The sequence below is a fragment of the Helianthus annuus genome, chromosome 4, assembly GCF_002127325.2.
Source record: "Helianthus annuus cultivar XRQ/B chromosome 4, HanXRQr2.0-SUNRISE, whole genome shotgun sequence".
Classification (NCBI taxonomy): Eukaryota; Viridiplantae; Streptophyta; class Magnoliopsida; order Asterales; family Asteraceae; genus Helianthus; species Helianthus annuus.
Genome location: NC_035436.2, coordinates 109,266,063 through 109,338,151, shown reverse-complemented (window position 1 = coordinate 109,338,151; position 72,089 = coordinate 109,266,063). Strand labels below are relative to the sequence as shown.

General features: G+C 38.8%; 2 protein-coding genes across 2 annotated transcripts in view; one reads left to right on the top strand and one right to left on the bottom strand.

Moving 5' to 3' along the window:
- Positions 1 to 13,197: 13,197 nt before the first annotated feature.
- On the bottom strand, positions 13,198 to 60,410 carry LOC110933291. Its single transcript, XM_022176521.1, has 5 exons — positions 60,345 to 60,410; positions 59,366 to 59,422; positions 42,486 to 42,617; positions 41,147 to 42,391; positions 13,198 to 13,254 (listed from the first exon to the last, which is right to left on the bottom strand). Exons 1-5 carry the CDS (start codon positions 60,408 to 60,410, stop codon positions 13,198 to 13,200), a joined length of 1,557 nt encoding a protein of 518 aa, XP_022032213.1.
- A 6,351-nt stretch (positions 60,411 to 66,761) lies between these two features.
- Positions 66,762 to 72,089, top strand: part of LOC110936266 (peroxidase N1) — a 6,963-nt gene continuing 1,635 nt past the window's right edge. The window contains exons 1-3 of the mRNA XM_022178609.2: positions 66,762 to 67,228; positions 67,327 to 67,395; positions 67,433 to 67,435. Coding sequence (XP_022034301.1) covers positions 66,827 to 67,228; positions 67,327 to 67,395; positions 67,433 to 67,435 — 474 coding nt within the window. The 5' untranslated portion in view covers positions 66,762 to 66,826. The remainder of the gene's footprint in view (positions 67,229 to 67,326; positions 67,396 to 67,432; positions 67,436 to 72,089) is intronic.

Genomic DNA, 72,089 nt, shown 5'->3' with positions numbered 1-72,089 from the left:
ACATATGGTTTAAGTTGATACATTTCGCTTACCATACATGATACATTTTCGGATACACATTACATGATTTAAATTGAACATAAACACGTTGACATTGACATACACATTTGGTGGTTTACATTGAACATAAACATTTGACATGGTTTACACAATAACACTTGACACTTGGTTTATACATGAGCAATTTACATGGTGGATTGGTTTGGGTAAATGGTTTGAGTAACGTGGAGTATGTAATATGATGCAAACATGGTGGATACGCCGCTGGTACTTCCTATATATAAATGTTTGTATAATATTACATATCTTAGCGTTATCTAAATCATTTCAGTTTAGACGTATAACATTTTATACAAATAACATACTTTTCATAAAACATTGTCTTACAAAACAACTTATCTTATTCAACTCATTTTACTAGGTTACTCGTTTAACCTTGCACTTATCTATACATATCATCTGATGTTATCGTTTTTCAAATGATTTACAAGACAAAGCAACATACGAGGTTCATGACTAAACATTTTCTCAAACACAAGTCATGAATCCCATTTTCACAAAACCTATGTATCTCACAGGCATTTTTATGCTGACGTACCTACTTTCACATGTGTTTTCAGGAGCTATTCCATAGGACGATGATCACGATACTAGGGCGGACCTGTGCCTTAGAGCCTAAAAATGAAGATAGGCTAGTTTAAATATGTTATGAACTTTGTTTTGGAACGATGTAGCACTCTTGTTTATAAATAAAATACAACTTGTATGCCATGGTTATGAAACAATTAATTCTGTCCACAACACTCCCCGACGTTTTCCGCCGCGGTTGCATGTTATACGCGGTCGGGGTGTGACACTAGCAAACAACTAAACAGTTAACGTGCAATTAATACGAAGATGGAATCTTGGAAACTCGAGTTGTCACACAACTGGTGTAGCAAACGCATTATAGAAATCCTCTTCCATGTTTCGAAAAATTGTTTCTCAAAAGTTCAAGTTTCACACGAAATACAGAAAATTTGCTAATTTCCCTTGAAAGTGGCAGTGGCTATTTCAAGCGGAATCACTTTTCAAGCAGAATCACTTTTCAAGCGGAATCACTTTTCAAGCGGAATACCAGTTTCAAGCGGAATCAGATGATTTTTCAAGCGGAATAGCAACTTCAAGCGGAATCAGATTATTTTTCAAGCGGAATAGCGATTTCAAGCGGAATCACACCAATTTTCAAGCAGAATTACACCCTGAAGCGGAATTAGGTGCAATTTTCAAGCGAAATAACGATTTCAAGCGAAATCAAATTGCTGATTTTGTTTGAAATGCTGCTGACATCACAAGTCCGATTTGATTTTCAAGCAGAATTAGGTGATTTTACCTGTTTTAGATCAAATTAAAGTCCAATACTTTCCAGGATTAGTTAAAACACTGTTTTACTTAATATGTTAGAAAATCAGACCATTTTGACCGTAAAAACTTGTTCAATTTTGAAAAGAAGGTGTAGAAGTCAGAAAAATGGTTGTTTTTGGCAAGAACTCTTCTTCCTTAGCTCTGATACCACTTGTAGGATCGAATCGTGACCCAAACGAGTCATTTAGAAGAGTTCTTACCTATACAAAAGGCGGAAACAGACGTATAGACTATGAAACAGCTTGAATATCACTTTAAACGTCTTGTATATTGATTTAACACTACTTACAATCACTAGAGAGACCGACAGCACCTCGGTATATCAATCTAATTCTGTTACAAATGACAACACAACTAGGGTATTTATAGTGGAGCTGATTCCGCTTGAAAGTGGCACTGGCCATTTCAAGCGGAATTAGAATAATTCTAATTTCCCATGAAAGTGGCACTGATCATTTCAAGCGGAATTAGAATAATTCTAATTTCCCTTGAAAGTGGCACTGACCATTTCAAGCGGAATTAGAATAATTCTAATTTCCCTTGAAAGTGGCAGTGTCAATTTCAAGCGGAATTACCCACATTAACACAAAACCTAGTTTCCCGTACAATGTGCCCTGATCTAACAATTCTAGTACAAGACTCGATACAAGACGAAGTCGATAGACGTATGCACCAACATAATAAGGTACATATAACAATCAGTTTTTCGTGCATGAATAACACGTATCCTACGTACGGTTTATCTACTCACTACTTCTATCACATAGCACACAAGACAAATGTCACACTCTGACTTTTATGGAAAGATCATAGTTAAAAATACACTTGTAACACTTGTTAGAAAATATTTTCTATGTGTTGGAATTTTTAGAAAAATTCGCCATAGTTTCCTTTGTAAATGGAGGCATCCATGCTAATAAGCATATCATATTCTTTTCCGAAAATCATTCAAACAAACAACAACAATTTACCAAGAGCAAACTATTCCATTTACAAATCAACATGAACTTGATGTTTCGTAAAAATGTGTAGTAACTTGGTAAGGCGTTTAGTGGGTTTAGTTACCCTCCAAAGTGTGTTTACTTTATTTAAAATCTCATTCTCGGGATTTTTAGACGTTCACAACTTGTGAACATATTTTACAAAAATATTTATTTACAACATTTTCATGTGTCACTAGTATCCATATACTTACTTTATTTTCCAATAATAGTGTAAGGATCATGATCTTTCAAAAACTTTCTTTTAAACTTGGTTTATTTAGGAAAATCATTCATAAGTTTTAGATCGACAAACTTACTAGATCACTTTGTTTGTTATATTACAAGAAATCATTTTGTCACCAAGTTCATGTCTAAATATGGAGGTGATTCTTTTATGTTTTTAATCATAAGTTAATAAGTTTCATATAATGATCAACAACATATTTCTAGTAATCAACAAGCAAGCATCAACATACACCCAACAACATCATACTAGCATCATTTCATCATGTTTCATCCTTATGTTTGCTTTAGATTCATGATTTATGTTTGTGTTCTTTTAGTGTTTCTTGTTATAATCAACATACTACATCTTTTCACCATTAAAGTAGAAGTAAACAAGGATTATCAAGAACTTACAACTAGCTCAAAGGCTAGGGAAGAACTCTTGTGAAAAAGATGAGGAAAGTGGTGTGAAAAAGCAAGTAAGTGAGCTCCTTGGTGATCCACAAGCTTCAAGCTTCTCAAAGCATCTTCTAACACATGAATGGAGCTTAAAATTGGATGAATATGGTGGTTGTATGGTGGTGGTGGTGGCGGTTATAAGTGAGCCGAGAGGGAGAGAGAGTAAGTGAGAGATGGGTGAACTTGAGTGTTGAGGTGAGAATGATATGATTTTGTGATCTGTGGCACCTTACTTATGAAGATTTCCTTACAAGATCAAATCCACCAAATCTAGCAATATCTAGATAAGATATCAAATGAAATCTTAGGAAGTATGGTGTGATCTTGGTGGGTCCATGGTGACCGTAATATATGAGGGGGGGAGGGGGTCCAAGTGTAAGTTTTCACCATATCTAATAATATCTAATAAAATCCAAGGAAATCTAAATAAATCTTGGAGTATCCAAGCAATATCTAATAAAATCAAAGTAATATCAAGATGGGATTTAGTAGAGACTTTGAAATCTTGGAGTGGGGCCCCTACATGGTCCATAGATATGGAGAAGGGGGGGGGTAAGTGTAACTTGATGGTGAGTAGGTTAATACTTAGGAGGTTGTGTGTAATATCTAGTGTTATGTGTGTATGGCACAATTTATAATGTGTTGGGGTATTCGGGGACCATAACTAGTCCAAAAATAATAAAACAATGTTTCTGACAAAATTCTGGTATCCCGGGTAATGTCTGGTTGTTCGGTTAGATACCGGTTCGTTAAAGTGCTAAGTTGTACCGTATAGTGTCTTTTATGTAACTTTTTGTGACATAATTAATTCCCAACACTTAGGAAAACATACAAGACCATTTAGTCAATTTTCTGCACAAGACTAGTATGTTAACAAGCACATGTAAATATGACGCAGTAAATTAGAAAGCAGTTAAGTAATTCAGCACAGCATCAAGCACTTTAATTATCATTAATAAATCGTACGGATACATGTAATTATTAGGGTTGTCACATTCTCCCCCTGTTAAGAAAATTTCGTCCCGAAATTTAGCACGTGGTTACTGAGGAAGCTAGTTAAGTTGCGTAGTTTCCTGGTTTTCCTGGGGTGTCACATCATTCTCCTGTTGGTTTGGAATTTCATCCCGAAATTCTGCAGTAGCTTCAGCCTCAGTAGTGGTTTCACTTTTCTTAAACAACTGGGGATACTTGAGTTTCATTTGATCTTCTCATTCCCAGGTATACTCTGGGCCACGACGGGAGTTCCAACGAACTCGAACAAGAGGTATTCTGGTATGCTTGAGAACTTTAACATCTCGATCAGTAATCTCTATTGGTTCCTCGACGAATCGCAGCTGATCTTCGATAGTGAGCTCCTTGAGAGGAACTATGAGGGTCTCATCCGACAGACACTTCTTTAGATTCGACACATGGAATACGTTGTGAACTCCGCTGAGTTCTTCAGGTAGATTTAACTTGTAAGCGACTTTGCCAATTTTCTCAATGATTTCGAACGGTGCGACATCACGCGGATTGAGTTTGCCTCGTTTGCCAAAACGAACTACACCTTTCCAAGGTGAGACTCTGAGTAGCACTCGATCCCCAACTTAGAACCCGAGTGGTTTCCTTCGCTTATCAGCATAGCTTTTCTGACGGTCATGAGCTGCTGCCATTCGTTGCCGTATCTGAGCAATCCTCTCGGTTTTATCGACTACAAGTTCTGGGCCTGTGATTGGACTGTCGCCAATCTCTGCCCAACAAAGAGGTGATCGGCACTTCCGTCCGTACAATGCCTCGAACGAAGCGGCCTGGATACTGGTGTGGTAACTGTTGTTATACGAAAACTCCACTAACGGGAGGTGTTTTTCCCAGCCATTACCAAAGTCGATTACACATGCCCTAAGCATGTCTTCAAGGGTTTGGATGGTGCGTTCAGATTGCCCATCCGTCTGTGGATGATAAGCGGTGCTCATATCTAAACGTGAGCCAAAAGACTTGTGCATAGCTTGCCACAGTTCAGATGTAAAACGTGAGTCACGATCAAAAATGATGGAGGTTGGCACTCTGTGCCTTGATACTACTTCCTTTAGGTAGACGTCTGCTAGAGTAGAAAACTTATATGTTTCCTTGATAGCCAGAAAATGTGCAGACTTGGTCAATCGATCCACTATCACCCAAATAGTGTCATTTCCGCGTTGAGACCTAGGCACGCAAGTAACGAAATCCATGGAAATTTGCTCCCATTTCCATTTAGGTATCTCTGGTTGTTGAAGTGGGCCTGATGGTTTCTGGTATTCGACCTTGACCCTAGCACAAGTCAAGCATTTACTGACGTATGTTGCTATGTTGGCTTTCATACTAAGCCACCAGTATGTAGTCTTTAGGTCGTGGTACATCTTATCAGAACCAGGATGTACTGAGTAACGAGACTTGTGCGCTTCATCCATCACAAGTTCGCGTAAGTTTCCGTAAAGTGGAACCCAGATGCACCCTGTTACATAGTAGGCGCCGTCTTCCTTTTGTTCTAGCCGCTGCCTCGATCCTCGTAAGGACTCAGCCCTGATGTTCTCTGCTTTCAACGCTTCAACCTGAGCATCTCGTATTTGAGCGGGAAGGCTAGAGTGGATGGTAAGCTGTAACGCACGTACACGCTTAGGTGTAGAATCTTTTCGACTGAGGGCGTCAACCACAACATTGGCCTTGCTCGGATGATATTTGATAGCGCATTCATTATCGTTCAAGAGCTCGACCCATCGGCATTGTCGCATGTTTAACTCCTTTTGCTTGAAGATATGCTCGAGACTCCTATCATCGGTGTAAATGGTGTACTTGGTACCGTACATGTAATGTCTCCATATCTTAAGTGCGAAAACAACTGCTCCCAATTCCAAATCGTGCGTAGTGTAGTTCCTTTGGTGAACTTTAAGTTGGCGCGATGCGTAGGCAATGACCTTGTCCTGTTGCATCAACATGCAACCAAGTCCATGGATGGAAGCGTCGCAGCAAACCACAAAATCATCTGTGCCCTTCAGGCAATAAGAGGATAGGCGCGCTACAGAGTCTATCTTTTAAGTGCTGAAACGCAGATTCCTGTGCACCACCCCAACGATAGGTGACACCCTTCTGAGTCAGCAAAGTGAGAGGTTGCGTAATCTTTGAGAAATCCTTGATGGTCCTTCTGTAATATCCTGCCAAACCCAAGAATTGGCGGATTTCTGTTGGTGTACGGGGTACAGGCCAGTTCTTGATCGAGTCAACCTTAGATGGATCAACATGAATTCCATCCTTGTTTACCACGTGGCCTAGAAAGTGGACTTCGCGAAGCCAGAAGTCACATTTCGAAAACTTGGCATACAACTGCTCTGTTCGAAGAAGTTCCAAAATAAGCCTCAGGTCTTGCTCGTGTTCTTCCTGACTCTTCGAATAGATCAGGATATCGTCGATGAAAACTATGACAAACTTATCCAGGTAAGGTTTGCACACTCGGTTTATGAGATCCATGAAGACCGCAGGTGCATTCGTCAATCCGAAAGGCATGACCAAAAACTCGCAGTGCCCGTAACGAGTTCTAAATGCTGTTTTGGAGACGTCCTCATCTCGGACTCTTAGTTGATGGTAGCCCGACCTCTGGTCAATCTTTGAGTGGAAACTCGACCCTTGCAACTAGTCGAATAAGTCATCAATGCGTGGAAGAGGATAACGATTCTTCACGGTCACCTTGTTGAGTTCGCAGTAGTCAATACACTTTCTGAAGGTACCGTCTTTCTTCTTCACGAATAACATTGGAGCTCCCCAAGGCTAAGAGCTAGGACGTATGAAATCCTTTTCCAAAAGTTCTTATAGTTGCGTGGACAGTTCTTCAAGTTCCGATGGAGCTAGACGATAAGGTGCTCGAGCTATGGGTGCTGCTCCAGGAGCGAGCTCGATTTGAAATTCAACTTGACGATGAGGCGGAAGACCAGGTAATTCCTCAGGAAATACCTCAGGAAAATCACGTACAATAGGTATGTCTTCTATCTTCCTTTCTTCCGAGGATGTATCAGAGACGAGGGCTAGGATAGCAGTGTGTTGATGCATGGAATGTCTGTTGACTACGTCTACATCATGTCTTTGGTCAAGATAGGTCAACATAGGGTCCAGAATGTCAAAAACATGTATTTTATTATAGTTCCGCTTATGTGTCAAGAGGTTTCGCTTATAAGTCATCATGAAGGTTTCGCTTATAAGTCATCATGAAGGTTTCGCTTATTAGTCATGGTCATACAAGCGAAAGCTCAGGTGCTATATATAGTCACCATAAGCGAAACCTAGTTAGTCATTTGGTGAACACTGAAGCGGAACCTGATCATTGTATTGGTGCTAAAACTCTGTAAAAACTGACTCAAATTGCAAAAAAAGAGAAGGAATTGAAAAGGAAAAGTTGTGTTACTTCACATATATTGATTATGCCTTTATACGTGAAGATGAACTATCTCAACTGACTATTCAGGGTCGGAACACGGTCCAACAAGTGGTATCAGAGCTCAGGACTAGGAGTTCATACTACTACAGCTTGAATCTGCAGAATTCTCTCACTTCTACTCACTTTCTCTCATATTTTTTTCAGTTTGAACTGGTTCTTACGGTTGAAATGGCCTGAATTTTGACTATATTGTGTGATATACAGTATTAACAAACCCTAGAAAGTTTCAAGTTAAAATTCAGAATAAAACATGGTGAAAATTGGTTAGAACTAGGTTTCGCTTATACGGACAATCAGAGGTTCCGCTTGAAAGAGCCTAGTAGTTTCGCTTATAGGGACGTTTCGCTTGTAGGTTCCGCTTAAAACCACATAGGTTCTGCTTGAAACGACATAGTTCCGCTTGAAATACCTACTTTCGCTTGTAGGTTTCGCTTGAAAGAACATATAGTTTCGCTTATCTGGACCTTTCGCTCAATGGTTTCGCTTATATGGACACTTGTTACTTTCGCTTATACAGACATTTCTAGTTTCGCTTATTCAATCATACACTGTTTCGCTTGTTTGTCACATTTGTCAAAAACTTTTGAAAATTTTTCTAAGTGTTGATTGATTTTGCAGGTACATTAAAAATGGATGATATTTTCTTGAACCCGTTCAGCGACATGTACGCATTCACGGAAAATTCCGGAAACGATGATTCTTCATCAAGCAAAGAAAATGAGAATCCGCCGAAAGAGAAGAAAAAGGCAGCTTGGGAATCGGAAAGTGCCTTCGGAACATTCAATAGACCCCCAAAGCTTATGGCTATCGAGGAGTACAGTCGGTGGTCTAGGAAGTTTGAAGATTGGCTAATGGCATTCACATTTCCCAGCTGGAAAAGTTTGAAGAACGGTTATGCCAATGGAAACAAAAATGGTGAAGCGTTAAGATCGGCTGAAGAGATTGATGCATTTGTAGCCGAGCAAAAGTGTGTGGCTTTGTTATTTCAGTAGGTTTGGGAGGATATAATCTCTTTAATCGATTATTCAAATGCAAAAGATCTGTGGCAAAAGCTAGAAAAGAAATGTCTAGGAAGTACTGAAATTGTAAAAAGTAAAAAGAAACTTCTTAGGAAAGAGTTTGATATGTTTGGTTGTCTCAAGAATGAGTCAGTTTGTAAAATGATAGAAAGGTTTGGTCATCTGAAGCTGGAATTAGCAAGACATGAAATCAGATATTCTGATGAAGAACTCGTTGACAAACTGTTCGATTCATTACCAGACGAGATGGATTGGAGATATTATGCGCTGATGTTGAAGAACACTATTGCTCCTGAAAATTTGAAACCAGATTTGGTGATTGAGAGACTTGAAAGTCACGAGTTGGAGCTGAAGAAGACATACAAAGTCAATCACTCATCTTATCAACAGAATTTAGATCTATATTATCTGAAAAGCATGATGCCGAAAGCAACTTCTCCCAAGACTGCATTTTCTGCTGAGAATGTTTCTTTAGCAAACAAAGAAAGTCAAAGCAGTCAAAGCAGTGGAAATCACAGTGGTTATCACAGTGGATCTTCATCTTCTGCAAGTCATTCTGATGCAAAGTTTCAATGCAACATCGCAATAGATTTGAAGAATGCTCAGAATTTTGACGAGGAGTCGGCTAAGCAACAAATGGTCTTCTTGGTGTCGGTGTTGGAATCATATGAAGGGTTAGTAGCTGGGAAGATCGGCAACACTGTAGGATCGTTCTCAGCCCTGTTTGAGTCGTTCAGAGAAGTTCGTATCCGAATTAAGAGGGGAAACTAATAATTCGGTGCTATTGAAGCTGTATTCACTTTAAACTTGCTGTTTTATTGATGTTGAACTCAATTACACGATTTGACAGCACTTCGGCAGCATACCGGAACAAACACCTTCAACTATGTATTCTTGGATCGCTCCTATGAACCAATTTATAAACAAGCTGGTTCGCTTATACGTACATGTACGTATAAGCGATCCTACATCGTGACACATGAGCGATTCTAACCTAAACATGACACAAAAGCGGACCAAACCTAGTGACTGATAAGCGAACCCTATTCAAACATGTATTTCTAGGTTTCCGTGCCATGTCCGATCTGTTCAACTTCAAGACTCGATGGAAAACGTAGTCAGCAGACGTAAGTGCACCAACAAACTCTCCCTCGGATGTTGACGGAGTCTTCATAGAGTCTTTGCACATGTCAAACTACAATCTTCATCAGTCGACAATCTGCCTCTGAAATATCTGTCGTTCCAAGAATCCTCATTCTCTATTTTCATCATCAACAAACTCTTCTCTCTCAGCTGTTGACACGGTGTCTTCATACTCCCCCTCTCAAACAGCTAATCTAGAATTCATATCTTTATTCTTTAAGATCTTTAACAGGCTCCCATCAGGTTCCAGATCGATACCTGGCTCCATTCTCTCTCAGGATCAATATCTGGCTCAAGTCCTGCACAATCTCTACCGAACCATAAGTTTCTACAAAGATTAAAATTTTCGACAATTTAGAAACTATGTTGAACCAAAACAGTAATGATTTTGCATTCAAGAATTTATTACTGGTTCTTATCAAAACAACTTTACCATCTACACACAAACATTCCCAAACCAGTTCTTCAAGTTTAGCACTTTGAATTTCAAAGATCAGCATCTCAACACCGGTTGTCGAAAATCTTTTTGATTTTTCAAAGTTCATGTTAAAACACACCAAAAATCTTTTTGGATTTTCTTAATGAAAATAAAAACATAAAACAACTATTTACAAACAATATTTTTGTGAGTTTGTGCAAGAGGATCATATCAGTTATGAAAATATCACTAAGACCGTTAAGCTTGATTACATATTAAGTTCTAAACAATTTACCTAGATTGTCAGTATTTTTGTCCACTTAAATTTTCACACAGACTTCAATTGATTCGAGATACTATATTAATGTTTTAGAGACTTAAACTTAATTGTGTATCACTCCACTTGAATATACTCCCGTATCCAGATCCCAAATATTCAGTCTTACAGGTGAGTATACCACAGATGATATCCGTAAAGGGGTAAATGCGAAACCGTGAGAGCTCAGGTCAGAACTTCCGTTCAGCAGAGAGATGACGGTTCGACTTTTGGTGGGTCCCCTTTAGAGGATCTTTTTTACAACAGCAATGACTATCAATTTTATTGTTTAATCAGATTGCTGAGGGCGAGCTTATGTTTCAAAGCTTTTAGCAGAAAGTATTATTCGGGGACTAGGTCAGTATTTCCATACAGCAGAAGTCGCGGAATAATACCCCAGATATCATTGAGCATAAAGACCTAGTATCTCAGAATACGGGACCTTTCAAACAAGATTTCGGGGGTTACCCATATATCCAAGAATAGTTACCCACGAATTAAGTAAGTTTGATTTAGGTTTATATCTCGTTTCAATTTACTAAATGTGCGAAAATCTACTGACACATCCGCAGTAAGATTGTTTATCACACTTTGACTTTACAATTCTTTAGCGTGCTGTGATAGTCCACTGATGTACTATCATTTCCTCTTTTATGCAACAAGAACTCATTTTTCAATTTTATCATGTTTTTGTCTTTTTCAAATTTTCTGATGTTTTTGGATTTTCTAAAAATTCTTACTCCCCCTAAAATTCAAATACATCTAAAGAAAATTGAAAACAAATTGTACAAAACATGACAACTGATATTGAAACACCTCAATTCTCCATCCGTTAGGCTTAAACAATCAGAACTCCCCCTCACAACAAAACTATTTTCCCATAATGATTTCAAAACACTTAAGTTTGTTTTAATCAGAATGGTTTTTCCGAAAAATATGTTTAGTTGTTTTTACCTTTTGTAAAATTGGGGTTCAAATCATCATATTGTTTTACCAATCTTATGAATGATAGTTAATTCAAGTTCAATTTAATAACCTTCGTTTAACCACTTGTACGATCAACTAGTTCTCATTCTGAACTATTTATAACAACCACAAACATACAATCACTTGTAGATTTTGCAATAAAACATTTCAAACCTGTTTTTCAACCAATTACCATCTTTTGGTTGAATTCTCAAGATGCTGATTCCTACTCCTCGCTTACAAACTTGGGAGTTCCAGCAAGTCCTGCAAAACCTCACAAACAGATTTAGATAGATGCCGATTCATGATCCACGATACCATCTTGGGATCTTCGGCAAGTCAGGATTTTATTCTTGAAAAAATATATCCACCCAAGCCTGACCTTCCTTGGGTGTAACCTCATCGTTTTCATCGTTCCTTTCAACCGACTTGTAAACCCATCCTTTGGAAGCATAAAAATCCTTAATGCTTTGGGCCTTACCACTGACCATTTTTCCAAAGATGCGTTTTACATTTCCGTTGAAAGTTTTTTCAACATCAATTCTCTTCTTGTCAGAATAAAATTGATTTGAAATTTCAACTTTTCCAATTTTAGATTTGTAATTTTTAGCATTCAGTGGCGGAAAATTCACATCGTCCACTTTCGGAACTTTTCTTACAATCTCTTTCTCAACATGTGGCTCCTCTGATTTTATGAAATCAGAATTTACCAGACTTTTTACCTGAACCTTTTACAACCCATTTCTGATTTGTAGCATTGTCTATTCTTTTGGAAGCACTCTTTGAACATTCTCCTTTTTCATAAGTTGAATTCTCAAAACCTGTGAACTTCCGGGTTGACAGTTCAGTTTTCTCAACAATTTTTTCTTTCATTTTTCTTGAGACTTCTTGTTTTGGTCGAAATGTCTTTGGACAATCTTTCGCAACATGACCCACAGCTTTACACTGAAAACAAGATCTCTTATCAACCTTCTTCGGATCTTCCTTCTTCTTCATGTCCTCTTGCTTCTTAGCAAGGAATTCTTGATTCGTCTGATTTCTGAATGATTTTTCTTTTTCAGCTTCTGTTGTTTTTCCTGCAACAAACATTGTTGTTGGTTTATAAATTTTTTCATTTTTTTTAGTTTTTCTGTGGAACAAAACCAAGACCTTTCTTTTTGTAATTACGATTATGGTTTGGTTTCTTTTGGAAACTATAACCACAATTGTAACCCATTTTCTTGTTGATTCTCTGTTGATCTCTTGAAGTGTACTGTTTGGGTTTTCCATTAAGATTTAAATCTTTTATTTCAGAAATATTAATTTCTGTTATTTTGAAAACCTTTTGAATCATTTCAAGTCTGACACTTCTTATTGGAAAACTCTCGTCAGAATATAATTTGTCAGAACCTTTCAAAGTATATGCCACTTTGACCGATTCATCATTCAAATTAGACTTCGAAAGTAAAAATTCTTTACCATAAACCCGTTTGTCCTTTTTATTTGTTGGCTTTGACACACTGGACCCAGACTTTGACTCGGGTTTTGACTTCGGTTTTGATTCCTCATTGTCATCTGTGTCTAACACCTGATCGACCATACTTTTTATCAACTTTGACTCATGATCAGTATCTGATGACGTATATGTGACATCAATACTTTCTGGTAAATTATCCGACGACCCAGACTCCCATTTCAAATTGATCGCTTTATTGACCCTTTCTGAATTTGGATTTCGAGGTGAATATCCATTTTCGACCGGGGGCGGACATCTATTGTAGGATACACTCGGTTTCTTACCAGAAACTTTCAACTTTTCTTCAACATTTGTCACACACTTTTCTTCATCCGATGTCTCCTCTTCTTTGAACGTCTTTAAATCTTTCACCACCGGATAAATCCTGTCAATCACAAAAGTAGAACATGAGTAACTATCTAATAATTTCTTGACTTTCTCAGTTTCTATCTTTTGTGTTGCCAATTCCAGCTCGAGATCTGCACATTTCTTTATGTTAAAGTTCGCTGTATCAAGCTGTCTCAGATAAGCTATCTTCAAAGTATTCATAGCTTTAGCTTGTTCACCATTAGAATCTGTATATTTATTAATCTCTCTGTTCATTGTATCATACGATTCTTTCAACTTGTGAATGTTATGCAGCAACTCATTGTTCTGCTTAATCAGCGAATCACAGTTTAAGCACTTTTCAGAAACTTCAACTTGTTCTGCATCAATCTTTACTTCATATTCTGGAACTTCTTTAACATTTCTGCTCGGTTGTAAAAACTCAGCTCTTCTTCTTTTTTCTGCTTTCGCTTCTTCCTTCAATCTCTCTTCCTCTTCTGCCTCTTCTCTGTTCCTTCTTCGTTTTTCTTCAGCAGCTTCCATGACTTTTCTGCACCTCTCTGCACATTTCAAATCATAAGCATTAGCAAAGAAAGCATGAGAAGTGTTTTTGGACATCTCTTTGGCCATAAAATTTTGGTCTGGACAAAAGTCATCCCAAGTAAAACCTTCAGCCAACTTCTCATCATCTTGTTCAGCCAAACACACTTTGCTGTCTTTCGGAAGATACTTTTCCCAGGTAAAATTATCATATTTTCCCTGACTAACAACACATGCTCTTTTATCAACCACATCTCTCCCATGAACTGTTTGTGTCTGTTGTTGTGCTGGTGGTGTGATTTGATGATAGATGGCCTTCTTGTGATAATCGTTGTTTCCGAAACGGTTCTGGGCACCGGTAGCTTCACGGTTTTTGCACTCCCTCTTGAAATGCCCCTTCTCCCTACAACGAAAACACGTAACTTTAGATTTATCAAAACCTAAAGCTGAAACGTTTGCATCACGAAAATCATCACGGCCTGTTATTTGTTTAAACTTTTCAGCACGTCTCATCACACTCGCCATACACCATTTTATATCCATCAATTCCATTTCCTCAGCATCAATTTGATCATAATCCTCTTTCGTGAGCATTGGATTTCCGATCTTTCCTGCAACAAAACAGCTATAAGATTCTAAAATCATCCCTAACAAAGACATTTGATTTTTAGCAATCTCTTCAGTGTAGTCTTGATCATTTTCAAGGCTAAACACAATGTTACACTGAAGTTTTCTACCATTCTTTGTTACAGAGATGTTAGGATCGAAAGATGAAAATCTTGTGCTGTTGTTTGATCCTTGAGATGCCTTCTTCTCAGGAGAATCATTAACACTGTAAGCAGTTTCGATCTTAGGAGAAAACTTTGTTGAATCAGTAACACCATGCTTGTAGTACAGACTGATATCCTGTTCTCCATCGTAGTTCTTCATCCTAGCAATCTTCCTCTGCTCCATCTCTTGAGCTTCCAGATGCTTTATGAAGTCTCTTAGTGTCATCTTTTTATATTCTGCTTTGTTGGACCTCAGCATCATCAAAAATGTTCCCCATGTTTCATATGGAAGCGCATCTGCAAGTTTTTCAATTAATTCATCAGTATCTTTCTTAACACCTAACTTTGTCATATTTCTCACCAAGTTACAATATCTATCAATAATTTGCTTGGTGTTTTCATTTTTCAATCCCCGAAACAAATCAAATTCTTTCTTCATGAGAGACATTTTGTTCTTTAACATATCATCACTTCCCGTAAACTTTGCTTCCAATTTTGTCCACATTAAATATGCAGTTCCGTCATGTTGAAGCAGTATCAAGATATCTTCTTTTATAGCTTGCTGAAGCAGACTCACCATAAGCTTTTCATCGCGATATTTCTTTTTATCTGCTGTACTCATCTCTCTAAGTGTTAATGGAGTACCATTCACAACATCATTCTTTGTGGGCTTAACATACGGCTCTTCAGTGTGTTCCCAAGCATCTAGATGATAAGCTTCAACCCAATTTCCGAACCGTTCCGACCACACGTTATAATCATCAATATCCATGAGTTTAGGTGGTCTTTGAGATGTTCCAGTTTCATTGTCGATCAAAGCACTTTGAGTAATCGAGGTCGGGGTAGCAAAAGCGTTATAAAATTCAGTATCCATCGTTTACAAATTGTTCACAAATTCACAACAATTTCCTAAATTTGACAAACTATTCAAATAAGCGAATTGTTCCAAAAGCGAACCAATCAGTGTCTTAAAAGCGGACCAGATGAAATGTCCAATGAGCGGACCAGAAGACTTGACCAGATAAGCGGACCAAACAACTAAATCCTTCGAGCGAACTGTCTTTCGAGCGAACCAACCAATTTACCGGATAAGCGGACCAGTTGAAGACAAATGAGCGAACAAGATGCACCTTTGAGTGAACCAAAAACTGTCACTAAAAGCGGACCAAGCTGAATTTTCGAGCGATCCTTACCCAAAAATGTTCCTTGGAGCGAACCAGACAGGTATTTTGGAGCGAACCTGATTGATGACGTCACTTTTTGTACGAAACCGTATAAGCGAACCTCCTAAAAATTTACTTTCTAGCTCGACTTTAGTTCTGAAAACTTCAAGGGTTTGTTAATTCATGATTCCGAGTGCACTATGTGATTTTGAGCTTGTTTTACCATAAAAATTTTGAAAAACGTGAAGAAAGTGTAGAAAATCAGAAGAAATGCAGCTAAAATGGCAAGAACTCCTCCTCCTGAGCTCTGATACCAATTGTAGGATTGTTCTCAGCCCTGTTTGAGTCGTTTAGAGAAGTTCGTATCCGAATTAAGAGGCGAAAACTAATAATTCGGTGCTATTGAAGCTGTATTCACTTTAAACTTGCTGTTTTATTGATGTTGAACTCGATTACACGATTTGACAGCACTTCGGCAGCATACCGGAACAAACACCTTCAACTATGTATTCTTGGATCGCTCCTATGAACCTATTTATAAACAAGCTGGTTCGCTTATACGTACATGTACGTATAAGCGATCCTACATCGTGACACATGAGCGATCCTAACCTAAACATGACACAAAAGCGGACAAAACCTAGTGACTAATAAGCGAACCCTATTCAAACATGTATTTCTAGGTTTCTGTGCCATGTCCGATCTGTTCAACTTCAAGACTCGATGGAAAACGTAGTCAGCAGACGTAAGTGCACCAACAAACACCAACCTAACGAAAGAGGACTATGACCAAATAGATCCTGAAGAAATGGAGCTAATCAATATTCGTTGGGCTATGGCAAGTGCTGTTCGTAGAGCACAGCGTTTTATGGAAATAACCGGCAGGAAGACGATTGGGGGTCCATCTACCAAGTTGGGGTTCGATAAATCCAAAGTGACGTGTTTCAAGTGTAAGCAGAAGGGTCACTTTAAGCGAGAATGCAGAAATGCTTATTTTGATGAGTCGAAAAACCCTTTCAGAGATGATTATTACAAGAAGGCGATTTATCACCAGAATAAATCTGAGCCGCCTAGATTGAAGCAGTCTGAAGATAACAGAGAGAAATCTAGAGCTCTTGCGGTGATCTACGATGATGAGGGGTATGATTGGAGTAAAGATGTTTTACAGGAAGAAGATGCGGTTGGTTACGCATTCATGGCGAAAAATGATGAACCTATTCCGTGCAAAGATGATCGTACTGAAGAGCAGAAGTATAGCTATCGGAAAATGATTGTTGAAAACAGAATCATTAGAATTTCTCGTATCTATCTGGAAGCTAGAAGAGCGAGAAGATGGGATCCAGACAGGGAGTGTTATCTTGATGAGTATGGAAATATTGCGATTGATGACAAAACGCTTGATCTGGAAGCCATCATCAAGGAGATAAAAGAAGATGATGAGTATTGGCAACACAAATGGTGGGGAACTCCAACTGAGAAAATGAAAGAAGAAGAGAAAGAGAAAGAAGAGAAAGAGAAAAAGGAGAAAGAAGAGATCGAGAAAGCAAAATTAGATTGATACCGGCATTATTGATACAACGCAGGAGTTGATTGCAGAGAACCTGGGAAAAATGGCTGACAAAGCGCTAGTTGCTAAAGCACTTGAGGTAGACTCTAACTCCGTGTCTGAGTCAAAAGGCCAGGTCAGTCCTAACTCGTCAACAAATGCGTCAGGTAAAAAGATCGAAGGAAATGCTGATTGCAAAAATTGCAACAAAGATTGCAAATTTTGTAGCACTGTCACATATCTCAACGGTGAAAGTTAAAGATCTGACAGCAAAGGTCAGAAGCGTTGAGAATCAGATTCTTGCGCGTGACAAAACAGTTAAAGCTTCAACTGAACGGATTAAACAATTAACTGCTCAAATTGAAACTGATAGAATTCAACATGAAAAAGTTAAACGAGAAAATGAAAAGTTAATTCTTGAAAACCGTCAGATTTCTGAAAAATTTGAAAAACTCAAAAGCACAGTGAAAGATAGTGATTATCGAAATGGTAAAACTTTTAAAGAAAACAAACATCTAAAAGCAATGCTGAGAATAAAAGAAGAATCAACTAATAAGCAACTGGATGAAATCGCTAATTTGAAACTTAAAGTTTAAAATGCTGAAATTGAAAACGAGCGAATCCAGTTGAAGCTTAACAGCTATAGCTCCGCAAGCTTTGTGTTACAACACATTGTTCCCAAACCCATCGGGAAAAACAAAGCTGGCGAATATGTGTATTCTGATGGAACCGGGGTGGGTTTTCATAGAGTTCCACCATCTGTTCTTGATAACTACACGAAAAAACAATCTGGGTTGGTTGAACTTGTGGAAGAAAGTGAAGTTAAACTTCCAGAGAACATTGATGTCACGTTCACATCTTCCAATGACGATAGTGTCCAAAATGATATTGTAAAAGGTGTTGTTGAAAATGTGCTTAAAACAGATAGTGACACTACCGAGGAAGATGGGTGTTTCTTGGACAAATACATTCCGAAACAAAAGTCCAAGAACAACTTAAATGAAGAACCAAACCTTGTCATGTACAAGATGTTGGGTTCTGATAAGTTGTTTTTGGATTCAGAGTTTCCGATTGAGAATGTAAACTTGAACAAATTAACAAATGTTTTCAAACTGGTTGAAGTGGAATTGTCAGAAGTGAACAATCTAAGTCAAACAAAGAGAAAAATGCGTTTTGAGAAACAAAAAGTTCACAACAAGAAGTCTGTTAATCCACCACATGTATATAATAACAATCGAAACAACTGGTCAGGAGGTTATCAGGGTGGTAGGAATTATCGGAAATGGAATGGTCAAAACAAGAGGTTTGTCGAGAAGAAACAGTTTGTAAACAGTTCAAGTTCACTTGTTGATGAAGAAAAAGATTTTTTTTCAAAATCAAACAAAGAGTTCTTTGAGAAAAGAGCTTCTCAGTCTCAGTCTGAAGGCACAAGTCGAGTGGCTGATACTCGAACTTGCTTTAGATGTAATCAAGTTGGTCACATTGCACGAAAGTGTACCAATGTGAAGCCTAAGACTGAAACTGTGAAGACTCAACAGAAGAAAGGTGATGTGAAGGGAAAAACACCAATAGTTGTTGAGAAAAAGAGTGTGAAAAATGAACCCGTACAGAAGTTGGTAACTAAAAACGATAAATTTTACAAAAGGGTTGCATTATCTCAACAAATTTGGAAGCCAAAAATTGAGAAGAAAATTTCAACTTCTGAGGTGAAAAAGGCTGAAGAATCAATTATGGTTGATTATGATGTAAATTTTCCAACTCTCAAGGCTGAAAATTTCAAAATTCAAATTACGAGAGTCAAGGTTACACCTAAGGCTGATGAGGCCTGGGTGGACTCGATGTTTGACTAAACAGTTTGAATTGCCGGAGCTTCCTGGATCGCGAAGTATGAATCGGCATCTTTCTTGAAGTTGTTTAAGTGATAATTTGTTATGTGCCGGATCTTCCAAAACTTGTATCCAGATGGATCATGGATAGTGGAGCTTCGAGACATATGACAGGTAAGACCGCGTTGCTGTATGATGTGAAAAACATTAATGGTGGTTACGTAGGTTTTGCTGGTAATCAAGGAGGAAAGATTATAGGTGAAGGAACGTTGTGCAACGGAATCGTAACGTTTGAGAGAGTTAACTACATCGCTGAGCTGGAGAACAATCTGCTGAGTATCTCGCAGATTTGTGACAGAATGTATACAACTCACTTCACTGACAAAGAATGTTTGATCTTGAAACCGGGATTTGTGATACCTGAGGAATGGATCATCATGAGGGCACCAAGAGTCAATGATCTGTACCTGTTGGACATGAGCGTAGCTACTACAACCATGGGTCAGGCTCATTGTTTTGTGTCCAGAGCAACTGAGAAAGAATCAAGATTGTGGCACCGGAAAATGGGGCATATTCACCTAAGGAAGATGAATCACTTGGTGCATAATGATTTGCTGACAGGAGTTCATGTCAAAGGTTTTGATCTGGAAGGGGAGTGCATTAGTTGTGTCAAAGGCAAACAGAAGAAAAAGTTACACCCTACAAAGCAAGTCAATTCAGTTTCAAGACCATTAGAAAGACTTCACATGGATTTGTTTGGTCCAGTGAACGTTAAGAGTATTACAGGAGATTACTACTGTTTGGTCGTGACTAATGATTATTCCAGATTTTCGTGGGTTTCATTTTTGAAAACGAAAGACGAAACGTTTGACAGTTTAATGGTGTTGTTTAAAAGAATTGAGAATCTGTACTAGAGGCTTATCAGTAGAATTAGAAGTGATAATGGTACTGAATTCAAAAACAGTAAGATGGAAGAATTTTGTGATGAAAGAGGTATACTGCATGAGTTTAGTGCTCCGTACACTCCGCAGCAGAATGGAGTCGCAGAACGCAAAAATCGGACACTAATCGAGACGGCTAGAACTATGCTCGCAGATTCAAAGTTACCTATTAATTTTTGGGCTGAAGCTGTTTCTGCCGCATGCTATACGCTCAACAGGGTTCTTACTGTTAAGAAGTTCAACAAGACGTGCTTTGAGCTTATCAATAACCGCAAGCCTAATTTGAAGTATCTAGAACCGTTCCGGTCACCCTGTACAGTTATAGAGCCTCACGAAAAGTTTGGTCCGAAGAGCATTGAGGGAATCTTTGTTGGTTATGCCAATCCATTGCGACGTGTTTTCGTTCCAAGTGAGAAGCGGATTATTGAAGCTGCAAATGTTGAATGTCAAGGTTACACTATGCCGCCACAGAATCCTGGAGATTCATGGAAATATCATTATGATAAACTTTGGGATTCGTTTGACATGAGAGAAGAATCATAGGAAGATGAAGATTTCTTTAATGAGCTGGATATTTTGCGAGAGTATGAGTCGCAGCTCAGGTTCCCAGCGGAGTATTCTAGAAGACCTCGGGAAACTTCAAATAATGATGAAGCAGGTCCTAGCAATGCTGATGAACATCATGATGAAGTTGCTCCTGGTAATCAGTCGGAGGTGAATGATAATCAAGAAGCTGACAATATGCCAGTTTTTTATCATGGAGATTCAGACTCTGAGGGGGAGCAGATCCGGATATCAAGTCAAACAAACCAAGTTGGTGAACAAGATGCAGAACAGAATGTCACTAATCTAGAGGGAAATGTAGATGTTCCGAGCGAAGTGATGCCGCGAACTCTTTCTTATCATCCAGAGGAGTTGATTATAGGAGAACTGCATTCAGGCGTTCGCACAAGACGTCAAATAGACCAGGGCTTAACATGTTTTTATTCTACAGTAGCACCTTTACAAACTGAATTTTCATTAAGTTGTTTTATCTCGCAGATCGAACCGAGAACTTACAAAGAGGCGCTTACTGAAGACTCTTGGGTCATAGCAATGCAAGAAGAGCTAAGTCAGTTTGAAAAATTAGGAGTGTGGAAGTCAGTGGATTTACCGGATGGTCAAAGGAAAATCAATACAAAATGGGTATTCAAGTGTAAAAGAGACGACAGAGAAGTGGTTGTAAGGAACAAATCTCCACTTGTTGTTCAGGGCTTTAGTCAACAGGAGGGGATTGATTTTACAGAAGTCTAAGCTCCTGTAGCACGACTAGAGGCTATCAGAATTTTCCTAGCATTTGCGTCTTGGAAAAACTTCAAAGTTTATCAGCTGGATGTTAAATCGGTGTTTCTTTATGGGAAGGTCAAAGAGGAGGTTTATGTCGGTCAGCCGCCGGGCTATACTGACCCAATCCACAAGAACAAAGTTTATCTATTGGACAAAGCGTTGTATGGTCTACATCAGGCACCGAGATCCTGGTACGAGACTTTGTCTCAACACCTACTCGCTAACCAGTTCATTCGTGGAAAAGTGGATGCCACTCTCTTCACTACAGTCGTTGATGGTCATCTTCTGATCGTTCAGATTTATGTAAACGACATAATTTTTGGTTCAACGAATGAGAAATTGTGCAAAGATTTTGAACAGGTGATGAAGCAAAAATTCTAAATGTCATCAATGGGGGAGATGACGTTCTTTCTAGGTTTACAAGTTGAACAACTACCTGAGGGAATTTTCATTCACCAGACGAAGTACGTACATGATATTCTAGAGAAATTTGGAATGTCAAGTTCTACTCCAGCTGCTACCCCACTTGCGACTAATCATGGGATTCACCTAGATCTCACAGGAGACAGGGCTGATGAAACGGTCTACCGTTCCATGATAGGTTCTTTGATGTATCTAACTGCTTCACGTCCTGATATCATGTACCCAACGTGCCTCGCAGCAAGATATCAATCTAACCCGAGAGCTTCGCATATGATTATTGTCAAGAGGATATTGCGTTACCTGAAAGGTACTCCGTCATTGGGGTTATGGTATCCTAGAAAAGGCGATTTTACGCTCGAAGGGTATTCCGATTCGGATTTCGGATGCTGCAAAGTCAACGCGAAATCAACAACTGCAGGATGCCAGTTCTTTGGTCCTAGATTAGTTACCTGGCAGTGTAAGAAACAAACGTCTGTGGCGTTATCTACATGTGAAGCAGAGTATGTTTCTGCTAGCAGTTGCTGCTCTCAGATCCTGTTGATACAGCAACAGATGCGCGACTACGGTTTGCAGTTTCTTAACACACCTCTGTTTGTTGATAATGAGGCCGCAATAAATATAACTAAAAATCCAGTACATCATATAGAAATTCGTCATCACTTTATTCGCGACTACTTCGAGAAAAAGTTGATACGAATTGAGAAAATCCACACTGATGAACAAAAAGCTGATTTGCATACCAAAGCTTTTGATAAAAATCGGTTTCAATATTTGTTAAAACTTAATGGTATGAAATTGCTTTCGGTGTCAGATGGAATTGTAAGCGTTGATGAGAGTACTGTTGCGGATGAAGACGAGAAACAATCTGCAATGGTTTGTCGATTTTTTACGTGTTTTGGTATTTAGGGGGAGTAGATAGTTGTACATAGATATATTTTCAGAAAATACAAAAACAGTAAAAAAATGCAAAAAAAATCAAAAACATGATAAATTGAAAAAGAGCTTGTGTATATAGGGAAAATGATAGTACATCGGCTAGGCAATTACAGTATGCTAAATATTTGTAAAGTCTAAATGAGTTAAACAATCTCACTGATGATGTGTCGATAGGTTTTCACACATTTAGTAGATTTATTCGGGATATAAACCTAAAATTTCAAACTTGCGAAATTTGTGGGGAACACTACTTGGATATATAGGTAACCCCTGAAATCTCGTTTGAAAGGTCTCGTATTCTGATATACTAGGTTTTTATACTCAATGATGTCTGGGGTATTATTCCGGGACTTCTGTTGAACGGAAGTTCTGACCTAGTCCTTGGATAATACTTTCACCAAGATGCTTGAAATATAGCATAAACCCTCAGCATGCAGATGAAACAATAAAATTGATAGTCGCTGCTGTTGTAGCTAAAAGATCCTCTAAAGGGGACATACTGAAAAGTCGAAGTTGATATCTCTCTGCGTATACGGAAGTATCGACCTGAGATCCCTCGGCCCTCGCATACCTAATTTATGTACAGATATCATTGTAGTATACTCACCTTTAAGACTGAATATTGAGATTCTGGATACGGGAGTATATTCAAGAGGTGGTACACATGAATTGAGCTATGTTTATACGTGAAGATGAACTATCTCAACTGACTATTCAGGGTCGGAACACGGTCCAACACAGTGTAGCCCTTTCACAAACACTTCTGGGCCTTAACGTAAGAGATGATGCCCACCATAGCACCGCTCTTGTCATCATGGATCGTGAGAGGTTCTTCACCAGAGCGAGGAATACGGACGATTTTCTCCTTGCAAATAATCTCTGCTTGATGTTGAGATAGCCAATCCATCCTAATAACGACATCGAAACTACAAAGTACAATAGGGATAAGATCGATAGAGAAGGTCTGACCAGCTAAGACGAGGTTACAACCCTTAACTATGTGTGTAGCTTCAAGACTTTTACCGTTTGCTAGTTCTACCGTGTGTTTGGTGTTCAAAAGTGTTGAAGTGCGCTTAAGCATTTGGCTAACTTTTAAGGACACATAACTAGTATCGGCACCCGAATCGAATAAAACAGTAACAAAGAAGTCATCCAGAAGAAACTTACACATCACAACGTTGGGATCGTTCCTTGCATCACCCTGACTAATCATGAAGGCACGACCTCGGGCGTCATTGCCATTATTGTTACCCCCGTTGTTGCCTCCATTGTTGTTCCTGTTTCCTTGGTTGTTGTTGTTCTGATTCTGGTTCAGCTGAGGACAGTTCCTCTTAAAGTGGCCTTCAGCGACACACTGAAAGCATCCTTTATTGCCCTGCTGTTGCTGCTGCTGGTGGTTCTGTAGAGCTTGTTGTTGTTGTTGGCGATTCTGATTTGCTGGCCGTGCGCCCCTGCAATCCTTTGCTTCATGACCAAACTTGTTACACCTCAGACAACGACCCTTGTGGCACTGCTCGCTATGATGCTTGTTGCACCGGTTGCACTTGGGGTGGTTCCCTCGGTATCCACCCTGTCCTTGACTACCAGAAGATTGCTGACCAGGACTCTGGTAGTCATCAGTCTTTCGCTGCTGGGACTGAGACTGAACTGAAGTAGAACCCTTGCCCGAATTTCCATCCCACTTGCGCTTGTTATCACCGGGGGCATCAGAAGTAGTAGCGCTAATACCTTTGGGCAGCTTGTTCTGTTCAACTGCCTGATCAGTGAGACGATGAGCCAACCGGATGATTTGCTGAATGGTGCCAAGATTAGCTGAGGTCACGTGGCTTTGAATTTCTTGCACCAAACCCTTAAGGTATAGCTCAATACGCTTGATAGGAGGATCCACCATAGTGGGGCACAAGATAGCTAATTCGTTCGATCTCTTTGTGTATGCCTCGATTTCAGACCCCGTCATCTTCAAATTGAAAAATTCCACCTCTAGCTTGTGGATGTCGTCACGACTACAGTTTCTTTGATCAAATCTTTGAAGTCGTTCCATGGGGTGGCATTAGAAACCGCCAGCCCTAGCAGTTGAACCCGTGCTTTCCACCAGGTTAACGCAGCACCTTCAAGGGTTCCAGTAGCAAATTTCACCCTACAATCTTCAGGGCATTCACACATCTCAAAAACAGACTCAATCTTCTGAACCAGTGAAGAAGACCTACAGCTCCTTCTGTGCCGCTGAAAGTACTAGGTCGGCAGTCCATGAATGTTTTAAATTTACATACGGGAGGTTGAGCATGTTGACCTCCTGCAGGGACATCTGCGAGTGCCTCAGCAACTCGTTCATTAATCAAAGCCGTCAACTGGGCTTGAGTTAGGTTGATACCACCACGTCCTCCGTGTCCGCTCATGATCTTCACAAAGAAGCAACGTTAGTGAGAAAAGTGTCGCAAAAGTGCGTAAGCGTGGGACGACAGAAGAGAGTAAACACACAAGGTTCAAATAGCAGTTATCACGTTAACTAATGCACTATGTGAACTATCTATCAGACAATATAGACATAAATCATACCACCTATTGTGTCGAGTCTTGCACGTGGAGCAAAGCGTCGTTGTGGATCGTTGAGCACTGTACAGGTTATAGTCTGGTTTTGTCAAAAAGCTTTTCCCCTTTTAAAACCAAGTTCACTATAACCAATGGCTCTGATACCAATCTGTCACACCCCTAAAATCCATAAGCGGAGTATCACTGCATGGTGGTGTGACATGACCAGGATCGAGCCACCAATCATATTGAACAACGTAATTAAGTAAATAAAACCAACCACAATACAATTGGTGACCAAAAGAAAGTAACCAACTTTAAGTTAACAGCGGAAGCATAAAACGTAAAACCAAAACATAAGTTCAATAAGTTTATAAAGTTCAAATATTAAGCACGGAACATAACAGTCCATATCCCACAACGACCTCCTCCTCGGGCAAGCTCCATAAGCATCTAACGACCTGTAAGGCATGTAACAACGAGTCAACAACAAAGTTGAGTGAGTTCACAGTTGGTTGTTTAGTTTTAAGTTGTTTCCGAAAACATGGTTTGTCTTTTGCTGGCTTACTTGCCGTGGGGGTTACCCCATAGTTGAAAATAAGATTAACCAGTTCCTTCTTTATTACCCAAACCATATCCGTAATCAGTGGGGGCTTCCCCATGTGAATCACTAGACTGTTACCATATCGACTACTAACGAAAGTAAGTTGTGCCCTACGTCAATGTCTATCTTCATTGACAGTTTGCCATAGTCCATTAGTACACGCCCGTCCGAACGGCACGGTGTGAGGTTTGTTAAACCTAATAGCGCTATTAACTAATGACCCGCTCGCCAGTGGCCTCAGCGATTAAGTCGATATAAAATGAGGGACTTAATGATAGAGTTTTGTCTAGTAAGTTTTAAGGTTGTTGTCCTACCCAAGGAGGACGAACGTATGTATTATACCCAAGGAGAATACGCAAGATTAATATTGGCATCCTACCCATGGAGGATGGCGGTACATATCCTACCCAAGGAAGATATGTAGGTTCCGTTTTAATTCTTTAATCCCATTCCCTACCACCGGGAATCCCATGCCTTAGAAAGTGTGTAAACTCACCTTGGTTTGCTCGGTTAGATTAGTTACTCAAATAATCAGAAATCAAGCACGTCCTTATAAGGTACAGATAACAATCAGTTTTTCGTGCATGCATAACACGTATCCTACGTACGGTTTATCTACTCACTACTTCTATCACATAGCACACAATACAAATGTCACAGTCTGACTTTTGTGGAAAGATCATAGTTAAAAATACACTTGTAACACTTGTTAGAAAATATTTTCTATGTGTTGGAATTTAGAAAAATTCGCCATAGTTTCCGTTGTAAATGGAGGCGTCCATGCTAATAAGCATATCATATTCTTTTCCGAAAATCATTCAAACAAACAATAACAATTTACCAAGAGCAAACTATTCCATTTACAAATCAACATGAACTTGATGTTTCGTAAAAACGCGTAGTAACTTGGTAAGGCGTTTAGTGGGTTTAGTTACCCTCCAAAGTGTGTTTACTTTATTTAAGATCTCATTCTCGAGATTTTTAGACGTTCACAACTTGTGAACATATTTTACAAAAATATTTATTTACAACATTTTCATGTGTCACTAGTATCCATATACTTACTTTATTTTCCAAAAATAGTGTAAGGATCATGATCTTTCGAAAACCGTCTTTTAAACTTGGTTTATTTAGGAAAATCATTCACAGGTTTTAGATCTACAAACTTACTAGATCACTTTGTTTGTTGTTTTACAAGAAATCACTTTGTCACCAAGTTCATGTCTAAATATGGAGGTGATTCTTTTATGTAAACCCCTAATCACCTCCTACTTGTTAAATCATGTTTTTAATCATAAGTTAAAAAGTTTCATATAATGATCAACAACATATTTCTAGAAATCAACAAGCAAGCATCAACATACACCCAACAACATCATACTAGCATCATTTCATCATGTTTCATCTTTATGTAAAGCTTTAGATTCATGATTTATGTTTGTGTTCTTTTAGTGTTTCTTGTTATAATCAACATACTACATCTTTTCACCATTAAAGTAGAAGTAAACAAGGATTATCAAGAACTTACAACTAGCTCAAAGGCTAGGGAAGAACTCTTGTGAAAAAGATGAGGAAAGTGGTGTGAAAAAGCAAGTAAGTGAGCTCCTTGGTGATCCATGTCACACCCCGACCACGTGGAACATACAAAACGTGGCGGAAACGTCGGGGAGTGTTGTAACAGAATCAATTGTTTCAAATCCATGGTAAATGAAGTTTCGTTTTATTAATCAAACATGAAAGTTTACATTGCTTTAAACAAGAACCAAAGAACACATAACATAAATGAACTAGTTCTTGTCTCGTTTTAAGTCACTAAGGCACAGGTCCGCCTAAGTATGTCTTGATAAGTCCTATGCATCATCTCCTGAAAACACATGTGAAAATAGGTACGTCAGCATAAAAATGCCTGTGAGATACATTGGTTTTGTGAAAACGGAATTCATGACTTATGTTTGAGAAAATGTTTAGTCATGAACCTCGTATTTTGCTTTGTCTTGTAAATCATTTGAAAAACAGTAAGATCAAATGATATGTATAAATAAGAGAACACTGTATGGTTAAACGGATAACCGTGTAAAAATGAGTTTGTATAAGATAAGTCGTTTGTAAAACAATGTCTCGTGAAAAGTGTGTTGTTTGTATAAAATGTCATATGTCTTAAATTGAAATAATTCAGATAACGCTACGATATGTAATACCATACAAACACTTATATATAGGAAGTACCAGCGGCGTATCCACCATGCTTGTATCATATTACACACGCCTCGTTACTTAATCACTTACTCAAACCAAACCATCAAGATGAAATGTTTATGTATAGTCAAATGTCTATTGTCAACTGTAAATCATGTCAATGGATACAACTGGTTTACACGGTTCAATGGTTACAAGCGGTTCAGATAATCGAAGGGTTAAGACGGTTCACATAGTCAAATGGTTACAACGGTCCAAAATGTAGTATAATATGTTCATATGCTGGATGAGCATATGCAACAGAAATGCGATGTGAAACAATGTACTACGTATGCACACAATGGGCGTACGTAGCATGAAATGTATTGTAGAGTACAACGGTTCAAAATGTAGTATAAGGTGTTCATATGCTGGATGAGCATATGTAACAGAAATGCAATGTGAAACAAGGTACTACGTATGCACACAATGGGCGTACGTAGCATGAAATGTATTGTAGAGTACAACGGTTCAAAATGTAGTATAATGTGTTCATATGCTGGATGAGCATATGCAACAGAAATGCAATGTGAAACAATTACTACGTACGCACACAATGGGCATACATAGCATGTAATGTATTGTAAAGTGATGTACTAAGTATGCTAAGTAAACATACGCAGTAGAAATGTAATGTAAATCAATGTGTCCATATGCTGAGTAAACATATGCAACAAAAGTGTTTATGAAATCAATGTGCTAGCATGCTCAGTCAACATACATAGCAAAGCATAATGGAAATCATGTACTATATATGTACTATCGAACATAGCAAGTATATGATGTGAAAGCATGAAAAGCATGAAAGTAACAAGTAGGCACATGTGTTTCACCCCAAAACAGTTTGGAAAACAGTAAAAGAGGGGTTCAATGTACTCACCTGAGATTGCTTTGGAGTTCTTGTATAATAACCAAAAACGCTAGATCACGGAATATCAAACGGCACCTAATAGGTAGCTATGTTAATATACCGGACCTAAAATCGGAGGAACGGATAGTATGCGGGTTCGTAAACCAAACGAGTATGGAGACTCGTGTAATATGGTTTAACAAAGCCTACATACTAAAATGAAACTTAACCTAAGTGCTTGCGACCCATCACGACCCGTTTAGGTAGCTTATGCTACCTCACGCGTCGTTCGCGTAGAACGCGTCTGGAACGCCTAACATCGTGACCACAAGGTATAACCTCGGAAGGTTATAGCTATGGTCACCTAATGTGTTTGGTCGGATCCTAAAGATCGACCAAATGGGTCGGGTTCGAAAGTATAAGCGATGGTTTAGATCGCTTACCTTACGACCCTATATAAGCACTAAACTAAAAGTGACGAGCTAAGCATGTTAGAACATGCTTAACTAAGTTTAGAAAATAGGTTTGGCATCAAAACAAACGGCTTTGATGCTCACGAGTAGTTTGGTTACAAAATATGCAAGAATGCACATTTTGGCCGAAACTACGACTCGTCACTGAGCCTAGATAACGTGGTGATCAGTAGGTATAGTCACTACGGACTATAACCATCGTGATCACGCTCACGTTATGAAGTTCCATGAACTTCACATCGACCATAAGCTGGTCAATGCAGAAAGTCAACAAAATGTTGACTTTCAGACTCGAAAAAGCGAATAAAAGAACGAAAGAATACTTACGGAGGGTCCCCGAATGCTAATCTAGATCAAAATAGCTCAGGTATGAAACAATGGTTCCAACTTAGAGCCTTAAGATCAGATTGTGTGGGTTTTGAGCAAAATGGGGGGGGGGTATTTATAGGAAAAGTGAAACCGTTAGGATCGTTTCTCGAATAACGTGCCACGATCTTGTGCGTACATGTGTCAAATTGTTAGGTTCACTGAATATGGCCCTTGGCCTTTGATTGGGTGAAAAGGCATTTGGACCTTTCGCCATTTGAAGAGCCAATCAGCATTAAATGTGGGTTCTGCTGTACTGGGGACCCCTTACGGACCGTATGGGCTTTGGCTTACGGTCCGTAAGCCCCTAGTTTGGCAGATTTACCATTTTGGTCCCTGCAGCACCAAAACTTGGTTTTTGGTGCGTTTTTGGCACGTTTAAGCCCCGTTAACCTAATTACAAAGTTCTAAAATGAAGTTAAAGTATAGGGAACTTAAAATGTGTTCAAAAATATGTCGGATGTCGGTTCGTTTGGCCGTACGGTCGCGATGTTCGGTGAATTACGACGGAATGCGTATAAGCGCGAAAGACGATCCAAATTGCGCGACGATTGGATTTTTCTCATGCCAGACCCTAAGGCATAGTATATGGATGCTTACATAAATTTTTGGAGGTCCGGATGTATTCAGAACGTAAGTTATGTGCGAAAATGCAAACTTGTGCACTTTTTGACACTTTTAGCCCCTGAATGATCCAAAAGTTTGTTTTAGCATACCAAACCCCTCAAAGCCTATTTATAAGCTATGTAAAGGATATTTATGGTATGTTTAACTTATGGACATGTTCCGGAATGTTCATTACAATTTAAATTGGCATACTTTTGCAGTTTGTCAAGTTTAGTCCCTGTAAGCGAATTAACTTGTTTTTGCCATACCGCAGCCTTCAAAACTTATTTCTAAGTTATGTAAAGGCCATTTAAGGTATGTTAAGCATATGTTGATGTTCCGGAGTATTTGTCGCATTAAACTGAGTATGTTTACGCACCAGTTTGCGTATAATTCTCCAGAAAGCGTTGTAGAGTTTGAAATTGAACAAGAATTGATATGTGTAAAAGATACACATATTTATACAAGATCCCAAGTATGAAATACAATATTTCATTGGCTTGGTATTTGTTTGATGGTCGTGGTGACACAGGTGTCACAGTCTCCCCTACTTTAGGAAATTTCGTCCCGAAATTTATTCGTAGGAGTCTATTTGTGACTCAGCCAAATAACCATCGTCGATATGCAAGGCAATATCCTGTCATTTCCTTAACGGTCATTCTTCAGAAATAGAAATGAAGGAAAATCAGGGATATTCATTTTCCCTTCGATGGAAAATTTTCAGAAACGAAAAATGCACAGAATGAGTCATTTTCCTTAATGGGTATCCTTTAGAAAGGAAAATGCACGGAATGAGTCATTTTCCATCATTTCTTCAGAAACGAAAATGAACGGAATGAGTCATTTTCCACAATTTCTTTAGAAACGAAAATGAACGGAATGAGTCATTTTCCCCAATTTCTTCAGAAACGAAAATGAACGGAATGAGTCATCTTCCACAAGGTCTTTAGAAACGAAAATGAACGGAATGAGTCATTTTCCACAATTTCTTTAGAAACGAAAATGAACGGAATGAGTCATTTTCCACAATGTCTTTAGAAACGAAAATGAACGGAATGAGTCATTTTCCACAATTTCTTCAGAAACGAAAATGAACGGAATGAGTCATTTTCCACAATGTCTTTAGAAACGAAAATGAATGGAATGAGTCATTTTCCACAATTTCTTTAGAAACGAAAATGAACGGAATGAGTCATTTTCCACAATGTCTTTAGAAACGAAAATGAACGGAATGAGTCATTTTCCACAATTTCTTTAGAAACGAAAATGAACGGAATGAGTCATTTTCCACAATGTCTTTAGAAACGAAAATGAACGGAATGAGTCATTTTCCACAATGTCTTTAGAAACGAAAATGAACGGAATGAGTCATTTTCCACAATGTCTTTAGAAACGAAAATGAACGGAATGAGTCATTTTCCACAATGTCTTTAGAAACGAAAATGAACGGAATGAGTCATTTTCCACAATTTCTTCAGAAACGAAAATGAACGGAATGAGTCATTTTCCACAATTTCTTCAGAAACAAAAATGAATAGGGTTAACTCTAGATACACGACAAAACTTGCTGTGGTTACTGTGCACTAAATTCCGTAATTGTGTATGCATCCATAATTACGTAATCCCTTGCACAGTCCGCACAGTTTGTTTTGTAATGTTTTGGGGAAGGATATCAAACTTGTGGTGAGGGTGACTAGACTTCCATCGGTTCCTTTTAATTAGATCGACAGGGGATCTTCTTAATTAGGCCACCAAGGAGTCCTTTCAGCTATATCATCACATGATATCCCTAACCGGGTTTTTGGATCAATCAGTTTAACTAGACCACTCAAGGGGTCTAATTATGAAGTAGTACTTTATAATCCGAGGGACTTAACTATTACATAGAAGTCCGTTGAGGATTTTTAAGTAATACCTTTGGGTATCCTACTATGACTCTCTTGTACAAGGATGTAGGATTCTACGAGGATTTGGATAACATAACAACACATAAGGGAACACATAAGCACAAAGTCACATAATTGTTTAACTTGATTATAATTTGTTATTAACTTGTTATTGATTGAATACGGATATGGAAACCAAATCGACGGGTCTCAATGTTCACTGGAATCTATCTGAGAAGATAGAAGGATCTCCCAAAATTCGTTTTTTTTATTACAAGGAATCACCACATTCGAATGAAGGTATACAACAATTAAAGACTTACGGGAAACCCTTAGGCACCCTATTAAGGACTTATAGTGGTACTTTGGGTATTCGTCTTGTGTTGTAACATGCGCTGTAACACCCCCAAAAATCCCACTTGCGGAAATCCCGCGAGGCGTGTTACGCATCAGAGTTCGAGCCACCAATCACATTGAACCAATAGTAAATACTTAAATAAAACATAATATCAAATCCCAAAGTGTTGTGTAGCGGAAGCACTTAATAAATCGTTTAACAATTGTTTCATAATAATAATTAAAACCAATGTATCCAATGTAAATTAATCCAAGAGCCTCGATCCATGACCACTCCAGCACTCCCAGATAGCAAGTCCATGTTCCAAGTGTTAATGACCTACAAGCATGCAGACAAGTGCGTCAGACTACGCTGGTGAGTTCAAGGTTTTGTTAACGTGTTGTGTTACCAGATATATGTTAATGCGATTCGATGCTGCGTTACGATGTTGCTCATGTTAGATACCCTAGGGAGTGTGCCCATGTGTATCTGGGGAGTGGGTACCCCTTAACGACCGTTTGCTATGTTGCCATCGTTAGATACCCTAGGGAGTGTGCCCATATGTATCCGAGGAGTGTGCCTCTAACAACCATAGCCCTAACCAGATAATTAGTTCACGCCCGTCCTTACGGCCCGGTGTGAGGTTTCCCACCTAATAGCGCTATCAACTAATTACCCCCATTGCCCTCCAGGCAATAACCAAAACCGATTAAGTTGTTTACCCAATGTTTCCCTTCCAAATGTTTACCAGTTGTCCCAAACCACCGGGACGCATGCTTAAGAAAATGCAATGAACTCACCTGGGGTTCCAAATGTTTCCCTTCCAAATGTTTACCAGTTGTCCTACCACAGTTATTATGCGGGTCAGATTCGTATACAAGTAGTGCACTTATGTTCCATACATATTGTAACAGGTTGTACAAGTATTCGACATTACATTCCACGTATAGGTATCAGCGTAAACAATCACGTAAACAAGTAGAGTCCAAGTATCTGGCCAAATCAGTTGGGCTCGTAACAGTGTGCAGGCCCAATGACAAAGTGTACGTGTAAAAGGGTCTCGAGTCGAGACCAGAGATCTCGAGTCGCAACGAAGGAGGTTTCGAGTTGCAACGGGACTCGCAACTGTGGTTTCGGCTTGTCATGGTCCGGTTTCGAGTCGCAACATGACTCGCAACCGTGGTCTCGGCTCGTGCGGTTTGTACCGGGAATGTGTGGTCTCGAGTCGCAACGGGACTCGCAACCGTGTGTGGTCTCGAGTCGCAACGGGAGATCCCGACTCGTAATCGGTGTCGCAACAGTGCAGGTAACAACTTTCCATGATTACACAGCAACAATCACTCCGTAAATCCAGCTAACAACTTATCAGTTTCACAAATCGGATCAAACACCATGTTTTAACAATTTTACATATTCAAAACATCATCAACAAGAACAGTAATTCAATATCAACATAATATGCAACCGGATCATTTGATTAACAACTATACGGCTCTAAATCAATGACATGTAACCCGAATCATGGCAACATACGTTTAACATAAACATGTCCGATTTAACAAGCATTCGGTTCAACATCATCTTAACAAGAATCCGAACAACATATTGCAAGATATCCGATTATCACGTAAACATCCCTACTCATGAATTCTAACACATAATCATATACAATCACATCATCATTTACGAATAATCAAGCACTAACCGATTGATAGAAGGTGATCCGATTCGGGAAAAGGTCTTCGAGGGAAAAGAAAGTGATGGCCACCGGCTTAGAGAGAGGAGAGCACTAGAGTTTGTGTGTGTTGTGTTGTTGTAACCAAAAGAGAAAACAACCCTAAGGGTGTTTGCTTATATGTGTACAAGAGGGAAAGAGGGAATGGGCCGAACCCCACTTGGGTTGCCCCTTGGTTCCGGTTACAAGGGTTACGGCCCAAATGGCCTTGTGTGCTTGATCCATGTTGTGCGGTTTTAGTTCGAGTAACATACATACAAGCATTTAATTCGTAACATACAATAGAAACACATATCACGTAAACATGCATTCATTTGATTAAAGTAGCTCACGTAAGCACGTAGTGTTACAGAAAGTAGGTTCAAATTACGAGTTGTCACATGCGCCTTGTACTTCGTTTCCTTAGAATAAACGGGTACTTAGGAATTTCGTGGAAGACGCAAGCGATTATAGAATGGGAGAATTTTGGGGGTAGTTTGTTCTTCAAGGAATACGGTTCCTTGATTGTCGGTATTGTAAGGGATATGTCGTTTATACATGCAACCACAGAAATACATTGCAATGTAAATAAAAGATTTATTTATAAACAATGATAACAACTGTTTCTTGGATCTTGACAACAAAAGAAAATAATACATAAGACGCGATTATTTCTAAACGATGTTGTCTTCTAGTCAGTCAGGTGCTCATCACTGTGCTGGATTTGCATTAGCAAGCTTTGGGCAATTTCTTCGGAAATGACCCATCTCGCCACAATTGTAGCAAGAACCTGGTGGAAAGCGAGCTTGAGCAGGATTGTTGTCAGCTTGATTGGGTGCAACTGCAGCTCGGCAAACCTTTGCTGTGTGACCTTTAAGTCCACAAATTTGGCATTCGCGGCACTTTACCCTAGCATGATGATGAAGGTTACATTTGTTGCACAAGGGTGAATTTCCATTGTATGGCTTCCTAGCAGGGGGTTGAGCTGGTTGGTTGGGGACGGCTTGATCATTGTGAGTAACCATGGCGAAGTTCTGAGAAGCCTTTCGCTTCTTTGACTTCTTAGGGGATCCAGTCTGTTCATCCATGGTCTTTGATTCCTCGATTGGTTTCTTGTCAGCCTTTCGAAAAAGTTTATGCTTTCTGATCTGCGATTCAGTCAAGGTTGCAGATAGCTCAATGGCCTGACGGAGTGTGGTAGGGTTGCTACCAGTGACAATGTCTTGTACCGAGTCAGGCAGGCCGTCGATGTACCTTTCGATAGCCTTGTCGAGTGGGGAGACCATAGTTGGGCAAAGGAGACTCAACTCCTCAAACCTATCAGTATATGCCCTGTGTTCGCCACTATCTTGTTTCAAACCATCAAACTCCTTCTCCAACGCTCGTTGTTCATGACGAGGACAAAACTCTCTCATCATAAGAGCTCTCAGTTCAGCCCATGTTTGTGCTAGAGCAACATCTGCACCAAGGTCTCTCATTACCCCGTTCCACCATGTAAGAGCCCTCTTCTGAAACACACTCGAGGAAAACTCGACCTTGCGATTTTCCGGACACTGCACGTGGCGAAAGGTATTCTCGATGCTCTCGAACCATTGGAGAAGCCCAGTTGCTCCCTCAGAACCACTAAACTTGAGTGGTTTAGCCGAGTTAAAGTTCTTGAAATTGCATGTACCATTGTTGTTGTTGGCTTGGTTCCATTGAGCAAAGAGATTTGGGAATTGAGCAGCCATCTGCTGCGCAATAATTTTTGCCAGCTCGGCAGTTGCTATCTGGTGTTCGCGTCGAGGAGGCATTCTAAAAGAGGAAAACATGAAAGGAAACAAATAAAATGGTATTGGGTAAGAATAGGATGTTACAATCACCGACCATAATCACGGTTGATGGTCATTTGTTTGAATCATGAAGCAAACAAACAACACCAAGGCTGAATCAAAGCAAATAAATCCTCATAGTGTATCGCGAAGACATGCTCGCCTATAAGTGGACACTCACCCCAAGAGTTCCCAGGTAAGAGTGACTGCTCCGATTATGTGGATTTGTACGAACACTCTAACCTTAGACAGAAAACCCAGGGTACAGGCATTCACCCTTCCAGTTCGCACGTGTTCACCCTATTTAGGACCCAAAACTTTGACGGGAGTTTTGAAAATTCAAAGGGGTTCAAAACCTTATAACAGAGGGTTCAAAACCTAGTAATCAATCATCCTAGAACAGATGATTGGTTTTCAAAGCGGTTTTGAAATTTATGTTCTTGTTGTGGTCATCGCCTAAGGATAGGTGACGGTATTGTTTTATGACTAAACGCAAGTGAACTCGCGTTAGGGTCCTAGGAAGGTTATAGACTAGGTCAAAGCATTACTAATAACCTAATTCCCTATAACCATTGGCTCTGATACCATCTTTTCTGTCACACCCCGACCACGTGGAACATACAAAACGTGGCGGAAACTTCGGGGAGTGTTGTAACAGAATCAATTGTTTCAAATCCATGGTAAATGAAGTTTCGTTTTATTAATCAAACATGAAAGTTTACATTGCTTTAAACAAGAACCAAAGAACACATAACATAAATGAACTAGTTCTTGTCTCGTTTTAAGTCACTAAGGCACAGGTCCGCCTAAGTATGTCTTGATAAGTCCTATGCATCATCTCCTGAAAACACATGTGAAAATTGGTACGTCAGCATAAAAATGTCTGTGAGATACATTGGTTTTGTGAAAACGGAATTCATGACTTATGTTTGAGAAAATGTTTAGTCATGAACCTCGTATTTTGCTTTGTCTTGTAAATCATTTGAAAAACGGTAAGATCAAATGTATGTATAAATAAGAGAACACTGTATGGTTAAACGGATAACCGTGTAAAAATGAGTTTGTATAAGATAAGTCGTTTGTAAAACAATGTCTCGTGAAAAGTGTGTTGTTTGTATAAAATGTCATATGTCTTAAATTGAAATGATTCAGATAACGCTACGATATGTAATACCATACAAACACTTATATATAGGAAGTACCAGCGGCGTATCCACCATGCTTGTATCATATTACACACGCCTCGTTACTTAATCACTTACTCAAACCAAACCATCAAGATGAAATGTTTATGTATAGTCAAATGTCTATTGTCAACTGTAAATCATGTCAATGGATACAACTGGTTTACACGGTTCAATGGTTACAAGCGGTTCAGATAATCGAAGGGTTAAGACGGTTCACATAGTCAAATGGTTACAACGGTCCAAAATGTAGTATAATGTGTTCATATGCTGGATGAGCATATGCAACAGAAATGCGATGTGAAACAATGTACTACGTATGCACACAATGGGCGTACGTAGCATGAAATGTATTGTAGAGTACAACGGTTCAAAATGTAGTATAAGGTGTTCATATGCTGGATGAGCATATGCAACAGAAATGCAATGTGAAACAAGGTACTACGTATGCACACAATGGGCGTACGTAGCATGAAATGTATTGTAGAGTACAACGGTTCAAAATGTAGTATAATGTGTTCATATGCTGGATGAGCATATGCAACAGAAATGCAATGTGAAACAATTACTACGTACGCACACAATGGGCATACATAGCATGTAATGTATTGTAAAGTGATGTACTAAGTATGCTAAGTAAACATACGCAGTAGAAATGTAATGTAAATCAATGTGTCCATATGCTGAGTAAACATATGCAACAAAAGTGTTTATGAAATCAATGTGCTAGCATGCTTAGTCAACATACATAGCAAAGCATAATGGAAATCATGTACTATATATGTACTATCGAACATAGCAAGTATATGATGTGAAAGCATGAAAAACATGAAAGTAACAAGTAGGCACATGTGTTTCACCCCAAAACACTTTGGAAAACAGTAAAAGTGGGGTTCAATGTACTCACCTGAGATTGCTTTGGAGTTCTTGTATAATAACCAAAAATGCTAGATCACGGAATATCAAACGGCACCTAATAGGTAGCTATGTTAATATACCGGACCTAAAATCGGAGGAACGGATAGTATGCGGGTTCGTAAACCAAACGAGTATGGAGACTCGTGTAATATGGTTTAACAAAGCCTACATACTAAAATGAAACTTAACCTAAGTGCTTGCGATCCATCACGACCCGTTTAGGTAGCTTATGCTACCTCACGCGTCGTTCGCGTAGAACGCGTCTGGAACGCCTAACATCGTGACCACAAGGTATAACCTCGGAAGGTTATAGCTATGGTCACCTAATGTGTTTGGTTGGATCCTAAAGATCGACCAAATGGGTCGGGTTCGAAAGTATAAGCGATGGTTTAGATCGCTTACCTTACGACCCTATATAAGCACTAAACTAAAAGTGACGAGCTAAGCATGTTAGAACATGCTTAACTAAGTTTAGAAAATAGGTTTGGCATCAAAACAAACGGCTTTGATGCTCACGAGTAGTTTGGTTACAAAATATGCAAGAATGCACATTTTGGCCGAAACTACGACTCGTCAATGAGCCTAGATAACGTGGTGATCAGTAGGTATAGTCACTACGGACTATAACCATCGTGATCACGCTCACGTTATGAAGTTCCATGAACTTCACATCGACCATAAGCTGGTCAATGCAGAAAGTCAACAAAACGTTGACTTTCGGACTCGAAAAAGCGAATAAAAGAACGAAAGAATACTTACGGAGGGTCCCCGAATGCTAATCTAGATCAAAATAGCTCAGGTATGAAACAATGGTTCCAACTTAGAGCCTTAAGATCAGATTGTGTGGGTTTTGAGCAAAATGGGGGGGGGTATTTATAGGAAAAGTGAAACCGTTAGGATCGTTTCTCGAATAACGTGCCACGATCTTGTGCGTACATGTGTCAAATTGTTAGGTTCACTGAATATGGCCCTTGGCCTTTGATTGGGTGAAAAGGCATTTGGACCTTTCACCATTTGAAGAGCCAATCAGCATTAAATGTGGGTTCTGCTGTACTGGGGACCCCTTACGGACCGTATGGGCTTTGGCTTACGGTCCGTAAGCCCCTAGTTTGGTAGATTTACCATTTTGGTCCCTGCAGCACCAAAACTTGGTTTTTGGTGCGTTTTTGGCACGTTTAAGCCCCGTTAACCTAATTTCAAAGTTCTAAAATGAAGTTAAAGTATAGGGAACTTAAAATGTGTTCAAAAATATGTCGGATGTCGGTTCGTTTGGCCGTGCGGTCGCGATGTTCGGTTAATTACGACGGAATGCGCATAAGCGCGAAAGACGATCCAAATTGCGCGACGATTGGATTTTTCTCATGCCAGACCCTAAGGCATAATATAAGGATGCTTACATAAATTTTTGGATGTCCGGATGTATTCAGAACGTAAGTTATGTGCGAAAGTGCAAACTTGTGCACTTTTTGACACTTTTAGCCCCTGAATGATCCAAAAGTTTGTTTTAGCATACCAAACCCCTCAAAGCCTATTTCTAAGCTATGTAAAGGATATTTATGGTATGTTTAACTTATGGACATGTTCCGGAATGTTCATTACAGTTCAAATTGGCATACTTTCGCAGTTTGTCAAGTTTAGTCCCTGTAAGCGAATTAACTTGTTTTTGCCATACCGCAGCCTTCAAAACTTATTTCTAAGTTATGTAAAGGCCATTTAAGGTATGTTAAGCATATGTTGATGTTCCGGAGTATTTTTCGCATTAAACTGAGTACGTTTACGCACCAGTTTGCGTATAATTCTCCAGAAAGCGTTGTAGAGTTTGAAATTGAACAAGAATTGATATGTGTAAAAGATACACATATTTATACAAGATCCCAAGTATGAAATACAATATTTCATTGGCTTGGTATTTGTTTGATGGTCGTGGTGACACAGGTGTCACAATCCACAAGCTTCAAGCTTCTCAAAGCATCTTCTAACACATGAATGGAGCTTATAATTGGATGAATATGGTGGTTGTATGGTGGTGGTGGTGGCGGTTATAAGTGAGCCGAGAGGGAGAGAGTAAGTGAGAGATGGGTGAACTTGAGTGTTGAGGTGAGAATGATATGATCTTGTGATCTATGGCACCTTACTTATGAAGATTTCCTTACAAGATCAAATCCACCAAATCTAGCAATATCTAGATAAGATATCAAATGAAATCTTAGGAAGTATGGTGTGATCTTGGTGGGTCCATGGTGACCGTAATATATGAGGGGGGGAGGGGGTCCAAGTGTAAGTTTTCACCATATCTAATAATATCTAATAAAATCCAAGGAAATCTAAATAAATCTTGGAATATCAAAGCAATATCTAATAAAATCAAAGTAATATCAAGATGGGATTTAGTAGAGATTTTGAAATCTTGGAGTGGGGCCCCTACATGGGCCGTAGATATGGAGAAGGGGGGTGTGTGTAACTTGATGGTGAGTAGGTAAATACTTAGGAGGTTGTGTGTAATATCTAGTGTTATGTGTGTATGGCACATTTCATAATGTGTTGGGGTATTCAGGGACCATAACTAGTCCAAAAATAATAAAACAATGTTTCTGACAAAATTCTGGTGTCCCGGGTAATGTCTGGTTGTTCGGTTCGATACCGGTTTGTTAAAGTGCTAAGTTGTACCGTATAGTGTCTTTTATGTAACTTTTTGTGACACAATTAATTCCCAACACTTAGGAAAACATACAAGACCATTTAGTCAATTTTCCGCACAAGACTAGTATGTTAACAAGCATATGTAAGTATGACGCAGTAAAGTAGAAAGCAGTTAAGTAATTTAGCACGGTCATCAAGCACTTTAATTATCATTAATAAATCGTATGGATACATGTAATTATGAGGGTTGTCACATTTACATACTTAACAGCTTCAATAATAGAACAAAATTTCGACTCGTCGACCCTATCCCCTTGAATACTTACCCGCTTTCCCTCCGTGGTTACTACTTGAATAACTTTCTTTTCACATTGTATTTCAGCATAATTTTGGGCCAGCCAATCCATTCCCACAACTACTTTAAATTCCCCCATACACATTGGAACAAGGTCTATGCTAAATTCCTCATCTTCAATCAAGATCTTACAGTTTCTACATACATCATGCAATAGGTAACTTTTGCTATCCGCTACTTCAACTTCTAAAGGTACTAACATCTTTTCATGCTTAAAGGAAGGATGACATAAAAGTTCATTCAAAACAAATGACCTACTAGCCCCGGAATCAAATAAAACATTTACAGGTATTGAATTTACTAAGAATATAGCTGAAACTACTTCCGGGTGAGACTTTGCTTCTTCAGACGTTATCTGGAACACCCTTCCACGAGCCCTTGACGACTCCTCTTTCTTTCCTTCTTTCCTAGGCGTTTGTTGGAGCTTTAGACATTCAGATTTCATGTGCCCCGCTTGATGACAATTGTAACATGTTTTCTGATTGTCTGGACATCTGTAGTACGGATATCCCTTTTGTCCACACTTGTAGCACCCTTTCTTTCCAAGCAAACATTCGCCCAAGTGGTGTTTCCTGCACGTCTTGCAAGTCGGAATCCCACTACTTGTCTTCCCTTTCCTGTTTTGATCTTGATATTTTGCCTTTTTCGATGGGTTTGTGTTGGTAGGCTTCTCCGCCACCCTTTTCTCTCCCCGTTGAACCTGCCTTCTTAACTCGATTTCCCTATCTCTTGCCCAGTCGAGTAATTCATTCAATGTTGCACACTTGGAGGGATTTACGAACTCCCGATATTTAGCCTTTAACATAGCATGATAACGTATGATTTTCAATCTCTCAGTCCCCGCTATCTCCCCACAAAATTTTACCTTCTCGAGGAGCTTATTCGTTATTTCATCAATCGTTTCATCCTTTTGTCGAAGACGTAAGAAGTCTTCTTCAATCTTATCAAGTGCGAATTGTGGGCTATGATATTTCAGAAATGGCTCCTTGAACTCTTGCCATGATAACGTTTGTACATTGTCATCCCCCAACTCCTTCGAATGTGCGTCCCACCAATCCTTTGCTTGGAGTTGTAGGAGGCCCGTAGCAAACATCACTTGATCCTCCACTTCACATCTACTTCTTACAAACACTGCCTCGGTGCTTGAAATCCATCTTTGAAAAGCTATCGGGTCAATTTCCCCTTTGTACGGCAAGGGGTTACATGCCATGAATTCCTTGTATAGTACTTTTCTTTGTTTGTAGTTCACTAATCATCTCCTTTCGTTCTTCCACCTTGGACGTTACTAGAGTATCGACTACTCCCAATACTTGACCTTCCACCTCTTGAGCTAGTCGGGAATTACTAGCTTCAATCGCTTTCTCGACTTCTTCCACAATCATTGTTCTCATTTCATTTCGGCGTGCTTCATCGTCATCATTTACATTCACCGTATCATCCATCTACATAAAACATTCATTACATTCATTAGATTTCATTTCATACTTCCCATCATCATGTTTTAACATCGTTTTATCATGACACATTCTATTCATCATTCATACTTCATGCTTTATCGTCATTGACGATCGTATCGTATCATTTCGATCGAATTCTTTAATCATAACAAATTTCCTTCTCATCATTAACATGTACCTTTCTTTCATCCTTAGATTATCAAATTTGCCTTAAACATTTTTTATAAGGCCTTTAAAATCAATTGGAACGAGTCCCGTATTCAAAATAATCAAAACAAAAAAAAATGGGAGCAAATGGGGTACTCGCGTGGCGCGAGGTGTCACACCCCGACCACGTAAAACATCAAATCGTGGTGGAAACGTCAGGGAGTGTTGTAACAGAATTATTGTTCCATAACCTTGGTAATTAAAATAATATTTTATTCATAACCAAAGGTGGAATTACATTGTCTCAAAACAAGAACCAAAGAGTTACCTTGTCTTAAAATAAAAGAAATAAGAGTTCATAATTAAACTAAGTCTATCTTCATTTTATGTCACTAAGGCCCAAGTCCACCCTAGCATGTCGCGATCAACATCCTAAGCAACAGCTCCTGAAAACACATGTGAAAATAGGTACGTCAGCATAAAAATGCCTGTGAGTAACATAGGTGTTGTGAAAATTGGATTCATGACTTAGGTTTTAGAAAAATGTTTAATAAAATTCAGTCATGAACCTTGTAAATTGTTTTGTTTTGTAAATCATTTAAAATGTGATAAAATCGGATGATATGTATAAATAAAGAATTGTGTATGGTTAAATGAATAACTAAGTAAAAATAAGTTGTATGAAATAAACTGTTTTGTAAAACAAAGTTTTGTGAAAAATATGTTATTTGTGTAAAAATGTATAAGTCCAAATTGAATGATTTAAGTAACGCCACGACATGTAATATGATACAAACACTTATATATAGGAGGTACCAGCGGCATATCCACCATGCTTGTATCATACTACACACGTCTCAATACTTAAGTCACTTAAACAAACCACCAAAGTATAATGTTTATGTTTAAACCAACCATCAAATGTTCTTGTATAAACCAATGCCGAGTGTTTAAAAGTCCAAAATGAAGTCATGTAATTTGTCACGTAAAGCAAATGTAAAAATGTACAAAACAAAGTATTTTAAGTATATCAAAAAGTTATGTTTTGCAAAGTAAAAGCATGTTTTAAATGATACAAACATTTATGTGGTAAGTTAACGCATACATTCAAGCCTTGAGACAGAAGGATAACCCTAAGTCAAGGTTATCAAAAGAAATGTTTTCGGATTCAGTCATTCCTTACACCCAAACAAACCTAGGATGTCAGGAACGTGATTTGTCAAGTCCAATGGTACCATTACTTACTACCGAGCGGCATAGCTAATGTTAATGAATGTATATAAGTCCCGTTTGTGCAAACCAAATGTTATACCAAATGTAAACATGTTATATGAAAACAATGTACCAAGTATGCTAAGTTAACATACGAAGCAGAAAAGTCATGTAAATCAATGTGCTAGCATGCTCAGTCTACATACATAGCAGAAAATGTTGTGTAAAACAATGTGCTAATATGCCAAGTAAACATATGTAGCAAAACAATGAAATGTAATCAATGTGCTAGCATGCTAAGTTAACATACATAGCAAAACAATGTAATGAAATCATGTACTATATATGTACTAAAGAACATAGCAACATATGATGTGAAAACAGGAAAGTACGAAAGTAACAAGTAGGCACATGTGTTTCACCCCAAAACGTTTGAAAAAAAGTAAAAGAGGGGACTATGTACTCACTTGAGATTGCTCAATAGACTTTAGATATCCACCAAGCAAGCTAGAAGATCACGGATTCAAACGGCACCTAATATAGGTATCTACATTAATAAACGAACCTATCGGAGGATCGGGTAGTACGAGGGTTCGTAAACCTAATAAGTGTGGGAACTTATGTAATATGGTTTGACAAAGCCTACATACTAAAACGAAACCTATCCTAAGTGCTTTTGACCCGTTACGACCAGTTTAGGTAGCTTATGCCACTTTAACGCGTCGTTTGCGTAAAACGCGTTCGGAATGCCTAACTAGTCCTATGACAAGCAAGATATGCCTTAATAGGTTTAATATTGTTGCCAAATCAGTTTATATGTCAAAAATTATGTTACATGGGCTTAAAAAGAATTTTGGCGCAAAAAGGGTATTTTGGTAATTTTCCTAAGGCATAAGAACTACTTATCATACAACTACTTAAATGACGTGACCATAAGGTATAACCTTGGAAGGTTATTCCCTATATAACTATGGTAACCTAAAGTGTTTGGTCGGATCCTAAAGATTGACCAAATGGGTCGGGTTCGAAAGTATAAGCGATTGTTTAGATCGCTTACCTTTACAAACCTAAACAAGCACAAATCTAAAAGCGACGAGCTAAACATGCTAGAACATGTTTCGTAAAGTTAGAAAACAGGTTTGGTATTAAAACAAACGGTTTTAATACCCTAGAGTAGTTTGGTTGCAAAATACACGAGAGAACGCATGTTTAGCGGAAACTACGACTCGTCACTGAGCCTAGATAACATGGTAATCAGTAGGTATAGTCACTAGGGACTATAACCATCGTGATTACGCTCACGTTATGAAGTTCAAATGAACTTCGTGTTGACCATAAACTGGTCAATGCAGAAAGTCAAATGCAGCTTGACTTTAACGCTAAAACGAATGAAAAACGCGAAAGAATACTTACAGAAGGTCCCCGCAAGATTTGATCCCGATTCTCTCTCAGGTAGGAAGCATATACTTCCACTTAGAGAGCTTGAATCAGATCAAATGTGAGGAGATGAGTGAAATGGGTTGGGTTTATATAGGCATGGCACAACCGTTAGGATCGTCCGTCGGGAAACATGCTTCGATCTAGGCCGTCCACGTGTGCCCCTAGTTTTGGAAAACCATTAGAGCCCATAGATTCAGTCCATTGTTTTCCAAAAACCATTTGCAAGTGGTTTATTAAGGTATAACAACTGTAAACAGCTATTTGCAACAATTCTGCATATCTGGGAGGCTCTCGCGCCCCATGTAAACATGTGCAAGGCCTTACACGGGCCGCCTGGGAAACACAGTTCAGCAACAAGTTTGTAGTTTGACAGTTTCAGTCCCTGAATGTGTTTAAAGCCATTTCCGATATGTTTAAGGCCCGTCAAGCCAACTTTAAAGCCCTTAAATGATGCCTAAACATTGTGGACATGAAACATGCTCAGAAATTTGCCGGATGTCGTTCGTTTGGTCGTACGATCGCGATATTCGCTTAATTACGATGGAATGCGCATAAGCGCAAAAAACGATCCAAATTGCGCGACGAATGGATTTTTCTCATGCCAAACACTAAAATAAAATATTTTAATGCTTACATAAATTTTTGGATGTCTGGATGTATTCAGAACGTAAGTTATGTGCGAGAATGCAAATTATGCACATTTTGACGCTTTTAGTCCCTGAATGAGCATAAAGTTTATTTTAGCACACCAACCCCTCAAAGCCTATTTCTAAGCTATGTAAAGGATATTTCAGGTGTGTTTAACTTATGGCCATGTTCCGGAATGTTTGTTACAGTTCAAATCGGCGTACGTTCGCAGTTTGTCAATTTTAGTCCCTGTAAGCGAATAAACTTGATTTTGCCATACCAAAGCCTTCAAAACTTATTTCTAAGTTATGTAAAGGTTATTTAAGGTTTGTTAAGCATAAGTTGATGTTCTGGAGTATTTGTCGCGTTTAACTGATTACGTTCACGCACCAGTTCGCGTATAATTCTCTAGAAAGCGATATAGAGTTTGAAGTTGAATAAAAACCAAAACATGAAAAAAATATCAAACATAAACAAACAAACATTGGGATCAAATAACTTTATTTCATTGATAACTGAATTGTTTACAATGATTACAAGCACAAATGTCACACAAGGGCCTACCCGCCCTTCCGTCGCGCGACGCCAGCAACGTCGCGCTGCGCGACGAGCATGGATCGTGGGCGTGGCGCGACGCGAGGAACAGATTTTGACAGAATGTTCGTTGTTTTGCTGTTGTTGATGCCCGGCTCCATAAATTGTCAAACTTAACTCTTAAAAACATCATATCTCAAGTTCTACTAGTCCGTTTTACCCGATTCTTTTTCCTAAGCGTCCGTAATTTAATTGCGGACCCGTTTAGCATATTCGTTAGCCGTAAGACTCGGTTTAAGGGCAAATAACCTATAAATCCCATTCTATTTCTAACTACAACACAATAAATTTTATAATTTACTGACTTGCGTAGCGCTTCAGAACGAACACACCTTCATACGAGCCTTCAGTTTGAGTTCAAGCATTTGACTCAAATACTTGAATCCCTCAAACTTCGGCTCTGATACCAACTTGTGGCATCCTTTCTTTATTTAACGATCAAACATACAAAATTTTTTTAACAAAAATTGGGCCTGACCCATTCGTAACATTGGCGTTTCCCTGTTTTTACAATATAATTCAAAATCAACCCAAAGGATTCAAACGTTCTTAAAACACTTACTACTATTCTAGTCATACGATTAACATTTACAATAACAAAATGATTTTGACCCACTAGTAAAAGACAACATGGTCCGGAAGCGCAAAAAGGGCAATTTAGTGTGTTCGTCCGAGCTCGCCAACTTCAAACATGAGATTTACCTATCATGCACAACATCAAACATTAGTAAATTCACAAATCTCAAACAAATTCCATAACATACTTTACATACTTTTAATCGACCCATTAACAATATACCAATCATTAACAAATATTGTTTACAACATTGTTTTCATTAAACATTCTTTCCATTAACTTTCTTTTATTCCAACATCTCGGTACATTCATACATTCATATCATTCGACCCATCCGTAATGAGCCCATATTCGAACCTCAACTGAAATCGCCATGCATGTCCTATTTTACCCATTTACGACGGGTAACCCTTATCATACATGCTTAACACAAACATTGTAGGAACCGTTCGCGTAATTTAAATAAAATAAACAAATTTAGTTTACTGATTACAATACAAAAATGAAGAAAGCAAAATTACAATACGATTACAACTGAAATGAAACAAAATACAAGAATGGGGTAGAAGAAGAATGACTGAGGCACATGTCCACATGCTTCCCTTAAAACCAATTCCGAGTCTCCCAAGAGTACTCGTTTTGTTTCCCAGGGTACAACAGCCGAAGCAGCGGTACTGCCGGAGCTCGCCTACAACCCGAAGGTTACCTTGAAGAGCAGCAAGAAAAGATCAGAAAACTCTAGAGAGAAAGTTGAATAGCTGTTGTGTAGCTGGTATTCGTTGGTGTCCTCTGTAGCACAGTATGGAGCTGTATTTATACAGCTCCCGATATGAAACAGCCAAAACTGAATTAAATGAGAGGTTTAAATTGCATTAAACGTCTTCAATGCAATTTAATATGTCATTTAATTCTCAGTCATAACCGTTTGACTTGGCAGTTTCGTTGCTGAAGTGTAACTGCATTTCTATTGAATGCTGGAAGCTTCTGCGCGCGCGCGCAATAGACACTGGTGCGCGCGTGTCCACACGCTCATGCGCGGTGCATCCAACTGGCTCACTGCCATGCGCACATGCGCCACACTGACTTAGGACCATGCGCGCGTGCGCCACGTCACCTGTGAGCCTCTACGAGCACGCCACACAGTCGCACCGTTTTGGCTCACTCTGGTGCGCCACGAATGCACAACAGGACCCATGCACCATGCACAACCGCGCGTCGTGCCACTTGTACTCGCGCGCGGACTGCCTGTCACGCGGTTCGAACCCGCACGCTACTTGGTCCTTGCAGCCCCTGTGATCAACCACGCGCACGTGGTCAAAAATACTAAGGCGGCTCTCAAGCGGCTCGCGGCGATGCAAGCGTGCGAAGTGCAAAGTGCGCCATCAAAGCGCCACATTGCGCCTCATCGCCCACGCCACGCGCGCGCGAGCTCGAGCGAGTGCGAGTTAGGGTGCTCCGCACCCTTCGCGAGGACACTAGTGTGTGCTTCCATGAAACAATAGGGATGGAGAGTTACACCTTAAATACCTATTTAAGTTCCATCTCTCCTCAGATGTGGGACAAGGTGCTACTTTCCCTTTTGTTTCAGCATTCAATGTTTCAAACACCCAACTTTGAGTATCGATATCTCATTCATCTTAGCTCCGTTTTGGACGTGGTTTAGTTCGTTGCGAAGCTCTTGCAACATAGAACATAAACCCACAAATAAATACATAAAACCCGCTCATTTTATTATATTTATTTCTAGTCCAAAATTGGAAAAAATCATTTTCCTATATTTGTGAAAAATATTATTTTCACCTAGTTTTCCAACAATCCCCCACATGAAAAATGATATTTTCATCAAATTTCCAACAATCCCCCACATGTATGGAAATGGATCTTTTCCTTACACTTTTCAACGATAAACTTCGACAGTTGAGTATTGCAAGATAGGGAGGTTGTCACCTTTGAACCATCTTTTGTGAAGCGTACTTAGCTTACTAGCGGTGTGTACATGCGATGTCCTTGAACATACCCCCATTTGTGTAAACGACAATACACTTCACACAATACTCTCCCTGGTTTCGCCAACTCCTCATTGTCGTGTCCTATTATGGTCCCGGAACACTAGCCTGGTTCTGCGAGAGCTCTAGGATTTGCGCACCCCACAAATCCATTTGAAGCGACCCCACTTCTCTCTAACATAGGTGATTCCTCTGAATCATTAAAAGCATCATGGTTATTTGATTTCCCGAAATCGTTAACCTTAATATGCTTAGCCTCACTTCAGTGTCACTGATTGGAATGGAGTAGGAAGTATATATAACTCCCTCTTATTTAGTTTAGGGTACTCCCCCACAGTGACTCCGTTTTGGTAATATGATTAAGTTATCCTATTTAACTTAGATCTTGGGATCTCCGGTCAACTAAGTTAGGTTTCCCTCATATTCCCATTTACCTAGGGCTTTAGTCCCATTCCTCTTGACGACGTTTCTACTAACTCTCTGCTTAAGCCTTTTGTAAACGGGTCTGCAATGTTATCCTTTGATCTCACATAATCAATTGTGATAACACCCGTTGAGAGTAGTTGTCGTACCGTGTTATGTCCACGTCGCATATGCCTTGATCTGCCATTGTACATCAAGCTTTGAGCTCTACCAATCGTTGATTGGCTATCACAATGTACACATATGGCTGGCAAAGGCTTTGGCCATCTTGGAATATATTCCACGAATTGACGTAGCCATTCCTCCTCCTCGCCTGACTTATCCAAGGCGATAAATTCAGATTCCATTGTGGATCTTGCTATGATCGTTTGCTTAGAAGACTTCCAAGCAATAGCAGCTCCTCTAAGTGTAAACACGTAACCACTTGTTGATTTGGAATCTTGTGTATCCTGTCACACCCCGACCACGTAGAACATACAAAACGTGGCGGAAACGTCGGGGAGTGTTGTAACAGAATCAATTGTTTCAAATCCATGGCAATTGAAGTTTCGTTTTATTAATCAATCATGAATGTTTACATTGTTTTAAACAGAACCAAGGAGTACAATTATAATTTAACTAGTTCTTGTCTTGTTTTAAGTCACTAAGGCACAGGTTCACCTAAGTATGTCTTGATAAGTCCTATGCATCATCTCCTGAAAACACATGTGAAAGTAGGTACGTCAGCATAAAAATGCCTGTGAGATACATTGGTTTTGTGAAAACGGGATTCATGACTTATGTTTGAGAAAATGTTTAGTCATGAACCTTGTAATTTGCTTTGTCTTGTAAATCATTTGAAAAACGATAAGATCAGATGATATGTATAAATAAGCGAACACTGTATGGTTAAACGGATAAACATGTAAAATGAGTTTGTAAAACAATGTCTCATGAAAAGTGTGTTATTTGTATAAAATGTCATATGTCTCAAATTGAAATGATTCAAATAACGCTACGATATGTAATACCATACAAACCCTTATATATAGGAAGTACCAGCGACGTATCCACCATGCTTGTATCATATTACACACGCCTCGTTACTTAATCACTTACTCAAAGCAAGCCATCAAGATGAAATGTTTAACAACGGAAGAAATGTTTATGCATAGTCAAATGTCTATTGTCAAATGTAAATCATGTCAACGGATACAACTGTTTCACACGGTTCAATGGTTACAAACGGTTCATATAATCAAACGAGTTTAGAGGGTTCACATAGTCAAATGGTCACAACGGTTCAAAATGTAGCATAATGTGTTCATATGCTGGATGAGCATATGCAACAGAAATGCAATGTAAAACAATGTACTAAGTACGCACACAATGGGCATACATAGCATGTAATGTAAAACAATGTACTAAGTACGCACACAATGGGCATACATAGCATGTAATGTAAGACGATGTACTAAGTACGCACACAATGGGCATACATAGCATGAAATGTAAAGCGATGTACTAAGTACGCACACAATGGGCATACATAGCATGTAATGTAAAACGATGTACTAAGTACGCACACAATAGGCATACATAGCATGAAATGTAAAGCGATGTACTAAGTACGCACACAATGGGCATACATAGCATAAACACAATGAAATCATGTACTATATATGTACTATCGAACATAGCAAGTATATGATTTGAAAACAGGAAAGCATGAAAGTAACAGATAGGCACATGTGTTTCACCCCAAAACAGTTTGGAAAACAGTAAAAGAGGGGTTCAATGTACTCACCTGAGATTGCTTTGAAGTTCTTGTATAATAACCAGATAATGCTAGAGATCACGGAATATCAAACGGCACCTAATAGGTAGCTACATTAATATACCGGACCAAAATCGGAAGGATCGGATAGTATGCGGGTTCGTAAACCAAACGAGTATGGAGACTCGTGTAATATGGTCTAACAAAGCCTACATACTAAAATGAAACCTAACCTAAGTGCTTGCGACCCATTACGACCCGTTTAGGAAGCTTATGCTACCTTACGCGCCGTTCGTGTAGAACGCGTTCGGAACGCTTAACATCGCGACCACAAGGTATAACCTCGGAAGGTTATAGCTATGGTCACCTAATGTGTTTGGTCGGATCCTAATGATCGACCAAATGGGTCGGGTTCGAAAGTATAAGCGATGGTTTAGATCGCTTACCTTACGACCCTATATAAGCACTAAACTAAAAGTGACGAGCTAAGCATGTTAGAACATGCTTAACTAAGTTTAGAAAACAGGTTTGGCATCAAAACAAACGGCTTTGATGCTCACGAGTAGTTTGGTTACAAAATATGCAAGAATGCACATTTTGGCCGAAACTACGACTCGTCACTGAGCCTAGATAACGTGGTGATCAGTAGGTATAGTCACTTCGGACTATAACCATCGTGATCACGCTCACGTTATGAAGTTCCATGAACTTCGTGTTGACCATAGGCTGGTCAATGCAGAAAGTCAACAAAACGTTGACTTTCGGACTCGAAAAGGTAATAAAAGAGCGAAAGAATACTTACGGAGGGTCCCCGAATGCTAATCTAGATCAAAATGGCTCAGGTATGAAACAAAGGTTCCAACTTAGAGCTCTTGATCAGATTGTGTGGGTTTTTGGCAACAAGGGGGGGGTATTTATAGGAAAAGCATAACCGTTAGGATCATTTATCGAATATCGTGCCACGATCTTGTGCGTACACTTGTCAAAATATTGTGGTAAGTCAGAACTTGGCCCTTGGCTCTTGATTGGGTGAAAGGGCATTGCCCCTTGATCGAACGAAAGGCCAACTGCATTGAATGCAAGCATTGAATCTGGTCTGATAGTCCCACGCACCCTGCGTAACGATTTGGGCAATCCTTACGCGCCCCGCCTGAGGGTCACAGTTCAGAATTTTCAGTTTTAGTCCCTGCACTTCAGAAACATGCAATTTGGCCCATTTTTGGCACGTTTAAGCCCCGTTAACCTCATTTAAAGGCACTAAGATGAAGTTAAAGTGTAGGGGACTTGAAGTATGCTCAAAAATATTCCGGATGTCGGTTCGTTTGGTCGTACGATCGCGATGTTCGCTTAATTACGACGGAATGCGCATAAGCACGAAAGACGATCCAAAATGCGCGACGAATGGATTTTTCTCATGCCAAACACTAAAGCATAATATAAGGATGCTTACATAAATTTTTGGATGTCCGGATGTATTCAGAATGTAAGTTATGTCAAAGCCTATTTCTAAGTTATGTAAAGGTTATTTAAGGTATGTTAAGTATATGTTGATGTTCCGGAGTATTTGTCACATTAAACTGAGTACGTTTACGCACCGGTTTGCGTATAATTCTCCAGAATGCGATGTAGAGTTTGAAATTGAACAAGAATTGATATGTGCAAAAGATACACATATTCATACAAGATCCCAAGTATGAAATACAATATTTCATTGGCTTGGTATTTGTTTGATGGTCGCGGTGACACAGGTGTCACATATCCTTCGATCACTGCTGGTTGTCGGGTATGATGCAGTCCATAATCTCTTGTGTATCTTATGTATCTAAGCACCCTCGTGATAGCTTTCCAATGATTCGTGCATGGATTGCTGGTGTATCTACTTAGCCTACTCACCGCGTAAGCCAAGTCGGGTCTAGTACATGTCATTAGATACATTAGACTGCCAATAATTCTTGAATACTCTAACTGGGCCACTCCATCTCCTTTATTTTTCTTGAGATGTTGTGAGGTATCAACTGGAGTTTGAGCTACACTTGTGTCTCCCGAGTTGAATTTTTCAAGAATTTTATCCACATAGTGAGATTGACTTAACACAAGACCGTCTTGGGTTCTTATGATCTTTACTCCAAGAATCACATCAGCTAAACCCATGTCTTTCATGTCAAATCTCGCTTTCAGCATGCTTTTAGTAGCTTTGATAATTTTATCTAGGGGTGAGCAAATTAACCACCATAACCGATAACCGAACCATAACCGACATAACCAAACCACTAATAACCGATAACCAATATAACCAATGGTTATGGTTATGAAACTTTGTATAACCGCTCAATCGGTTATGGTTATGGTTATTAAGCTTTGGTTAACCGAATATAACCGAAACCGAACCGAAGTTGTAATGTTAACTTTATATAATAGATTTGTGTTTTACAAAACCATATAGAGGGTTTTTACTAAGATAAAAGTATGTTAGTAACAAAATGATCTTGATGTAGATGTCATTTATTTTGATAAAGAACTAAGGTGTTATGACCATAATTGTTTTTGTTTGAGAATTACCTTATTAAAAAGAACTCTAAATCGGTAGTTTAACCAAAAAGTTCAGTCTTCGTTATCTTATAAAATAGGCTCAAGCTAAGTTCAAATCGTGCACAACCCTATTTATTTTAAACCTTGCTTCGTTACTTAACCGAAATTAACCAAAACCGAACCATAACCGACTTCATAACCGATTAACCATAACCGAAGTTTGGTTATGGTTACCAAAACTCCATAACCGTATTAGCGGTTATGGTTATGGTTATGGTTAATAGTAAAAACCGACCCAAACCGACCGATGCACACCCCTAATTTTATCATTACTCCCAATGATAAGCATATCGTCTACGTAAAGGCATAAGATCACATAACCTTCATTTGTGTCTTTAAAATAAACACATTTGTCGCACTCATTTATTTTGAAACCATTGTCAATCATGACATGGTCAAACTTTTGGTGCCATTGTTTTGGTGCTTGCTTCAAGCCATATAAAGACTTGACGAGTTTACATACTTTACCCTCTTGACCTGGGGCGAAGAAACCTTCAGGTTGCTCCATGTAAATCTCTTCTTCTAAATCGCCATTTAGAAAAGCGGTTTTAACGTCCATTTGGTGAACTTCCAAATTTCTTAAAGCCGCTATAGCAAGAACCAATCTAATCGAGGTTATGCGCGTCACAGGCGAGCAGGTATCAAAGTAATCTAGACCTTCCTTTTGTCTAAATCCTTTAATCACCAACCTAGCCTTGTATTTATCAATACCTCCATCCGTTTTCATCTTCCTTTTGAATATCCAACGATATCCAAGTGGTTTGCAACTAGGTGGAAGATCTACTAACTTCCAAGTATGATTTTGCAATATAGAATCAATTTCATTCCTAATTGCTTCTTTCCATTGAGGTCCTTCTGAAGAGGAAACCGCTTCGCGATATGTATTGGGCTCGCCCTCAACCATATAGCTAACGAAGTCTGGACCGAAGGATTTTTCAACCCTTGGCCTTTTGCTTCGCCTACGATCACTTTCTTCAACCTCAAGTCGTTCATGTGTCCTATCATGAACTACCTCATCAACTGGTGTAGATGAACTTTCACCTACTTCAAAATTAGGTGTTGATGACGTTGCATGTGTTTGTCTTCTCAAAGGAAACACATTTTCAAAGTAAGACACAACGTTAGGATTCACCTCCATGATAGTGTTTACGTGTACATCAGGATTCTTGGACTCATGTACAAGAAAGCGATGTGCACTACTTTGATGCGCATACCCAATAAATATGCAATCAACAGTTTTGGGTCCTATCCTAAGAGCCTTAGGAGGTGGTACAATCACCTTTGCTAGGCACCCCCACACTATCAAGTATTTGTATGAAGGTTTCTTCCTTTTCCATAACTCATATGGAGTTTCGTCTCTCCTTTTTAGTGGTATCTTGTTCAAAAGATAATTAGCCGAGAGAATGGCTTCCCCCCACATTTCGTGGCTCACCCCAGAACTTATCAACATGGCGTTCATCATTTGTTTCAATATACGGTTCTTTCGTTCCGCCACGCCATTTGATTGTGGAGAATAAGGAGGTGTACACTCATGTACAATACCACTTTTTGCGCATAAATCGGCAAAAGGTGCAACATATTCACCTCCTCGGTCGCTTCGCAAAGCTTTTAACTTCTTTTGAAGTTGATTCTCAACTTCATTTTTATACAAGATAAATTTACTTATTGCTTCATCTTTACTCTTTAGTAAATATACATAGCAATATTTAGTACTATTTTCAATAAACGTGATGAAGTACTTATTTCCCCCTCTTGTGGGTACCACTTTTAAATCACAAATATCGGTATGAATTAAATCAAGGGGTTCGGTTATTCGTTCAACCGATTTCGATGATGATATTGTAAGTTTGGATTCTACGTAAGTTTCACATTTATAGTGTGAATCAATATGGAATGTTGGTATACAATTTAAATTGATTAAACGGCGTATTGAATTAAAATTAACATGACCTAATCTACCATGCCATTTATTCGAATCAGAAAACTCAAGCATATAAGTAGAAGTAGTAGCAATTTTATTCATGTTCTTGACAGCCATTACATTTAATTTGAACATGCCGTTTTGGGCGTAGCCCTTACCCACATACATTCCGCGTTTAGTAAGAACAAAGTTGTCACTTTCAAATACTAAACGAAGTCCAAACTTGTTAAGCAACCAACCTGAGACTAGATTCTTGCGCAAGTCCGGGACATACAACACGTTGCTTAGAGTGAGCTCCTTCCCCGAAGTCCAATTCAAGATCACCGTTCCTTCACCCATGATGTCAGCGGTGGCTGCATTTCCTATATACAGCTTCTCTTCTCCAGAAAGCGCCTTGAAGGTGGTAAAGAGACTTTTTTCTGCGCAAACGTGACGGGTCGCGCCCGTATCAACCCACCATCCTTTTGGAGTGTTGGTAACAGTATTGACCTCATCCATCATTGCGCTTTTGTCGGAAATCATTGCCACCAAAGGCATTCCGTCTTCATCCACCATGTGCGCACGCTCATGCTTTGGTTTCTTGCATTGGTTAGCCCGATGCCCTGGCTCGTCACAGTTGTAACAAGTCCCTTGGAACGTCTAAGGTTTCTTTTTCACAACCCCTTTCTTCGGTCCAAGTTTGCTAGCCTTTGCTTTCCCCTTGACCTTCGCTCCCTTAGAGGATTGCCCATGCTCAACCAAATTTGCGCTAGCACTAGTCTGCGCAAGGCTGCCTTTTTGGGCAATTCTATTATCCTCATCAATCCGAAGACGAACAATAAGGTCCTCTATAGTCGTCTCCTTTCGTTTGTGTTTAAGATAATTCTGAAAATCAACCCAACTAGGAGGTAACTTTTCAATCATCGCTGCCACTTGGAATGCCTCGCTAAGTGTCGTACCTTCCGCAAAGATGTCGTGAAGTATAATTTGGAATTCTTGGACTTGATTCATAACTGTTTTAGGATCAACCATTTTGAAATCCAAGAAACGGGCTACCACAAATTTCTTTGTGCCAGCATCCTCCGTTTTGTATATCTTGTCCAAGGCATCCCAAAGGTCTTTGGAAGTCTTGACGTTCTAGTACACATTATACAACGCATCCGACAGGTCGTTTAACACATAGCCACGACATATGAAATCCGAATGCTTCCACGCATCTACCGCACACTGTCTTTGTGTGTCGGTCTCCCCTTCCACAGGTTGGGGAGCGGTTTCCGTTAAGAACATCGCAAGGTTCATGGTGGTCAGGTAGAAGAACATCTTCTGCTGCCACCGTTGAAGTGTAGACCCGAGAACTTATCGGGTCGTTCAGCGTGATTAGCCACTGTGGACGCTCCCACAGTGGTGGCGTTCAAAGGGGTTCCCGTCACAACACTCGTGTTGTTAATGTTGACATTTTCGTTCGATATGCTGAAAAAATTAAAATTTTAAAGTTTAGTCAAAAATTCTGATTTACGTAAAAACCAGAAGTAAACTATTAAATTTTAATTTTACCACAAATTTACTGTTTAGGCTTCTAAGTCCAACTTTGAAGACCAAAACAGAAAATTTTTAATAATTAGAACTTACTGATTGGCTTCTAAGTCCAACTTTGAAGACTAAATCAGAAAGTTTATTATCAATTTTTAGGACAATAAGAATGTAACCAGAATGGTTTTCAACCAAAGTCGCTCCTTTGAAGATGAAAACAAAAAAAATCTGTTTTTAAAACACAAACTGAGTGAAAACAAAACTGGTTTGAATCACAAACGGAATGGTTTTTATTACTCGAACGGTTTTAAAAATTTGTTTTACGATTGTAGGAACTGTTCGCGTAATTTAAATAAAATAAAAAAATTTAATTTACTGATTACAATACAAAAATGAAGAAAGAAAAATTACAATACGATTACAACTGAAATGAAACAAAATACAAGAATGGGGTAGAAGAAGAATGGCTGAGGCACATGTCCACACGCTTACCTTAAAACAAATTCCGAGTCTCCCAAGAGTACTCGTTTTGTTTCCCAGGGTACAACAGCCGAAGCAGCGGTACTGCCGGAGTTCGCCTATAACCTGAAGGTTACCTTGAAGAGCAGCATGAAAAGATCAGCAAACTCTAGAGAGAAAGTTGAATAGCTGTTGTGTAGCTGGTATTCGTTGGTGTCCTCTGCAGCACAGTATGGAGCTGTATTTATACAGCTCCCGATATGAAACAGCCAAAACCGAATTAAATGAGAGGTTTAAATTGCATTAAACGTCTTCAATGCAATTTAACACGTCATTTAATTCTCAGTCATAACCGTTTGACTTGGTAGTTTCGTTGCTAAAGTGTAACTGCATTTCTATTGAATGCTGGAAGCTTCTGCGCGCGCGCGCAATAGACACTGGTGCGCGCGCGTCCTTGCGCGCGCAGGTCTGCACGCTCATGCGTGGTGCGTCCAACTGGCTCACTGCCATGCGCGCATGCGCCACGTCACCTATGAGCCTCTACGAGCACGCCACACAGTCGCGCCATTTTGGCTCACTCTAGTGCGCCATGCACGCACAACAGGACCCATACACCATGCGTAACCGCGCGTCGTGCCACTTGTTTCGCGCGCGGACTGCCTGTCACGCGGTTCGAACCCGCACGCTACTTGGTCCTTGCAGCCCCTGTGATCAACCACGTACACGTGGTCAAAAATACAAAGGCGGCTCTCAAGCGGCTCGCGGCGATGCGAAGTGCGAAGCGTAAAGTGCAAAGTGCGCCACATTTCGCCTCATCGCCCCCGCGCGTGGGTGCGGGTGCGGGTGCGGGCGCGAGTTAGGGTGCTCCGCACCCTTCGCGAGGACACTAGTGTGTGCTTCCATGAAACAATAAGGATGGAGAGTTCCACCTTAAATACCCATTTAAGTTCCATCTCTCCTCCGATGTGGGACAAGGTGTTGCTTTCCCTTTTGTTTCAGCATTCAATGTTTCAAACACCCAACTTTGAGCATCGATGTCTCATTCATCTTAGCTCCGTTTTGGACGTGGTTTAGTTCGTTGCCAAGCTCTTGCAACATAGAACATAAACCCACAAATAAATACATAAAACCCGCTCATTTTATTATATTTATTTCTAGTCCAAAATAGGAAAAAATCATTTTCCTATATTTGTGAAAAATGCTATTTTCACCTATTTTTCTAACAAACATATCATTTAACCCGTTTACAACAAGTCGTTACTTAATCATCTCATAATCTTACTTTCCATAAAACTTCATCTCACTTGAGTGATCATTATACATCTGACACTATTGTGTCGCTTATCCGCTTTCTAACATATAACATATCGACATTTGAACCAATAACAACACACAACTCAACATTTAGGATTAATAAATAAACTTTCATCCGTAGAACAACATAAAAGGAGAATTAAGTTCATATGAACTTACCGTGATCCTGAGCTCCTTGTGCTTTGGAGTGACTTGCTCCTTCTTCCTTCTTATTTCCTGGAAATCATAACTTTATTCACTTAGCTTCCATTACTTTCACATTCCTTATTATCCAATATGATATTTATAATTCACATACATTCCCACCATGATTACATCTCAGCAATTTAGCGAATTTTCATACAAAATCATATCTAAATTCATTTAGACATTTCATCAAACACATGGTGTGCATACTATCTACAAGGCATGATGTACAAGTAGTTATAACATGTCCATCCTATCTCATCAATGGTTAATCAAAATCTTTCATAATAATAATCATTACCATAATCCGTAATTTAATATTTTGACCATAAACATATGGTTCCTAATCAATTATTCATAACAATTTCATCAACAACAATCAATTTAACATGTAGAACTTCACAATTGCTAACCATTACTTGACATACAAGTGGGTTTTGCTGTAATCATGCTCATATTCGAAATTTAGCATCTATTGATGTCTAGACATTCATAGCAACCAGTAATCATACTAAATTTTGCATTTACATTCACGAATTACACTAAACCCACATAATCAAACATCATCAAATCTAGAAATTTCACTTACTTGAGATCAAGAATACTTAGACAATCAGAATTCTTAGCTCATGCATTCGATTCTTCAATAATTTGGCTTTCAATTGATGGAATTTTAGTGATTTAGGGTTTTGAGAGGGAAGGAGTCCCCCCTTGGCTTCTCACGATCGAGAGTCTGGTTTCTTTTTTTTTTTTATCATGTTTTATAACAATATTTACACATCTAGCCCTCATCATTTAATCCCTGATCACTTTAGTAATTTACCTTCTAACTTAATCATCTTTCTTTTACTAACTTTTATTTTTTGACATGATTCTATATATTTTCCATTTTAACTTATTAAACATCACTGCACGTTATACTTTTAGGTCATACGAGAATTTGGGGTGTTACACTATTAAACTTCGTAGCCACTTCTTCTTCTTCTTCTTCTATGTTCGGTGTATATTTGATCTCCATGGTCGGCGTCCCTACAAGTAATGTCTTTAGATAGGCGAGATCACTAACCGGGTCAAATTCTTCATATTCAAGAGTTGGCAAACCTACCAACTCATCACCAAACTCCTCATCCCAAGATGGTACATGTTCCTTCTACTTATCCTCCATCTTGTCCAGTGGCTCATCCACGTCTTCCCCCTCATCATCATCAATCCAAAAGTCGTCATAAATGGTTTCAAGACAGTAATACCATGGCGTGGAATACCAATTAGGTTTCACATCCAGTTGAAACGGAGGTGGGACTGAATCGTCCGTTGTCGTCTCCAATTCTACATCTGATAACTCTAGATCACTAGTAAGCTCCTCTTTAAACTCTTCTTCCTCAACTTCTCCTTCTTCTATATCTACTTCATCATCTTCACTAGTACCCTCAGCATCCTCCAATGGTGTCTTCATATCGGTAAGCTCGGTGGCATCTACCAATTCTTTATTCATGCATCGATTTAAATCCCAATCATCAATTTCGGCCCAGTGTATACCCTTTGCAACAGAAGGCATTACCCATCGAAAAGCGACCGGACAATCTTCATACTCGTGCAGTCCACCGCATCCATGACAAATTGGATCCACGTGTTGATTCATGTTTTCCCTCAACATTTGACCTAGTGTCTCGAACATTCGCTCAAGAATGGAAAACATTTTTGGAAACCTCAGATCTCCTTGGTCATGTGTTGTTGCCGTCAACTAAGTGAAGACTTGACATAATTTCCACGAACGCCCAAACATAGGGAGGGTACTCGCTATAATAACCTTCCATGAAGAAAGTAGCAAAAACAGCACAAAGTAGAGAAAGCAAAGAAAAAAAACTAACTAATAAAAAAATATTTACAAGCAAAGTAGAGAAAGGAAATAAAAAAAAAACTAACTAATAAAAGAAATATTTACAAAAATAATGACTCGACACAAACTCTACGACTCAAACCCTAAGACTCAAATAATAAATAAGACCAATTAAACAAGTAAGATCAGTCAAAGCTAATAACGCAATCGCCTAAGTGTCCCCGGCAACGGCGCCAAAAACTTGATGTGAAGAATATGGTCTATAAAAACTAGCCTAATCTAGACACCCTAATTTTAGATTTATAAACTAAGATTCGCTAAATGCTAGACCACTAACAGGAAAGTGTACCTATCGAACGTAGTAAAGCCTAATGAAGTCCGAGTATCGAACCCACGAGACACTCGCGACGTTAAACTAGACTCTGACTCAACTAATTACTTAATTGGTTTATTTGGGTTTTGAGGGTTTTTAATTAACTAATATCTAAATTAAACTAACTAAGACGAACTAAGATAACCAAACGACTGGGAACACGAGTTTGAGATCAATCAGAAGGAGAACCACCTAGGCAATGAATCCCTTTGAACATGTAATGACTTATGACTTTGACAATCGACTAAAGATTTGATATCTTATCCGACCAACTTCCCGTTAAGGATAATTAAGTCCTGTAGTAACTAGTCAGCTTAGAGCGGGACCCCCACTCTCCAGTTCCCAGAAACCGAACTATTAACAACAATCAGAACACGTAATGAAGTGCTAAGATGGACCGACTCGACCGATCGACACCGAATCCCACAACTATTAGAATTAGAAGAGAACCACCCTAAAACTCTTTTAGATGTGACTAAAATGTGTTTGGGTGAATTTCTTCTTTCTAAACACATCAAAAGCAATAACCAAACAACAATCAAAGCCAAGAACTACCACACATGATCATATTCAGCAACAAGTCAAAGTTATTTTAAATAAAAAATGTGTCGTAGAAAAAAAACGTCAAATATAAAAATAAAAAAAAGGTTCTAAGTTCATCACAACCATAGGTAGAACGATAAAACTAGCCAAGAATCATGTTCGTAATAACAAAACAATAATATTTAGTAGCAAGTATCATGATTGAACAAGATTAAACGAAAAATAAAGACTAACGATGTGTTAAATCTTTAATCCTTCGAACCCGGCTTCGTTCTTGCATCAAATCGCTTCTTTCTCTTAAAATCGCGCTCTTGATTCCTTCGGTTCGTATGGCAGCCGCTCCCTTCAACTATTCTGTTCGTCTCTTCCCCACTTTTTTTCGTATGCGGCAGTTGAATATATATCCTCAATATTGCGTACTCCCCAAACAAAAAATAATCACCAGCCGGCTTTTTAATTCCTCCCGAATATATATCTTATGGCAGCAACTTTTATTAGGATGAGGATCAAATAGGAAGTTTATTTTAGCTAGGAAGTGTAGGAAACAATAGGATTAGGACATGTGGCAAAATTTAAAATAAAAAGGAAGGGTATTTGAGTCAATCTTATCCTTTTCTTCTTCCTCCTTCTTCCCAGTAACATCAAAACCCACCATTTTCAAAACCCACCATCTTCAACCATTTCTTCACTTTCTATCTTAATAATCACTACATTATAGTGCGATTTTCGTCCCCAATCAATGATTCAAACACCCGATCAACGTGTTCTCCAGCTTTTTTGAAGAAAACCCAGCTTAATTTCATACAAAATCTTGTTTTTTTTGGTGATTTTAAAGATAATCACTCAATCCGTTCGATTCGATCTCTGATAAGTGTTTCAATCATTCAAATTTCATCAATTGTTTGAAGAAACCGACTTTCGATTCATGTAAGAAATTCTTTAATTTCATTTTTATTATCTTGGTTTTTGATTTAGTCATTGTGTTTTACGATCTTGGCGGGGGTCCGGGAGCAGCGCCCCTGGTGTCAGCTCGGAAATTTTTTTTTTTATTAAATTGCTTTAATAAAAATGCATCAGAAAATTTAATTTTCTAGAAATTGCCTCATTTCGAAGACACTAATTCGTAGACAGTTTTTTGATTTGCTACTCTCTGGTTCAGACAGATTCACAGACAGGTCAGCTTGTGTCCATTGCGTTTTAGAAATATGAGAGTTTTATGTGTTTTCTGGCCATTGCGTTTTAGAAAAAAAACACATTTTTAAAGTGTTTTTAGTTCATTGCGTTTTAGGTAAACACATTTTTATTTGTTTTCAGTTCATCGCGTTTTAGAAAATACACTTTCCTTTGTGTTTTTAGGCCATTGCGTTTTAGAAATAAGACATTTTTATGTGTTTTTTGGCTATTGCGTTTTTAGATAAACACATTTTTGAAGTGTTTTTAGTTATTGCGTTTTAGGTAAAACACATTTTTATGCTTTTTCAGTCAATTGCGTTTTAGAAAACAGACATTTTAAGTGTTTTCTGGCCATTGCGTTTTAGAAATAAGACATGTGTTTGTGTTTTTGGTGCATTGCGTTTTAGGTAAAATACATTTTTATGTGTTTTCAGTCCATTGCGTTTTAGAAAGCACACTTTCTTTTGTGTTTTTAGGCTATTGCGTTTTACAAATAAGACATTTATTTGTGTTTTCTGGCCATTGCGTCTTACAAATAAAACATTTCTTTGTGTTTTTGGTGCATTGCGTTTTAGAAAAATGTCTTTTTTTAGGTTTTTTTTTTCATTGCGTTTTACGCAAGTGGGTTTTTTCAATTGCGTTTTACACAACTGGGTTTTAGAAAAAAAATTTCGAAAATATAGCAATAGTATACTCGTTTTAAAGATAAAAAAACGCTCGTTTTTTTGGTGAAATTTTTATAAAAAATAATGTCGTATGAAAGAGTTATTAACGTTTAAAAAATGGGGGGGGTGGTGGAATTGGAGGAGAGAGAAACTATTGCCTTTGATTGACTAGAATACCCCTAAACAAACTCATGCGCCTCTTTTCTTTCCTTCAATTTCCCTGATTTAATCTTAGACATTGATTAATTAAATGGATGGTCAAAATCACTTTCTAACCTTCTTAGTCAAATAAACTTCCTATGATATCTCCACCCACTTTTATTATACTTTTTCCACCTCCAACAATGGAAATAACCCATTAATTCATTCACCGTTTCTTCCTTTAGAGCCCAAATAATCAAAAACAAATCAGCCCATCAAAACGTTTTGCATGATAAAATCCACATGCGCTTTTAATGATATAAAAATTGTGTGATATGGCCTGCTCACCATGCACCAAACCAGCCCACATCTAATAACAAAAGAGTGGTCAACGGTTGGTATAATCTCGGTCAACAGATGGCTTTTTTTCTTTTGAATGGAGTCAATTCTATCTTTTGAGCATATTGAAATATAGTCTCTCAAAATTACTAGTAAGCCGCCTAGCCTAAATATATATCAATTATATATTATATTGCCCATCTTATAACACAAAGATAGTGGGCTCAGTCCACTTGAGAAAAATAAGGACAATTCAATATGGTCCATGATGGTCTATTCTACTCAACTAGCTAGATATTTCTTTATTATTTATTTTCGCTTCATTTGCACCAGGACCTAGCAAAACACAAAATAATATAATACTAAAACTAAATAAAAACTATACATAAATTATACACGTTACACGAGACAAATATGTATATTTTACCACACATCAATTGTATTCTCACATTTCGTGCATGATTGACAATATTATTTTTTTTTTAAATATATGTCTAAACTCTTTTGGCATCAGAACCGATATCGACGTTATCGTAACCGTTATTAGTATTCATTTTTATGATTTTCGATCGATGTAAAACATGACTCTATTTTTTGAGTATCATCATATCACTTTTGTGTATTTAAACAATTGTAAATCTTACTATACCGACTCGATTCGTCACCGTTCCGTTGTTTTGAATACATTTTTTCCAAATAACTTTATATTACAATGTCGAGAAAAAAATTAAACAGAACCACATATCACGAGTCTAATTTAAATTAGTGTTGGTACCGTACTAGTACCGGTATCATAGCTTTTGATTGATGTAAAACACGACTCTATTTTTTGAGTATCATCATATAACTTTTGTGTAATTAAACTATTGTAAATCTTACTATACCGACTCGATTCGTCACCGTTCCGTTGTTTTGAATACATTTTTTTCCAACTAACTTTATATTGCAATGTCGAGAAAAAAATTAAACAGAACCACATATCACGAGTCTAATTTATACGCGTGTTGGTACCGTACTAGTACCGGTATTATAGCTTTTGATTGATGTAAAACAAATGTTAATATCTAATTTTTGGGCATATTACTACTTTAGTTTTTGGGTTTTCTCTTTCTTTCGACTTTGCTATAGTAGTGAGTGTCAGTACTATAATGTACTATAATAAAACAAACCAATACGGGCCGAATTTCCGCAACTAACACGCAAGATTATCTACTTGTTATAATACATATACAAAGGATAATAAAGTAAGTTTATATAAATTTGTAACTTTAGGTAACTCCACTTTTAAAATATATATGATATACTTTTTTAAAATTTGTTGTTGAAACTTAAATTAGCTACCCTTATGATTTCTAAATTTCTAAATGTTCATAGCTTATTCAAAGGTTAGTATGTAAAAAAAATGTCTAAAACATATAATTTATTCTCTTAAATTTAAATTTAAGTATAACATTTCTATATACAGTAACTTTTATTAATTAAGAAGATAACTTATTATGTAATTACTTCTAAATTCTTTTTTCGTCGCATAACGAACACTTTATATATGAATTTTCATCTTTGAATTAATTTATATCATACAAGCGCGGGATTTTTCTATATTCATATTACTTTTGCCACGTCTTAGACACCATAGTATGTATACGCGTTGTTACTTGGGAGTTTGAGTATTAACTTTATTATTAGTTTATCCAAAACCTTCCATGGTCCCAACTAGTGGAGCATTCAAAAATATATTCTATGATGATATAAAGTATATATTCAGTGTTTTGTATAATTAAAGCAATAAATAAAGTAAAATTAAAATACAAATTGAATATGCTTATTCATTTCCCAACTAGTAATAAAAAATTTCTTTCCACCCTTTATTTTTAATATTCCATTTCCTTAATTTTTTCATAATTGATACTAGTAGTAATACGTGTGTGCAAACACGGATAATTTTTAGAAATTCATGCATACCATATTTTAATAGAAAATATAGATAGGTGTATAGATATTCTAATTTTTAGTTTAGTTTTTCGATCGATTGATATTAAATTAATCATAAGTCATTCTCACAAATCTTTCATGTTAATATATTTGAAATCTGATTTACCATTAAAGAAATAATCAGTTTAAATTCAACGTGAAATTTGCATGTTTAGATATGTTAGCTGTATCCATCAAATCATGAGAGAGTTTGACTCTTTCCCTTCCATGCATCTCCCTCCCACAGCCGGGTTTATTGACTTTTGTCAACATTTCACACCGCCACCAGCATCCAAGTGACTGACTATATATACCTTCTTCATCCATACCAACCTCACATCATAAGCAGTATCCAATACTTCTTTAGAAACACCAAACAAATCTTTGTAGCAATGGAGGCTCTTTCTCCTAACAGAAAACCTACGTTGTTGGTTGTGTTGTTAGCCACCTTAATAACCATGGCAGTAGGACAAGGCACACGACTTGGATTCTATCGGACCTCATGCCCAAGAGTGGAATCCATCGTGCAGTCTGCGGTCCAGTCTGCTATCCGCTCCAACCCTGCCATGGCACCCGGTTTACTAAGAATGTTCTTTCACGACTGCTTTGTTAATGGCTGCGACGCCTCTATTCTACTCGACGGTTCTTCTTCTGAAAAAACCGCTCCCCCAAACTCGTTGTTGAGAGGCTTTGAAGTCATTGATGCCGCAAAGACACAGCTGGAAACCGCGTGTCCTGGGGTGGTTTCTTGTGCTGACATTCTTGCCCTCGCTGCCCGTGATTCTGTTGTCCAGGTATTGAAACAATTCCAAAAAAAAAAAAACTGAATAACTATATCGGTGAATAATTTTATGATAAAAAGTGAAGTTAATCAAATTTATCAAAATTGCAGACCGGAGGAACGGGCTGGCCAGTGCCATTAGGTCGCAGAGATGGATTAGTTTCACGTGCAGCGGATACGGCGAACCTGAAACCGAGTTAATCTCTTAATCCATAAGTTAGTTAGTTTAGATAGATAAGTTTAGTTTATTATTAAAGTAGCGGTTACAAGGCGGTTACTAAATTGAGGGATCAAAGTTGACAACATGGAACTTCATAACTACCCTCACTAATCGAAGAGGTGTGTCCCTCACACACACCCATTCGGAAACCGACACCAAGCAAGGAAGAAGAGACGCGACTGTTGGGATTGAATGGCTGGAAATCAACATACCTCTTCATGATCAATCTCAACCACACAATCCAAGAGACATACCCTTTCACGAAGAGTTGTGTCTATTCATTCGTGCCTCTTAGAAACTATAAATAGAGATAGTTAGTTTCATTTGTAATTGTTCATTACTCTCGAAAATCATTGTATTACTCTTATTCGATTGTTATAAAGTTGTTATTATTCAAGTTATTCACGCTCGTTAGAGATCAAGATCCAAGTTCGGGCCAACAAAGTGGTATCAGAGCGTCAGGCTCTAGGCGTGGGAATCGCAAGGCATCGCAGGGAATTCGCGATCAGGTTTCAATTTCGTTTAAATTCGCAAAGTTTCATTTCAGAATTTATTTTCGGTTCTAGGAAGTCGGTTGAACCGAACGGTTAGGAATCTAGGGTTCGTTTGTTTTGATTCCGGGGTTATAGTGCGAATTAGTTTGATTTGGTTGTTTTGGTTATTACACGATTCGGGGAATCGGGGTTGTTAAGATATATTGAAACCAAAAGGAAAGTTTAGTAAAAGTGAAGATTATTCGGAAAGAAGATATGTCAGGAACATCCGGGCAAAATCAGATAAATGGAAATTCTCTTTCCCAGTTTCAGTGTCCGATACTGAAACCAACAAACTATACGGTTTGGGCTATTCGTATCAAGACGATTCTTGAAGCGAATGGTTTGTGGGAAACAATTGAACCGGCAGAAAATGCAACGGTAGACACGAAGAAAGATAAGTCTGCCATTGCATATTTGTTTCAAGCAATACCAGAGGACGTTGTATTGCAAGTTGCAAGTTGTAAGACTGCAAAGGAGATTTGGGAAAATTTAAGGATTAGACACGTTGGCGTAGATCGGGTACAAAAGGCGCGTATGCACACGCTAATGTCAGAATTTGAGATGTTGCAAATGAAGGATGACGACACTATTGATTCATTCACCGCAAAGATCAATAGTATCGTTACCCGAGCAACAGAAGTAGGATCGACTATGAGTCAACCGACTCTAGTACGCAAACTCCTAAATGGCGTACCGGATAGGTTTACTCAAATCGTTGCCTCTATGGAACAATACTCCGATCTAGAAACCATGACGCTACAGGAAGCGGTCGGAAGATTAAAGACGTATGAAGAACGTCTCAAGTTAAAGAAAGGAAGTCAAGGGGAAAGCCAAGACAGGCTTATGTTTACACATCAGGATAACAACAGAGGAAGGCAATCTGGAAACCGCGGTCGTGGTAGGTTTAACCAGACGCGTGGAAATTGGCGAAACAACGGAAATAGGCAAAGTCCCAGAAACGAAGGATCTACATCAAGGCCTAGAAATGGAAATTCAAGAAACTGGAGGAAGTTTGCAAGAACCGACTTAAGTAAGATCCAATGTTTTAAGTGTCAAAAGTTTGGACACTACAGGAAGGATTGTTCTGAGAAAGACGAAGTGCAAGAGCATTCAAACCTCGTCGAGGAAGACGAAGCACCCGTATTGTTAATGACAATACAAGAAGAAAATGTTCAAGAAAGGGCTCTGCTAAACGAGGAACAGATAAAACCAGCAAGTTATGCCTCAGGAGATGAAAATCTATGGTACTTAGACAACGGTGCCAGCAACCACATGACAGGAGTGCGAAGTCACTTCAGGGAATTAGATGAAACGGTGACAGGGCAAGTACGTTTTGGTGATGGGTCACACGTAGAAATTAAAGGCAAAGGTTCAATACTACTGGAATGTATGAATCAAGAACAAAAGATTGTTTCACAAGTATACTACATTCCAAGTCTGAAGACCAATATATTGAGCCTCGGACAACTTACAGAAACTGGTTGCAAAGTGGTTATGGACGGAGACTTACTGACTATCCGAGATCGAAACAGAAAGCTACTAATGCGAGTCAAGAGATTGAAGAACAGGCTGTACAAGGTCAAACTGAAGACAGGAAAACCAATCTGCTTACTATCAAAGACGGAAGACATAGCATGGTTATGGCACGCGAGGTTAGGCCATTTACACTTCGACGCTATTAAAGAAATGACTCGTAAGAACTTGGTACATGGAGTTCCCCAAATAAGTCATGCTAGTCAAGTCTGTGACGCATGCTTATTAGGAAAGCATAGTAGGGCACCATTTCCAAATCAGGCAAAGTTCAGATCCTTAAAACCTCTGGACCTAGTCTATGGAGATTTGTGTGGTCCTATAACTCCACCAACACATGCTGGGAAGAAGTATATATTCTTACTTGTAGACGACTGTACTCGCTACATGTGGGCATATTTACTAACTTCCAAGGATCAAGCATTCGAAACATTCAAGGAGTTCAAAGAAAAGGTGGAAAAGGAAGCGCAGACCAAGTTAAAAATGCTAAGGACGGATAGAGGAGGTGAATTCACATCGGCTGAATTCAACAAGTATTGCAAAACAAATGGCATAGCAAGACAGCTTACAGCACCATACTCCCCACAGCAAAATGGAGTAGTAGAAAGGCGAAACAGGACGATGTTATCAACTACTCGCAGTATGTTAAAAGCAATGAACATGCCACAGAACTTTTGGGGTGAAGCAGTACGACACGCGATATACGTACTAAACAGGGTTCCGACAAAAGCCCTGGTGAATAAGACACCATTTGAAGCACTGAAAGGAAGGAAGCCAAATCTAGAACATTTGAAAGTCTTTGGCTGCACTGCTTACGCTAAGGTACTACCACTTCAACAAAAGAAGTTAGATGATAGAAGCGCACCTATGGTTTATCTTGGAATAGAAGAAGGATCAAAGGCGTACAGATTATATGATCCAGCAAAGAACAAGATATGTGTCAGTAGAGATGTAAAGTTCATGGAAGGTCAACCATGGAACTGGGATAGTTATATGGAAACGGTAGATTCAGGGAATCCCGAATGGACGAACTTTGTCATTCATGAAGATGACATACCACCAGAGTTAGAAGAAAATGAGCCAAGTAGTCCAGGCAGTAGCGGACCAGGCAGTAGCGGGCCACATCATGACGATTCAGGAGTAGATCAGACAGAAGAACAAGACTCCTATGTAACCCCGCCAGCATATTCATACAATCAGAACTCAGCAGGAAATTCAAGCAACATACAAAATGGAGGTCCATCCACTTCTGAAAGTACAACAGGAAATATCAGCAATACTCCAGTAAGACTAAGAAGTCTCGAAGAACTGTATGACGAAACAGAAGAAATTCAGTTAGATCCACATGAATTATTACTCGCTGAAGAAGAACCAAGGAATTACAAGGAAGCATCTAGTGACAGAAAGTGGATTGAAGCAATGAAGGCTGAGTTAGACTCGATAAACAAGAATAACACTTGGAGCTTGACGGAATTGCCAAGAGATCACAAGGCAATAGGCTTAAAGTGGGTATTCAAGACTAAGAAAGATGCAAATGGAAATATTGTCAGACACAAAGCAAGGCTAGTTGCAAAAGGATATGTTCAGCAACATGGAATAGACTTTGACGAAGTCTTTGCACCAGTAGCACGTATGGAGACGGTACGACTAATGTTGGCTTTAGCAGCATATCAAGGTTGGGAGGTACATCATCTAGATGTGAAATCTGCATTCTTACACGGAGACCTCAAGGAAGAAGTTTATGTATCACAACCAGAAGGATTTATAAAGCCAGGAGATGAAGGAAAAGTTTACAGACTATCAAAAGCACTGTATGGATTGAGACAAGCACCAAGAGCTTGGAATACGAAATTAGATCAAACCCTAAAGTCACTTAACTTCAAGAAGTGCACTTTAGAAAGCGCAATCTATACAAGGACGAATGAAGCCTCTACACTAATAGTTGGAGTCTACGTTGATGACTTGATAGTCACTGGAACATCAAAGAAGGAAATAGACATCTTCAAGTCTCAGATGAAGAACAAGTTTGATATGAGCGATCTAGGATTGCTAGCATACTATCTGGGAATCGAAGTAATTCAAGCAGGGGGTGAGATAGGCATCAAGCAGACAGGATACATCAATAAGATACTCAAAGACGCTGATATGTTATCCTGCAATGACACAAAGACACCCATGACTCCAGGAACTCAATTAACAAAGACTGAAGAAGGAGATCTAGTAGATGCAACACACTACAGAAGCCTGATAGGATCTCTCAGGTACTTATTGCATACAAGACCAGATCTATGTTACCCAGTCAGTCTACTTAGTAGATTCATGCAAGAACCAAAGGAGCAACACCTGAAAGCAGTAAAGCAAATACTACGATACATCAAAGGAACTAAAGAACATGGAATCATTTACAAAAGACAAGGAGGATGTAAGATCACGGGTTATAGCGACAGTAGTTTTGGAGTTAATACAGACAAAGGAAAAGGAACAACTGGTCTGGTATTCTACTTTGGAGAATCACCTATAACCTGGTGTACACAAAAGCAACAAACAGTGGCACTCTCATCATGCGAATCAGAGTTTATGGCAGCCAC

Bases quoted from the DNA above. Each gene is read 5' to 3' on its own strand.
- LOC110933291 (XM_022176521.1), bottom strand. From the start codon at position 60,410: ATGGAGATCAAATATACACCGAACATAGAAGAAGAAGAAGAAGAAGTG. The intron at 59,423-60,344 runs GTAACACCCCAA...TATGATTTCCAG, and splicing joins TGGCTACGAAGTTTAATAGT to GAAATAAGAAGGAAGAAGGA. The intron at 42,618-59,365 runs GTAAGTTCATAT...TGTTTTATGTAG, and splicing joins ACAAGGAGCTCAGGATCACG to ATGGATGATACGGTGAATGT.